This window comes from Panthera onca, chromosome F2, assembly GCF_046562875.1.
Source record: "Panthera onca isolate mPanOnc1 chromosome F2, mPanOnc1 haplotype 2, whole genome shotgun sequence".
In the NCBI taxonomy this organism is placed as follows: Eukaryota; Metazoa; Chordata; class Mammalia; order Carnivora; family Felidae; genus Panthera; species Panthera onca.
This window is the reverse complement of record NC_138356.1, coordinates 48,557,895-48,629,187: the sequence shown is the minus strand read 5'-3', so window position 1 is coordinate 48,629,187 and position 71,293 is coordinate 48,557,895. Positions and strand designations below refer to the sequence as shown.

Genomic DNA, 71,293 nt, shown 5'->3' with positions numbered 1-71,293 from the left:
GGAGACTTAACTGATTGAGCCACTCAGGCGCCCCATTACATATCATTTTATAATTAATAAATAGAGTCACACTGGGGCTCCTGGGTGTCTTAGTCGGTTAAGTGTCTGACCCTTGGATTTGGCTCAGGTCACGATCTCACGGTTTGCGAGTTCGAGCCCTGGGGTCAGGCTTAGCACTGGTAGTGCAGAGCCTGCTGGGGATTCTGTCTCTCTTCTCTCTCTCTGCCCCTCCCCTGCTCATGTGCTCTGTTTCTCTCTCTTTCTCAAAATAAATAAACTTAAACAAAAATAGAATCACACTAGAATGTTCTATGACCTTTTTTTTTCATGTAACTGTATGTCTTAGGGATCTTTCCAAATTAGTATATACAGCTCTAGCTCATTCTTTTAAATGGCTAAATGATATGCCATGGTGTGGGTGGACCCTAATTTATTTAACATTGATGGATATTAGATTGTATCCAGTGTTTTGCTTTTTCAAACCGTGTCTCCATGAACAGCCTCGTGGATATGTTTACTTTACTGAGGTGAGATTCACACGGCATAAAATTAACCATTTTAAAGTGACTATCCGGTGGCATTTAGGGCACCCCCAGCATTGTACAACCACCCCCTCTAGCTAGGTCCAAAACTTTTCATCACCCCAAAAGGAAATCTCTTACCCATTAAGCAGTCACTCCCCACTCTCCCCTCTCCCGAGCCCCAGGCAACCACCAATCTGCATTCTGTCTCTATGGATTTACTTACTCCAAATATTTCATGTAAATAGAAATCATACACTGCGTGACCTTCTGTGCCTGACTTTTTTTCACTTAGCATTATAATTTTGACATTTATCGTGATCGTAGTATGTATTAGCACTTCATCCCCTTTTATGGCTCAACAGACCACAATTTGCTTACCCATTCACTCACCGATGCGCTGCTGATACATCTTTGAGCTCATAAATAACTAATGCTCACTGAACACCTACTATGTGCCTGGGACTGTTCTATTGCTTTAAATGTGTAAACTCATTTAATCCCACAGCAGTCCTGTAAGATAGGTCCCTTATACTACCTCATATCCCCAGTCCCAGACATCACTGACCCACTGAGTCCACCAACTCTCAATTTGCCTACCTCCTGACTTCTTATGCTACATAATATAGCACTCACTGCTTACGCCACTTTGGTTTTTTGGTTTTTTGTTTTTAACTTTTTTTTCTTAATGTTTTTATTTATTTTTGAGACAGAGAGAGGCAGAGCATGAGCAGGGAAGGGACAGAGAGAGAGGGAGACACAGAATCGGAAGCAGACTCCAGGCTCTGAGCCATCAGCACAGAGCCCGATGCGGAGCTCGAACTCACAGACTGTGAGATCATGACCTGAGCCGAAGTCGGACGCCCAACCGACTGAGCCACCCAGGCGCCCCTGCTTATGCCACTTTGAATGAATTAGTCTGTTTCTAGGAGCCAAGAGCACTCTAACTTGTCTATACTTCCTACCCACCTCCCATCCACCTAGACCCTAAGTTCTATGAGGGCAAAGGCTGTGTCGTTTGAGTTCAGCAGCTCTGGGAACAGTGCCTGGCACATAGGAGTGCTCGACAAATATTTGTTGAATGATGAATTAATCAAGTGTTTTGAAATTGAAGCTAAGGACACAACTGTTTTTGGTATGAGTATTGTTGAGAAAGTCGTCGCCATCATCGTCGTGAGAGATGGAACCCAAAAGACAGGTGGGTGTCCATTTGGTGAGAAATGGCACTCATGCAGAAGAAAAAGTCTAAGCAAACCCTGGAGCTGTGAGCACGTGGCCCATGGTTCTGGCACCAAGGAGTGGTCTTATGTAAACTGAAGAAATGGAAACGGCAGGAGATGAGGTTGGAAAGGTTGGCTCAGATGCCAGAGTCTAAAGAAGGCCATGCTGAAGAATTTGGGCATTCTCCTCAATGGCTGGGGGTCACTGAAGAGTTCTAGGCAGGAAGGTGGTGTCTAGATCAGCAGCTTAGAAAGATCCATCTGGATTGGATGCTGGCAAGCCTGGAGACAGGAAGACCAATTAGGAGATATATTTACCAGGTCCTTTTTTGTTGCAGTTAGCAAAAATCCAATTCAAATGGCTAAAAGTGGAATGTCTGAGCTCCGTGACCCCAGGAAGGGCAGATGTATCGTTGGGCTTTAGGAACACCTAGAACCTGGGTCCGGATCGCTGCCAGGCCTCCCCTTGGCTGTTCTGGTCTCAGTCCCAGCTGCAGGTTCCATTGGCTGCCTGGGGACAAGTTCCAAATGGCAGAGGCTTGAAGCTTCCCTTTAGCTGAAGATGAGACTGTTGCCCTGGGCAGGAAGAGAAGCCCATTTTCCACATTGCTGCTACCCACCAAAGGCCACCTCCTGAAGAAATACCATTTGGAACTTTCCATCTGGCCTTGATTCTGGGTGGAAAGAAGGCCAAGGGAACAGAGATGATAGTGTCACTCTTGGTTGACGGGAGGGCAAAGTGGTTGTCCTCAGCTCACCCTCTGGTGGCTGCTGGCTGCAGGCCTCTGGCAGGCTGGCCAGGGCTGGGGGGGTGAGAAGGGGCGCTCAGCCAAGAGAACTCACGGGGACTGGTGTCTGCCCAGTGTCTGTTAGCAGAAGCGCATCTGGCTGTGACCTCAGCAATTCCACCCAAGGCCCAGGAAGCCCAGGGGCGGGTGGGACCCACTGCACTCGGCCAGCCCCACAGGGAGGGAGAAAGCCAGAGGCCTTCACCAAACCTGGGCCAAGAGAGGCAAGGCCCCCGGCAGTGTAGGTGAAAGTGAGGTGAAGTGGGGGGAGGGGGGTGGTCATTTTAAAGCATGTACCTAAGCTGCCAGGAAAAGCTTACCCCACCTGGAAGATCCAAGGAGGCTCTTAGTGGGTCAGACCTTTGAGTTATTTTTAACTCTGGATCAGGTTACAGAAAGCATTTAGCCCACAGGCTGAACAGCTCTGGAAGGCAGACCACTGTGCTGGCAGGAGCTGGCAGGAGAGGGCCCAGCAGCTGATTCTTAGGTCACGCTGACAGGGACAGCTGCCAGCACGGGGGCCAGCTCAAGTGCAAAACCACGGAGCCCTGAGCTTCAGCAGCGACCCAGCTCCCTCCGCGGGTCCCCTCTCCCCTCAGGAAGTTTTGCACTTTAGCGAGAAAGTGGTCATAGAGTTAGATTCGCAGCAAGAGGAAGGAACAGATGCCTGCGACCCTGCATGTAGGGGAGACAGGGTGGCAAGGGACAAAGCTCAGGGCTGTCCCTCGAGGAGAAGGCATCTGGACGCATCTAGGCAGGCTGGGTCTAGGACCAAACAAGAGTTTATAAGCAAAGGGCCACAAAATCAGAGAAGCCTGGGTGTTTGGGGTGGGGGTGGGTGGGGTGGGAGCTAGAACTCGAGGCAGGGACATGGGAGGAGGTTGACTGCCGGACCTTGGAGGCTGGGTAGGATTTGCTGGGCACACAGGGTATGGGGCAGGTGGGAAGAGCCACAGAAGAAATAGCCTGAGCCAGAAATAGGAGGGCTCTGGGCCCGCTGGTGAGAGGTTTTGTACCTATGGTTTATAACTCTGGGAGTCCGGGGAGAATCTCCAGAGGGTATACTGTTAACTGCCTCCCCAGGACCTCTGACTTTCAGCCACAGGCAGGTGGAGTCAAAGAAGGGTTTGAACAGGGAGTATCGTGGTCTGAGTCACACTTTATAAACGCTTCTTGGATGGCTGTGAGTAAGGCCAGGCTGGAAGGGGAGAGCCTGAATGCGGAGAGGCTGGGCAGGAGGCTTGTACGGCAGCTCGGGTGGTGGGAAGAAGGAAATGGACAGGAACGGACAGGAGCCCTTATCTGGGGATCACTCAGTCATGTGGGAGCACGAGGCGCCAGGGCTTGGGGACGGGAGTTGATGATACCAGATTTGGGGCCTGAGTGACCAGGAGTGTGGTGGCTCCTCTAGAGGACAGGGAAGGCAGAGGGAGGTCGTGGGGAGAGCGTGCAGGTGGATCTGGGTGTGGGGCAGCCCAGGATGCAGTCGGGCTGGAACCTTGCGGGTCACCGTGTGGAGGACAGGGCCACTGCAAGGAGACAGGGTGAGGTGCCCAGGGAGAGAAGACAGAGAAAGAAGCCAGGGATGCTGGCAGAGACTGCTCATTGTTGCCGGGATCCACTGTCCCTAGTTGGAGCCGGGCACATGGCCACCCAGCTTGAGATGGTGTTTCTTTCCCAGGTTGACCGCCCCCCTCACCCCACCTTGCTGTGGCCACGTGACCAAGTGGATGTGAGTGGAAGTGGCCATGTGTGCAACGCCCAGGTCATGCCTTTTAAAAAGGAAACTGTTTCCTTTCTGTCATTCTCTTTTCCCACTGTCAGCAGGCTGGAACACTGGGGCTGGGGGGGAGGCAGCTCTGATCACCAAAACAATGATACCCCTCGTAGGAATGGTGGGAGAGCTAGATAGAAATAACCCGGCTCCCGGATGGTCTGTGGAACACAGACGGCTAAAAAGTGAAAGGGAAACACACTTGTCTCTCGTGGGAGCTGGTGTCGTGGGTTACTCTGTGGGGAAGCCGGAGGGCGAGAGTGTCTTTTTTGCCACAGCAGCTAAGCCTGTATCCTAAGATCCACTAAGTTTCATTCTGTGGAGAAGAAAATGTTGAGAGATGCCAACACTTGTGATGTACAAGTGGGGGAAAGTGGAGATAAAAAAGAGAAGAGAGGGGCCCCTGGGTGGCTCAGCCGGTTAAGCATCTGACTTGGGCTCAGGTCATGTGGTTCATGAGTTCGAGCCCCACATCCGGCTCCATGCTGACAGCTCGGAGCCTGGAGCCTGCTTTGGATTCCGTGTCTCCCTCTCTCTCTCTGCCCTTCCCCTGTTCGCACTCTGTCTCTCTCTCTCAAAAATGAATAAACATTTTTAAGAAATTGCTTTAAAAAAAAAAAGAGAGAGAGAAGACAAAGTAAACTGTTAACAGGTATCCAAAGGAAGAGAATAAAAAAGCAGAGGGCAAATAGGGTTAGATGCAGCAGAAAAGTCTACAAAAACAAAGGTCATCAAGAGATGCTCTGCAGTGCAGCAGATTGACAGGGGCTGAAGTGAGGCTAGGGGCTTACACCAGAATGGAGGGAAGAGTCACATTGAGGCCATCCCTGTGCAGACGGCAGACTTTTTGTAAAGGTGTCACTGATTTGGACATTTTTAGTTCTGCATTGGCCTTTTAAACATTGCGTTGGCCTTAAAAACAATCGAGGCGATACACGTGTGCATACTGGTGCTTATCTGCATGAATCATGATTTTGGTGGTATAATATGATGCCAACACAAAACTTTTAAGCATTTAAGTGTTTCTATTCATCAAAGCATGCTTATTTTTCTCGTCAGTTGACTTTGTAATAGTGAGAAGTTTTATAGGCAGAATTATGCAGTTGATGCACTAAGCTGTACTAGCTAGGAATTTTTTTAATTTAATGTTTTCTTTATATTGAGAGAGAAAGAGAGAGAGAGAGCCTGCTTTGGGGGCTCAAACTCACAAACCATGAGATCATGACCTGAATCAAAGTCAGATGCTCGACCGAAGGAGCCACCCAGGTGCCCCATAGCTAGGAATTTTTTTTTTTTTTTTTTTTACAGCAAGTCAAAGATAAGTCAAACCAATCTTTTTTAAACAGAAAAGTAATTCACTAGCTCACCAAACTGAAAAAGTCAGAAGTAGGCCTGCCTTCAGGCACAGTTTGATCAGGGGCTCCCAGTTTGTTGCTGAGACTTAGTTTCTTTCTTTCTTTCCCTCAGTCCTATAATGGCTTCCTTCATAAAGAATGTGGTCACCAGAGGGCTGGCTGCACTGCTCTTCACATCTACCCTACTTCAAGCACAAGTGAGAACAAAAGTCTCTTATGGAGAAGCCCCAGCAATTGCATCATATAGGCTCTTATTTGCTCCCAGGTACAATGCTGAACCAATCATACTAGTGAGAGGAAAATACAGCTTATTAGCTGTGTGCCTTGGGCAAGTGATTTAAGTTCACTTAGTGTTCTCCTTTCCAAAATGAGAATGGTACTCATCCGATAGGGTTGTCATGTAGCCTAAATAAGTTAACATTTAGAAAGTAGTTAGGAGGGGGATGCCTGGGTGGCCCAGTCTGTTAAGCAACCAACTCTTGATTTTGGCTGAGGTCATGAGATCGAGCCCCACAACGGGCTCTGCCTTGACAGTGTGGAGCCTGCTCGGGATTCTCTTTTCCACTCTCTCTGCCCCTCCCCCCCTCAAAACAAAAAAATAGACTTAAAAAATATATTTTAAAAAAGTACTTAGGGGCACCTGGGTGGCTCAGTCGGTTGAGCGTCCAACTCGGCTCAGGTCATGATCTCGCGGTCCGTGAGTTCGAGCCCTGTGTCGGGCTCTGTGCTGACAGCTCAGAGCCTGGAGCCTGTTTCCGATTCTGTGTCTCCCTCTCTCTCTGCCCCTCCCCCGTTCATGCTCTGTCTCTCTCTGTCTCAAAAATAAATAAACATTAAAAAAAATTAAAAAAAAAAAAAGTACTTAGAAGAGTGCCTCGGTCAGTATAAGCAGCCAGTATCTATTGACCAGGCCCGAGTCATAGGTCCCCGTAACTTCCCCCCTTAGACCATAGTGACTGTGTGGGAACGGTGGCAGGTATAGCACAGAGGGGAGATCGATCCCAGGGACACGAGTGACCCATGTTCCTGAAGGGCTGGAACAGCAGGAATGGAAGACCTCACTGTCGGGTGAGGTGGAAGGCTAGATTTAGGAGGGTAGGAGAGTGTAATCAGGGAGGGGAATTCGGGGGGTGGAGGCTTAAACAGTGCTACAATTCATGAAAAGGATCCACGAGTGGTTCTGCCTTGGGTTACTGAAGTAAATAAAGCTGGAAGCCTAAGATAATTATAAGTTCAAATTATCCAAAGATTTATCTGTGACAATCCTTGGAAACCTTTTTTTTTTTTTGGTAGGAGACCTGCCCTCATTCTTTTTTCTAGTCTTTTTTTTTTGTTTTCCCCTTTGGATAAATTTCATAGGATTTTAGGTCCAAAGCGATCTAAGAGGTCCCCACCAGCCCAACTCCTTCTGGTCTTGAGGGTCAAGGGAGGGTAAAGAGATTTAACCTGAAATCCAAGGGTGGTGGGAGCCCCCACCCCATCTCTGACTGCCCTGCCCCATCCTGTTCCCCTCCTGGGCTTTGTCAAATAGACAGCAGGAGCCACAGCGGCGAAGTGAAACGTGAGTTTCACCACGAGTGGAATTAGATCGAATGACTCAGGACACTTGGGTGGAAACGGGGCTTCTTCTCTCCCCTCAGGGTGGAGCTGCCTGGACTTTGGCCCGCACGAGTGGCCCCAGCACAGCCTGCGGGTGGGTGTGCTGCCCTAGGCCTCCCGCAGACAAGCTGTATTATGAGGCCAGGCTGCAACCTGGAACTTGTAGGACTGGGGAGCAGTCAGGGCAGCCCTTCCTCTCCACGGGGAGGCTGAGCGAAGGGAGAAGGGAGTTTGCCAGCTCAAATATTCCACTCACTATTGCCTTAACGGTCCTCATCTCCTTAAGCCCCATGTCCATGGAGAGTCCTCTGAGAACCTAGATACTCTTCTGTCAAAGCACTGAATCTTTCTTGCATTTTAGTTTAGAAATCCAATCTGGGGGGACTCTACCCTCCTTCCTACATTGATTCCTACTGGGTTTTTTTTTTTTGTCTCAGTGTTAAAACATGCCTAATATGACAGTGTGAGAGGTGGGAAGTTAAAAGGGCATCACACAGACCCCAACTGAATCCCAGCCACCCCCTTGCCATGTGACTTTTGGGAGAGAATAGACCTCTCTGGACATCAGCTTTCCTTTCTGTAAAATGGGGATCATGATGACAGTTATCTCACGGGGCTGTGCATGGGGCGGGGGTGGAGGTTAGGAGGAATGATGTTTGCAAAGTGCCCTGCACAGTTCCTGGGATATAGTGATTAATATGTCAGGAAAGTGGGTGATTGTCTTGCTTCCTGGAAATCAGTGAGAGATTTGTGTGGAAGGTTTGTTACAGCCTCACAGCCCGTCTTCACTGGGGGGCTCTCCCCTGAAACACAAGTCTTTGTTTTGAAGAGTCTCAGTGGTTTAGTCCCCTGGGGGCTCAAAAATTGCTTTGTAGCCTTGAAATCACTTCCACAGCAATCTTGTTTGCCCATCCTTAATCCTGTTTTTAAGCAGTTTCCTCAAGCGATTAAAAAAGAACAAATGATACAGGGCAAGTTGGAAAATATGTGCCACACTGAAAGCTGTCTTGAGGTGTATAGGTTGCCTTTTTATAATTATTTTTACTGTTCATTTTATAATAAGCAAAAATTTGAGAGTTGGACCATATTAATATACTAAAATACATTTTAAAAAACATTTTTTTTAACGTTTATTTATTTTTGAGACAGAGAGAGATAGAGCATGAACAGGGAAGGGCAGAGAGAGAGGGAGACACAGAATCTGAAACAGGCTCCAGGCTCTGAGCTGTCAGCACAAAGCCCGACGCGGGGCTTGAACTCACGGACCGTGAGATCATGACCTGAGCCGAAGTCGGACGCCCAACCGATCAAGCCACCCAGGCGCCCCCTAAAATACATTTTTATGTTTGTGAAATGAAAGTATAATCCCCATAAGCTAGTATCGATATAATGTCCTCAACACAAATACATGTAGAACCGAAAAATAGAAACATTTAGGGGTCTATTTTTCTTGCTTGCTTTTATTTTTAATCTCTCAAGTCTGAATTTTATTTTAGCTTTTACCTTGTTTAAAATATTTTTTTATGAATCTGCAGATATTTAAACTTTATGTGATGAAGCTTAAGATGTATGTTTTTTCTGTAAACAGATTATTAGGGAAACAGCTTTCTTGTACTTCAGTTTTCCTATGGCTACAAACTTAAATCCAGGAGCTGGCTTCCCTGTTCTAAGAACCAGATAGTCTTTCTAGTTACTTTATCTTTGAACTTAAACTATTTCACTTTTTTTTTTTTTTTTTTTTTAGTAATCTCTACACCCCACATGGTACTCGAACTCACCACCCTGAGATTAAAAGTCACATGCTCTTCTGAGCCAGCCAGGTGCTCCTCAGACTATTTAACTTTTATACAGATGGCATAAATAGTTCAAAAAGCAGTATCTCTTCTTTAGCATTACATAACTGTAATTAACATGTAATTTATAGCTCTAGGTAAAAAAAGAAATCAATCCCTCCCTCAAATATTCAGAGTCAAGTGTCTAATGTTACAAGCTAAACTTAACACCATTTGACCCTATTATATATATTTTTTGCTGTTTATTGAATTATCTTTCCTTTTTCTACCGAAATGGAATCGGTGCTTTTTTTTTTTTTTTTTTCATGTGTCTCCAGAAGACTGAACCACATCTGGATCTGTCTCTTCCTCTTCAGCCTCATTTATATTTTTTTTTAACATTTATTTATTATTGAGAAACAGAGACAGAGCATGAGCAGGGGAGGGGCAGAGAGAGGGGGAGACACACAAACCGGAGCAGGCTCCAGACTCTGAGAGGTCAGCACAGAGCCTGACGTGGGGCTCGAACTCACAAACCGTGAGATCATGACCTGAGCCAAAGTAGGATGCCCAACGGACTGAGCCACCCAGGTACCCCTGGGATCAGTGCTTTTAAGGCAACTTGAAAAACAGCATGATCTTTTGAGCCGATCCTAAGTTTTAAAATAATTCACCTTTTTAAAACCTTTCCTTCAAAGTTGAGGACATAACATAGGACTCATAAAGCAATACTTAGAAATACAGATCGAGATTTCATACAGAGATGTTTCATCACAGTGAGATGAAGAAATAAACACAGTTTTCATGTATTGCAGGGAAAAATTGTGAGCCACCCAGATGTTAGGAAAAGGTGATCTATTCCGATAGGCTAAAGTGTAGCTATTACAAATAATAGATTATGTATCATTTTTCCTTTTTATTTCATCATTGGCTCCTTTTTATTTATAAATTAACTCAGTACAAAGTGTACTGGTTGAGAAGCTTCCAGCACAAACACTACAAAGGAAACCTGATTTAAAAAAATTTTTTTTTAAGTTTATTTATTTTGAGAGAGAGAAAATGAAGTAGGGGCAGAGAGAGAGAGGAGAGAGAGAATCCAAAGCAGACTCCACACTGTCAGCACAGAGCCTGACGCAGGGCTCGAACTCATGAACTGTGAGATCATGTCCTGAGCCAAAATCAAGAGTCCGACACTCAACCGACTGAGCCATCCAGGTGCCCTGGAAAACCTAATTTTTAAGGACTTTACTCACAACCCAACAGTAAGAAAAAGCATAAAATTCAACATATAACCTGATCTCAGTCACATAGATTTATCGGTGGCAATATCCCATACTAATGTCGGCTGTCTCTGGCTTATGGAATTCTAGGGTATTTTTAATTTTCTCTCTTTCTTTCTTTTACTTTTTAGCATATTCCAGAATCTCTACAATAAACATGTAAACTTTTATAATCAAAATTAATAAAAGGTAAAATTTATTAAAAGAAAAATATCTAGTAGAAATGAAAAGGACAGAAAATACAGAGGCCAAAGAATTTTTTAGACTTTGGGGTGAAAGACCATACCGACTAATGAATGTGTTTCGGGGTATTTCATACCAGCAGACCTCAGCCTGGGGATAGTTTCTGATGTCACTAACAAGCTTTGTTCCACCAGGAAAGGTGCTCATGTGTCAGCCGGGCTGCTGACACGTGGCTCTGCTCTGGGCAAGCCATTTCATCTTCAGGGCCTTCCTTTCCTCTTCTGAAGGTTTAGGTCTGTGCAGTGTCCAAGTCCTAAGATTCCCTTTCCAAAACCATCTATTGAAAAATATTCCATTTTGGCTAAGAAGGTTGATTTCTACTGAACACACTTGCCCTTTTGCCAGGCACTGGGATGAATTGGCCATAGTCGGGCAAGGAACAATCCCAATCCCTACCTGAAAGGCGTTTGCCATCTGATGAGAGGGCAAGATATGAACAGACAGTGGGGATGTGTTAAAAGAATGCATGGATTGCTGAGAGCACAGAGATGGGAGTTTAGACCAGTCGACTCTGGGCTTAGAGACGTTCTGCCAGAAGAGATGACATTCGAGCTGAGTTGTAGAGAAAAAATAAGGTAGCCAGAACCGGGAAGGTATAAAGGTCTTTCTCCTCGCAGCGCACCGGGCAATGCTTAGGCAGTGAGAATGATCAATTTAAAATTTGAGGAATTCAAGACCCAACGACTTTCTAGTGGTTACTCAAGAAGGTCAGTGAGTAGTTAGCACCAAGTAGATCATGTCATCCACTGTGATGCCCCTCAACATCTGGGATGATAAAGACACTATTGTTTTTTTCTGGTAATTAATATACAGTGTTGTATTCGTTTCAGGTGTAGCAAATAATAATTCAACAATTCTCTACATTACTCAGTGCTCACCATAATTAAGTGTATTCTTTTTTCATTTAAAACAATTTTCTTTTTTAATGTTTTATTTATTCTTGAGAGAGAGAGAGAGAGAGAGAGAGAGCATGAACAGGGGAGGGGCAGAGCGAGAGAGGGAGACACAGAATCGGAAGCAGGCTCCAGGCTCTGAGCTGTCAGCACAGAGCCCGATGCGGGGCTCGAACCCACAAGCCGTGAGATCATGACCTGAGCCGAAGTTGGACGCTTTACCTAACTGAGCCACCAGGTGCCCCTTAGGTGTATTCTTAATCCCCTTTATTTCAACCATCCCACCACCTGTCTTTGCTCTGGCAACCACCCGTTTGTTCTCTGCATTTAAGAGTCTGTATTTTTATCTCTTCTTTGTTCATTTGGTTTGTTTCTTAAATTTTACACATAAGTGAAGTCGCATGGTATTTATCTTTCTCTGACTGACTTATTTCACTTAGCGTAATACCCTCTAGGCATCCATGTTGTTGCAAATGGCAAGATCTCATTTTTCTACCGTTGAGTAATATTACAGTGTGTGTGTGTGTATTTATATATATTATATATATATTTACGTGTGCTTCCATATCTTGGCTATGGTAAATAATGCTGCAGTAAACATAGGGGTACGTGTATCTTTTTGAGTTAGTGTGTTCATTTTCTTGGGTAGATACCCAGCAGAGGAATTACTGGATCATATGGTAATTCTATGTTTCTTTTTTTTTGAGGACACTCCATACTGTCTTCCACAGTGGCTGCACCAATTTGTGTTCCCACAAACAGCGTATGAGCCTACATCCTCCCCAATACTTGTTATCTCTTATCGTTTTGATTCTAACCATTCTGACAGGTGTGAGGTGGTAGCTCATTGGGGTTTTGATTTGCCTTTTCCTGATGATGAGTGATGTGGAGCATCTTTTCATGTGTCTGTTGGCCGCCTGGATGTCTTCTTTGGAAAAACAGTCTACTCAGTTCCTCTGTCCATTTTTAAATCCGATTATTTGGCGTTGTCTTTGGTGTTGAGTTGTAGGAGTTCTTTATATATTTTGGATATTAGCCCCCGATTGGATGTTGTCATTCACAACTATCTTCTCCCATTCAGTAGGTTGCCTTGTTGTTTTGTTGATGGTTTCCTTTGCCGTGCAAAAGCTTTTTATTTTACTGAGCTTCAATCGTTTATTTTTGCTTTTGTTTCCCTTGCCTGAGGAGACGGATGTAGAAAAGTGTTTCTATGGCTGATGTCAAAGACATTACTTCAGGAGACGCCTGTTATTAACAGAAAAAATAAAATCTGATCTCAAGGGTAGTCCGTAACTTTTCCCACAGAGGCATTTAAGTATTTTTTTAAATGTTTATTCATTTTTAAGACAAAGAGACAGAGTGTGAGTGGAGGAGGGGCAGAGAGAGAGGGAGACATAGTATCTGAAAACAGGCTAAAGGCTCTGACCTGTCAGTCCCAAGCCCGAGGCAGGGGGAGCTCACAAACCGTGAGATCATGACCTGAGCCAAAGTCAGACACTTAACTGACTGAACCACCCAGACACTCATCCCACGGAGGCATTTAAAAATTTTTTTTTTCTTAATGTTTTTATTTATTTTTGAGACAGAAAGAGACAGGGAAGGGGCAGAGAGAGAGGGAGACACAGAATCAGAAGCAGGCTCCAGGCTCGGAGCCATCAGCACAGAACCCGATGCGGGGCTCGAACTCACAGACTGTGAGATCATGACCTGAGCTGAAGTCGGACACTCAACTGACTGAGCCACCCAGGCGCCCCCACAGAGGCATTTTAAAATTGCTACCAAGAGACCACCTCCCTTGGAGTCTTTTCCTCTCTGACATCACCGCCCCCCCTTACCCTTGTCACCACCCCTGCTGCTGCCACCACCACCACCATCTGCAAGACAGCCTAACCTGCCTTTTGCGAAATTAGACCTCTCAGAGCACAACTTGCCTGAATTGGGCCAGCGAGCTGCTGTGAGCATGGTGCATGTCCTTGGACACATGCCTAAGGCCCTTGCCCTTTACCCCACTGATAAGATATAGAAAGAGCAGTAATAAAAGCTGGATATTATAACCAGGCCAAGGCACTCCCCACTGGGCCTGTGTCCTGCTTGGAGGGACAGGAGAAGAATTAGTTATGCAGCACCCGCAGCGGGGCCCTGGGCAGGTTGAAGGGTTTACCTTGGAGCGCTCCTGTGTGTGTTTCCTGTGAGTTTCCCTGCTCTCACTGCTCTAGCCCATTCCAAAATAGATACAAAGATTGTGCACAGCCTGAGACCTGAGTGAGTGTTGCCAGCTTGGGAGGGAGCTTCTGGGCTCTCCAAGCATGGTTCAGACTAGGGCTGTGGGAAAAGAGAGGAAACAGGGAGGGAAGGGAAGGGATGGAGTGGGTGATGCTCTTGAGACAGCGCAGGTAAGAAGGACCACTGCCTCCAGGCAAGTGGAAAGAAGGAGATGGTCTCAGAGATGAACTAACTGCCCTCCATTGTGGTTCCCTCAAGGATCCGTTGTGACTGGACAATTCTAATACTCAGGTTAATGCTAGCTGCTGCTAGCCATCAACTGAAGAATTTTCAGTGAACACGACGAAGGTTTATTTCTGGCTCCTGTGTCTGTTCCTTGCTGGTCATTTCGAACAGGGGCAGCGTTGCCGGGACAGACACCTGTGTCTGCTGGCTGCAGGGAGCTTTGGCCACAGAGTGTAGGAGGCCTTTGGAAGGAAGGAACGAGGAGGACGAGACTGAAAAGCTGTCATCTAATCCTTCCAGAAAGCCCTGTATGGTATATACCATGCCTCCTGGACTCTTAATCGGACTCTTAATTCTCCTGGGTGGAGTGAACACAGACATTGGTTGGTGTTGAAATCCCAGGTCTGTCATTTGCTGGCTGTGCCACTGTGGGCAATTTACTCAATCTCTCTGAACCTTGGCTCCCTCATTTGAGAAACAAGATGCTGACACCTCATGTGATGGTTGTGGGGATGAAATGACATTTAGAACATTTACGTCAATCTGTGTTCTTCCTCTCAGCAGGGCCCCTTGACTGGTTCTTGAATGGCTTTTGCTGCTTCAAGGAATCCAGAGAAATGGGGTTAGTGTGACTGCCATCTGGAAAAAAATAAAGCAGAATTTCCTGCCTCTCTCCTCACCCCCAAATAAAGCCAGGATTTCTTTCATTATCTGGGAGTGAGATGCCTTTCTGAGCAGGATTCAAAATACAGAAACTGTGAAGGAAAGAAATGGTCAGTATGACTACATAAAGATAAGAAAAAATATCTTCCAGGGGAATAAAATAGATATAGTGAAAGAGAGGTGGCAAATTGTGGAAACATTTGTGACCATATCCTGAAGAACTAATTTCCTTAATAAATAAATTGTTCCTGGGGCGCCTGGGTGGCTTGGTCGGTTAAGCGTCCGACTTCAGCTCAGGTCATGATCTCATGGTCCGTGAGTTCGAGCCCCACGTCGGGCTCTGTGCTGACAGCTCAGAGCCTGGAGCCTGTTTCCGATTCTGTGTCTCCCTCTCTCTCTGCCCCTCCCCTGTTCATGCTCTGTCTCTCTCTGTCTCAAAAATAAATAAACGTTAAAAAAAAAATTAAAAAAATAAATAAATAAATAGTTCCTATAAATCCATAAGAAAAAAGCTAACAACCAAATGGAAATGATAAAAGGCTACAAACAGTTCCCAGAGAAGAAATGCAAATGGCTTTTAAAAGTTGAAAAGGTGCCCAACCTCAATTTTAATAATAAAAATGTAAAGTAAAACTACAATGAGATGCCAACTTAAAACCTTTCAGGGGTGCCTGGGTAGCTCCGTTAAGCATCTGACTCCTGATTTCAGCTCAGGTCATGGTCTGACGATTTGTGAGTTTGAGCCCCACGTCAGGCTCTGCGCTGACAGCATGGAGCCTGCTTGGGATTCTCTCTCTCTCCCTCTCTCTCTGCCCCTCCTGCATGCGCTTTCTCTCTCTCACAAAATAAATAAACTTAAAACGCACACACGCATGCATGCACACACACAAAGCCTTTCAGATTGGCAAAGATCAAAAAAATTTAGTGAAGGCATAAGGAAAGGGACCTTTACGTATATCGCTGATAGAAATGGGACCTGATTCCCTCTTTTATGGAGACTAAGTTGGTGATTCTGTCAACATTTAAATTTCATATTCGCTTTGATTTAGCAGTGCCACTTTATGAATTTCATCTTGTAGATACCCAGACACAAACTACTTAAAGATCGGAAGCAACCTAAATATCCATAAATAGAAAAGTTGTTAATTAGAGTGTGATAATGGCATATAAGTGAGTACAGAGTTAACCCTGTATGTGATAATATGCAGATTTTTCCCAAAGTGGAAAAAGATGCGAACGGTGTGTATTTGCAGCGTGCCCTCATTCACGTTTTTAAAGAGTAAGTAGTATTATCCTCATTCTACAGGTGAAAAAAGTGAGGCTCAGAGGAGTTAGGTAGCTTGCCCACAGTTATCACATAGTCTGTAGTCAGACAACAGAGTCTGGGCCAGGCCCAGGGCTATCTGATCTCTCTGGTAGTGAAATCCAGGTTTTTCACACCATGCTTTAGGGCCCCTAACCTAGTAACCAAGGGACTTTCCTACCCTGTTTTCTACTTCTCCCCTTCATATAGTTCCACAAACAAAACTGCACTTTTGTGCATTTCTCCACGCACGTCTCTACTTTCCCACGCATCTCTGTGTCCGTGTTCATGCTGCTTAGAGTCCTGGATGAGCCAGATCAAATGCTCCCTCCTCCGGGAAGCCTTCATTGATTCTCCCAGACAAAATTCATCTTTGCCACTTCTAAAGCCTTGAGCACTTTCTCCCTTTGGGCAATCTTGGAGGGTAGGTTCTGGGGAGAATACAAGAAAGGAAGGGAGGAAAGAACAAATAGTTATCGTGTCTAGTATGTTGCGTATTTATGATTGGGCCATAACGTCACTGAGGGTAGGATCTGGGTCTGATTGACCTGGGCATCTCTCCAAGGGCCTAGCACTCTCCATTCCTTCAATGCAAATAATTTTTGAGATTCCGCTACATGTCAGGTGCTGTGTTTGGTGCTGGGGAAACCAAAATGAATAGGATGAACAGGGCAGAGTGGCAGCGGTCCAGCTGCCTGACTCGTGGGGAAGGCACTAAATCATATTTGGACATTATCATAAAAGTGGGGGGAGGAGGTTTGTTGGCTGGATGGATGCATGCGTCTGATTGCGTCTGTCTGATGCCTGCCTTCACTTCCGAGCTTGCACGGTCCATCGTGAATCCAGTCCTGTGACTGCCCTTTTCATGCACATGACTGGGGTTACAAAGTTCTCCCTCTCCCACTGTCTAGAACTACACTGTCCCATACTGTGGCCTCTTCCTTCCTCTCACAGCACACAACCACAAGGCCCGAGTGGCTTCCATGCCGGCTCCCCTTGCAGGGCTGGGCCCTCCTGCCATCCCCAGGGCAGGGACCTTCTGGGTGCTGCCCTGAGTCAGGAGAGCTCCTGCGGCTGCCGGTGGCCAGGCCTGTTTTCCTGCCTGGGAGCGGGGAGTGGGGCAGAAGAGCCTGGCCTCCCTGGGGCAGGAATCTTCCTCTGTCCCTCCCCTGCACAGCCTGGAGACCTTCTCAGGCTCTCCTCCCAGTGGACGCGTGCCCCGCACCCCTGTTGACCCAGCTCCTCTGCGGTTTCAACCTGACAAGGAGACCAGAGCCAGCCACTAGAGGGGAGTGAAAACCCTCTTTTTAATCCTGAATAAAGTGGGTGAGAAGGACAGCTCCCAGGGTGCTCCCCAGCCCCGCAGAAGCCAAAATAAAACAGACAACATTTAAGAAAGGAATGAAGGCAAACAATATTTTCACATTTTCCATGAATTTCCAGGTAGATATGAATCGAAAGAAATCCCTCAGGAAATCAAATAAGAAACCTCCCAAAGCAAGATGTTTCGTGTCCACTCATTACTGTGGGATTTGCAATCACAAATTCCTCTAAGAACGCATCTGCAAAGCCCTGACCATCTAACAGCATTGCAGTAGAACACGTTTTTTGTTTTTTTTTCCTCCAGGAGGTATTTTACAAGAGAAAGACCAATATGTACATTTCTCTCACTCGGTTGTAATTCTGTCTCTTTTATTCTATTTGTCACACGGCTTAAGAACTAAATTTAGAAATGAGATGAAAATTCAATACCTGCCTCAGCTTAGTTCTTGACAATTAGCTGTGTTCTCTCTTTTCTACCTTCCACAGGGAAAGCAGAGTCACTTTGCAATCAGGCCAGTTTAGTTTCCACAGACTGATGCCACCTAGTGGCGACACCAAAGCCTGGACAAGGCTATCACCTTTCCACCTTTCACCTTTCACCTTTCACCTTTCACCCAGCAAGGTGGGGTTTAATTCTCAATAAAACTCAAAAATTCCCCAAACAGCGTTTCTGTCTTTCAGGTTATAATATGCATTACCATGTATTATTATTATTTTTATCTCCAATGTGTTTGCATATCTTTAGAAAGAAGTAAGTTCCCTTCCTTACGAGGCTGTTCCATTTTTTTCTCAACAGAGAAAACAAAACAGAAAAATTCTTATTGTGTAAATCCGAAGAGCTAGATTGCACCTTGTCACTTTCAAAACAGCCCTGAAAGGTACATGTTACTCCCCCTATTTTGTGGCTGAAGAGATGGGAAGTGTCCTTGGAAGTGTCTCAGTCAATGTCACATAACCATCCCCCCCCATGAAGTCCCAATTTGGAACCGATTGCCTTGTTCTCCCCTCTGATGAATTCCTGGAGGACAGGAAATGTGTTGGGTCGTAGTCTCTGAAACCCTCTGGCGCCTGGCCCCGCGGCTGGCACATCCTAGCCCCTCGGGGCACATGCAGTAAGAACAGGGTATGGAATATATGGAATAAGGGAGTAATAAAAATAATCAACAGGCCCAAAATGGAGTCCCTTGTGCTAACGCCATGTCGCCACACTGGGACTTTATACCCAACCTGATTGCAGTTTCAACCCTTCCCAGGAATGTAATCTTAACTGGTCAGTCTGGAATATCCTGGTTGGCATGGGTAAGGGAATTCACCTAATAAGACAGGCCTTTTCATCCCCCAAAGGGAGGTGATATTGCCCGAAATAATTCTTTCTTTCTTTTTTTTTTTTTAAATGACTTCCTTGTCTTGCCTTTAAAAACATTTTCCTTTTTGTAGCCCTTTGGAGCTTCTTTCTATTTGCTAGGTGGGATGCTGCTCGATTCATGAATGATTCAGTAAAGCCAATCATTATCTTTAACATTTACTCAGTTGAGTTTTCATTGTTTAATAGGAGAGAGATCCAGAAATCACCAGACCCCTGGGGCCTGAGGGATAGATTGTACTTTAGGGAGCTTGCAGGGGTTGGGGGGGTGGAATGCATAGTCTGCTGGCCTCTCATTCTTGCCCTTTCCTGGCTGATTCATTTTTCAATCCTCAGCTCCAGCCCAGGCCACAGAGAATGGAGGCCACAAGGTGATGACTGCATGGGGGCAGGGAGGCAGAGAGAAATCCAGGGACATGCCTGGACGTGTCTGGGCACATCTCAGCCAACGCCAGCCCTGCTGTACCTGGAGCCATGGGGGTTTCTTTCTTCTCCTTTTTTAATGTTTAATTATTGAGAGAGAGAGAGAGAGAGAGAGAGAGAGTGAGAGAGTGGCAGAGAGAGAGGGAGAGAGAGAGAATCCCAAGCAGGCTCTGTGCTGTCAGCAACAGAGCCTGATGTGGGGCTCTGTCTCACGAACTGTGAGACAATGACCTGAGCCACAATCATGAGTCACTCAACTGACTGAGTCACCCAGGCATCCGCCATTGGAGGTTTCTTCTTATCTTCAGCCAAGACTAAGGTGATTTATTGAGGACCTACTTTGTGCCTCTGATTCTTATTTAGTGCTCTCAAAGCATAGCAGGGCCATATCCTTACTACCATAAGAAAAAGAAGCCTCAGAGAAACTAGTTACTTGTCCAAGGAATAAAAAAAAAAAACCTTCTTTACCCTCCTATGTATACATATTTCCCAATTTAAATGTGCTTTTAAAAAGTGAATGTATGGCAAGGATGTGGAGAAAATGTGGATGTTCTGAGGAGAAATTTTACTGTGAACTGTGGCTGAAGGGGGCAGGGGTGGACAAAGGGTTTATGTTGCTTTGTTAAAGAAGATGTGTATGTTGGTGTGTGGCTGGGGAGGATCTAACAGGCAGAAAGGAACTGATGATATCAGAGAAGGAGGGAAGGTTTGGGGTTGCAACCTTGGGAGTCAGAGAGAGGGGACAGGACCAAGGTCCCTGGGAAGGTCTGATGGCAGGGGCCACTGCATCCGCTTTGCTCCCAGCTTATGGCACCAGCTAGACTCAGTGCAGGGAGGAAACCATTTATTCTTTCCCCATCTCTAGGGGTGTTATACCCACAGCGGGTACCTTCTCCAGCCTTCTGCTGGTAAGCAGCACAGGCATCACCCGCCAGACATGGAGAACTTAGGCTCACCTCACCTGTTGAATCAGAATCTACATTCATAAGAGGCCCAGGTGATGTGATCAGCAGTCCAGTTTAAGGAGTTCTGGCTTACATCTCCCCCAGCCCCCCAACCTCCAGCAGCATCCCTCTTTGCTGGGTCATCTTGCCCCTCCAGACAGATCCTTCACCAGTGTCCCTTTTCAGGCCTCCAAGTGTAGCCCCCTTCCACCCATCTACACCTGGCCCCTGGAAACATGTGTAGGCGAGGGGGGGAAAAACCTTTTTCCTCTGCCCATCTTAGGTTCTTTGGCTAGGGCCCCACAAATTAGACTGACAAAAGATAGAATAATAAGAGAAAACAAACAGAAGTGTATTAACATGTACATTTGCATGGGGAGCATTCAGCCACGAGTAACTCAGAGGGGTGGTTAGAACTTGGGCTTATATAGCATGACAAAAGAACAAGAAAGTTGTAGAGAAGTGATAAGACAAAGGAAAAAAACCTTTGAGCTCCTCAGGCTGGCAGATTGTGGGAAAGCAAATATACGGGGAAACGAATGGATAAGGGCTACTTTTAGCAAGGTTTTGGTGCTTGTAAGAGTCTAGAATTAACTCCAGTGATAAACTTCTGTCCTTCCTGGTAGAGAGGGTGGGGGTATACCTTTACAAACATCCTGCTTTTAGGCAAATAGGGGGAAGGCAGAGACCTTTTCTTGTATCTGCTTTTTCTCAGTTGCCTTTAGCTCAAAATAATCCTTATATCAAAGTAGAAATGTTGGGGGTGTCCTTTTCTGCTACTCTTCACCTGCTCGCCTCTTTCCCTCTCAGATCTGAAGCCGGATAGAGGCACCCTCAGGCAGAAGGGTGTTCCCAAGGTGGGGTCAGGTACCAGCCACTCTTCCCCCTAAATCCAGGGGACACATGTCCCACTCTTCAGTTCTCTCAAAGCTTCAGTAGAGAAGGAAAAAGTTTTCCTTGACTCTCTTAGGTGGTACCAGCTAGTTCTAGTAATTAAAATGACAAAGATATTAACAGGAGAAAAGCATACAGATTTATTTGCTGTAAGTTTTACATGACATGGGAGCCTTCATAAGGAAATGAAGATCTGTGTATTTTTGTGCTGTGTCTGACGAGGAGTGGTATAGATGAAATTGTGTTAGGAATATGATAGACTGAGGAGTATGGAGTAAGCAGAGTGAGCTGGGAGAAGACCTGTTTATTGGGGTTCTTCTTGGCATTGAAGGGGAGCAGATTTTGCCACCCCAAGGAATGCTTCTTTAGCATATTGATTATTTTAAGCTGGTTCTTTTTAAGAAGCTGCAGACACAGAAGAAGCTTTGAAAATGGAGAAGTTCCCCTTTTGTAAAAGACATTTACAAAAAAAAAAAAAAAAAGACATTTACATTTACAAAGGAAATCTCCATTAGCAAGGGTGTCTCCCCATCTGTAACTTGAAGAGGAGGATGAACAAATCTTTAGAAACTCTTATGATGAAGGAGGCAGTAATTTAAATCTGCATAATAACCTTATCCTTATTTATTGTGCTTCCTTGTTTATTGCAATTCCTGGTAATCTCCCATAACTGACTCCCCACCCCAACACCTGCTTTGTCCTTAGCTTGAGATGGTACTTGAAGTGATGGCTTCAGCCATTTTGGAGAGTTATACCTCCTTTTCCTGGATCTGTCCCGTATATACCGGAGGTATATCAGTTATTAAACTTTTGTTTGTTTTCTTCATGTTACTCTGTCTTATGTCAATTTAATTATTAGACCAGCCAAAGAATTTAGAAGGGAAGAAAGGAAAACTTTTCTGCTCCTACAGTGTCCTGTTGTCTTCCGATATTAGGATGTTCCTTTCCTCCAGGTATAGGGAGGCCACCTCTCACAGGAGGGTTTTATGACCCATTCAGAGAAGGGCAGGGAAAGGTCAAAGTGAACATCCTGCTTCTGTTGTTTTCTCAAACTCCTCCAGTTTAAAATATTCAATATGCTGTTTAAAAAATTTTTTTTAACATTTATTTATTTATTTATTTATTTATTTAAGAGAGACAGAGAGACAGAGCACAAGCGGGGGAGGGGCAGAGAGAGAAGAAGACACTGAATCCGAAGCAGGCTCCAGGCTCCAAACTGTCAGCACAGAGCCCGACGTGGGGCTCGAACTCACGAACCTTGAGATCATGACCCGAGCCGAAGTCCTACCCTGAACCGACTGAGCCACCCAGGCGCCCCATATTCAATATGCTGTTGTAAAAAGTTAACCTTAAGAATAAAAATGCCAGTTATTTTACCAGCAAAAATGAGTTTGGTCGGGAATAGCAGAGAGCTGCAATCCAGGACAAGCAAGCTAAGGCAAAACCACGGGCAAGTGCAGGGAACAAAGGAGATGAAGGCTCTGTGATGGAGGAAAGGAGAAATTGGCAAGGCTGGTGTAAACAAAAAGTCCACCGGAGTAAAATGGGAGTTTGATGTACGGTGGCTTTTTGTTGTGACAGTGTCTCATTGGCTGGGCTATTGCTGGGGAGGAGGAAAGCCTTCCTTCCTCTTGCGGGAGAGTAAAGTGGTGTCCAGATGGTCATGGCCTTCTGTAGGGTCTGTGATGAACAGTGAGGAGTGATGGGGTGTGAGAGCTCCCCCTGCTGGCTGCCCTACTCCATTGTAAATGAGGTTTCCTTTTATTAATTTTCACACACACACACACACACACACACACACACACACACAAATTCAACTGGGTAAATCGAAAGATCTAATTGGCTGTATTCTACAGTTTATGAATTGGGGAGCATCTCCATCTAGCAAACAGAAAGGAGCTCTGAAGAGCTGTACCAGATGGAAGGTTTTTTTTAAGGCAGAGGTGAGGTGGGGCAAAGACCTCCGTGTAAACAACAACAAAAGGATTCTTTTGGGCCAGGTCACCTCCCTTCAGCAGACCAAAGGGTCTTATTAGGTAGATGACCTCACTGGTGCTGACCAGGAAATTCCAGACTGACTGGTTAAGATTACATTCCAGGGAAAGGTTGAAACTGTAACTAGGTTAGGAATTAAGCTGTGCTTTGGTGGCATGGGCCTAGCACAAGGGACTCCATTTTGGACCTGTGGTTTTCTTTTTAACAATGCCAAGGTGCTGCTGTATTTTGGGGTAGCATGTCCTGACATCTGTCACTTCCCATACCAGTTGAGGTGAGGTGGATATGTTCCTTTGCTTCCAGCGATGGGGGTTGGGGAGGATGGTAACAGCTCAGCACACTGACATACATCTCTCCTTACGGAAAGCCTCACTAGTGCCTGCTTCCATGCCCAGTGAAACCCCCCAGTCTTCTTGGAGATGCTTGGAGGGGGGTCATGGACAGAGACAGTTTCACAGTCTCTTAGAAAGTCTCACCTAGGCATTTGTATTTGTTATCTATTGCTGTGTTCCAAATTGCCCCAAATTTTAGCATTTAAAACAACAAATACTTATTATCTCACAGTTTCTGTGTGTTAAGGATTGAGCTGCGTGGCTCCAGCATTCATAGGTTGAAACTCTAACCCCTAGTGCTTTAGAACGTGATTAGATCTGGAGGTAGTGACTTTAAAGAGGTAGTTAAGATTAAATGAGGTCATAAGGTGGGCCATGATCCAATATGACTAGTGTCCTTGTAAGAAGTGGGATAGGTTCCAGGGGTTGTTGCCTACAGAGGAAAGGCCCTGTGAGGACACAGAGAGAAGGTGGCCATCTGCAAGCCAAGGAGGGAGGCCTCAGGAGAAACCGAACCTGCCAACGCTTTGACTTTGACTTCCAGCCTCCAGAGCTGTGAGAAAATAAATGTCTGTTGTTTGAGCCACCCGGTCTGTGGGACTTTGTCATGGCAGCCTCAGCAAACTGATACACTGTGAGTCAGCAAAGCACAGCTCAGCTGGGGGCCTTAGGCTTAGGCTCTCTCCCAAGGCTGCAATCAAGATGTCCGTTTCAGGCTGCAGTTATTTCAAGGCTTGACTGGGAGCATCCACTTTCAAGCTCACTTTCATGGCTGCTGGCAGACCTCCGGTCCTCACTGACTTGGCCAGAGATGTGAGTTCTTTGCCAGGTGGGCCTCTTCATAGGGCAGTTCAGAACACGGCAGCTGGATTAACTCCGAATGAGCAAGGGAGCCCAACAGAAGCCATAGTCTTTTAATAACTAATCACATAAGGACATGTGCCACTTTTACAGTATTCTATTTATTAGGAGTGAATCGCCAGGCCTAGGTCACCCTCGAGAGGAGGCAACGAGGCAAATGCACGAATACTAGGAGATGAGGACCATGGGGAGCTATCTTAGGGGCTGCTTTCCATTATCAACTGGCACTCTACTTCGGGATTGAGGGGTACTTAGCACTGTTTTCTGTCTTTGTCTTCAGTCAAGATGTAGACAACAAAGTCAAGTTGTAGACAACATGTGACAGCCTGTTCACCAGTGTCAAGAGAGAAGCCTGCGTACATACATTTCCTGGTGGATTTGGTAGTAGGAAGATAAGGAAATGTCTGAATGGTTCTGTTTTTCAGAGAAGAATGAAGTATGGTCATTAGCTGGAACTGAGGCTATGGAAGGTAGACAAACTTGGCTATTGGTACAGCAAAGACTCATGCTCCCTCACATTCCCCTTCCATGTTATAGAGTAGACAAGCTAGGAACTACACGTCCCAGACTCCCCCACGTCCAGATGGGGCCATGTGACTAGTTGCCAATTGACTATAAGTTTGTGGCATTTTCTGGCTAAGGAAGTTACCCATTTCCCCGCTTTCTCTCTCATATGCACAAGCTGTTGGGTGGGTATGGAGATCTTTAAGGCTGTAGGAGAAAGGAGCCACAAGATGAAAGGCACCTAGGTTTCTGAAAGCCATCTTTCAACCAAAGAAAACCTGTCTCAGACTTGTCCGCAGGACACCGGACAAGGGTGACCCACTCAGATGTCTCCATAGCCAGAAATGGGCCAAGGAAGAGCAGAGCTGCGGGCCAAAGGACTTCTTGACCCTGTATGCCCCAGGACCCGAGTACAACCGTAAGAGAAGAGTGCCCCCCAAAACGACTGAAAACGACTTCCTAGAACCCACATGAAAAATTATATGAAATTGCAGTGACTTGTGCTCCATCAATACGGGTATGCCAGAAACATCACACGTTTTTACTTTGTTAAATTAAATTTAGTTTCTAAGCCTCCACCCTGCCAAAGTGGTGGAAGGTCAGTTGCAGGCATTATTGGTGCTCCAACCCTCTCCTCAATGTCACATAGTGTGCAGGAGGCCAGCGTGGTGTCCCCAAACAAGGCAAGGCCTATGGTCTTTGATTCAGCACTGATATTCGTAAAGGGAGTACCCAAAGTCCTCAGTAGCCCTGCTGTGTTCTCTGGGCACAGTTCTAAGAATAGGACCAGGTCCATTAACTCCCTAGGAAGGCACCAACCTCAGGAATCTTGCCGCATCTTCAAGTTTCCTGTCATTATTACACGTCTTTGTCCTCTGCTTTCCACGGTCCTTGATCTTGTCATCGCAAAAAAACAAGCTGAGTGAAAGTTTCAGACAAGTCCTAGAAAACATTTAAATAGAGGTGCCGCCACTCCCTGAATGATGTCATGACCGTAGTCCAAGCATAGACATTAGGCCAGTTCACAAACATTTGTGGACAAAACTGAGTTTGCCAGTGGTGGCTACGAGAATGTATCACTCATATGCAACTGCCGGTAGTGCAACTGACCAAAGGCCTCAGGCGCCTAGCTCCAAAATCTTTCACGTTTCACGCCAAGGCCACGCCTCCCCACCATGCTTCCCATTGCTAGGGGGCGTGCCCATTGCTAGAGGGCGTGGCCTCCTCTGCCTTGCGACTGCTTGGGAACTCCCTGACAGCCATATCAGTCCTTCTGTAGATTGCAAGGCAATGTAAGTCAATTCTCCCCCAGAGTGCCTTCCCCCTTTCCATTGCTCAGTGCCAGACCCACATTATGGTTCGAAGCCAGGCTCCCCCACTCTCTTCTGGCTCCCTCCAAGTTTGCTGTCTCTGATGCCTCCCCTAATAAATTTCTCCTACCTTTTATCATCTCACATCTGCTCCTGGGAGGACCCAGACTAACCTGTTCTCCCCATTCGGTACACTCACTTTCCTTTTTATAAGTATATCATGTATTTAGATAGCAAATATTAGTTAAATGTACTTCCTCATTTGAACTTTGAAATGCAACACATAAGGACAAATGTTTTAAGTATAACTGTTAAGACTTCTTCCGACCTTCCAGAGTTAAGTCGTTTCAACTGCACTTGAACATTGATTTTTGCTGAATTTGGCAACTGCTACTATTCATTCTGAGCTTTAAAATCTCAAGTGGTTGTTGAGTTCCCTCATGACCTTTAACTCTCCCTAGAAACTCTGAACTACTTAAAAACAAAAGTCGATGGCATTGAAAATACATAAAAGCAATGCAACATCATTCAGAGTAGTGTTGAAGAGACAGGAAGGAGGTTTCTTATAATGCCACCCATCCAAACACAATAGCTGCCATTTTAGGGGTCCGTGTCTCCCCTACTACCCTCCCTTCTCTCCAGAGCCTCCTCCTGTCTAGACGGTTGTTCACCGAACTGCCTGTGTTCAGCATGAACCTCAGGTTCTTAGACCTGGAGGCACATCAGAATCATCTCTGGAGCTTTTAAAAATGGCCAGGGCCCAGGCCTGAGCTGGATCTCATTAACCTGAATCTATTCTTCTTCCATTTGGGGGTCCGGGTGCAGAATTGAATTGGTCAGACTTTACCATATATACCACTTTACCAGCACTGAGTTATTCAAAGAGTCCTGCTTTTTATTTTCTTTGACCTCTTGGTCCCTGATCCCTCCTCTCACCCGAGGTACCCCATGGACTTTATATATGTTCTTAAGTACGCATCTATGTTTGTAAATGGATCATGTTCTGAGTCTTTGTGTTTTTAACGTACATTCATAAATTGTATGCTTTCTTACCTTTTGCCCTCAATACTATGTTTTGAGGTTCTGTGCTGATGGACGTATGAATGTCTATTCATGGCTTCTCATTTCTTCACGGTATCCCTCGCACTTGACTGTCCGTCGCCTAGGGATGGACGCCTGTGTTGCCTTCAGCTGGCCTCTGGCCCCGGCAGTTCTGCAGCGAGCGTCCTCACGCACGTCCCCTCGTGAGCCTGGGTGAGAACTCCCCTTGGGAGGAGTGTTCTAAGCATCTGTGACTGATTCTGATCTCATGCACAGCCAGGGGTGAGGACCACTGCCATTCCTCAACAAACCTTGTGATCTTTGAAGGCCTTCTTCACACATCTCTTCTATGGGACTGACTCCTCCCTAGCTGAAATCTGAGATACTTTGGCTACTTCGTTTTTACCCCATAAAAATCTTCCTTTGGGAACTCAGAACACTAAAGTAAAAATGACGGGTCATATCTTAAATGTGACCCTGTGTTTATTTCCTATTGTTGCTCTGACAAAGTACCACAATCTCGGTGGTTTAAAACAACACAAATTTATCTGCTTACAATTCTGGACGTCAGAAGTCCTAAAATTAAGACGTCCGCAGGACTGTGTTCCATCTGCAGACTTTGGGGGAGAATTCATTTCCTTGCCTTTTCCACTTCTCAGAGGCCACCTGCATTCCTTGGCTCGTGGCCCCTTGGCTTGCATCACTACAACCTTTGCTCTGTCCTACTCTGGATGGGACCCTCCTGCCTCCTTTTTCGAGGGACCCTTGTGATTACATTGGGCTCACCTGGATAACCCAGGATACTCTCCCCATTTCAAAATCTTTACTCACACTTGCAAATATGACTTAAAACTCTTTGTCATGTAAAGTAACATATCCACAGGTTCCAGGGATTAATACCGGGTGTCTTGGGTGGGTGGGGAAACCACTCTGCCTACTACGTGACCATAAACTTTCCCATTTAAACGTCATTAAATTTCTTAAAATGTTAACACACGCTTGTTCTGTGTTACAAACGATACAGAGCTGCGTAAGGAAAAAGATGATGGCCTGGCCCACCCTTTCCTGATAATTCCTGTGGGGAAACAGCCTTGCGTCCATGCCTAACCTCACACATGCAGATCTGCATGTTGTGCTGCCTGGTACAGAACCAGGACCATAAACATTAACCTGCAACGTTTTCCTCTTCTTGTGTCATGGAATCCCTCCAGGCCAACCCAGAGGGACCTCACCCATCATTTCTTTTAACTAGCCAAATAAATATTCCACAGGATGGGTAGACTAAGTGATTCAGCTATTCTCTCGTTGAGAGATATTCAGATGGTGTTCTGATAGCCTCACCTTCAAACCCAGCTTCAAAACGTGCCCTTTTGTTTGTTTGCACTACTGCTCTTATTTCCGGAAGATTCCCCAAAGCAGAATGGGGCCTCCAAAGATAAGCACATTCTTAGGGGACAATGTCAGGTTATTTTCCAAAAGTTTTAGTAATTTACCCTTTTACCATCAAGAGATGAGTGTGTCCACTTTCCTGCAAGACTGCCTCTCAGCCACAGTGAAATAGTATTGTTCTCTATAGCGTATGCTAGTTGGATGTGCGAACGAAGAGTGTGCCATTGTTATTTTGATTCCTATTTCCACGAAGACCACAGGCGTCGTGGGGTTTTTTCCGTGTTTATTGACTACTTGCATTTTCTCTTCCACAAATTGCCTGCTTATATTCTTGCTTATCGTTTAAATTTTTTTTTTATTTTATTATTTTTGAATGCATTTTGTATTTAAGAAGAGTTTTAGATTTACAGAAAAAATTGTGAAGCTCGGGTAGAGTCCAAACCCATTTCCCCTACTAATAACATCTTAGGTTACTTTGGTACATTTGTTACAATGAATGAACGAATATCGATACATTTTTATTAAAGTGAATACTTTATCCCGATTTCCTTAGTTTTTACCTAATGTACTTTTTCTGTTCCAGAATACCACTTTACGGTTGGTTGCTGTATCTCCTCAGGCTCCCCTCGGCTTTGACAGCTTCTCAGACTTGCCTTGTTTTTGATGACCTTGACAGTTGTGGGGAGTACTGGTCAGGCGTTGTTTTTTTAGAATGTCCCTGTACGGAGATTTGCCTGAGCCTTTTCTCGTGACAAGACGGGTGTTAGAACACATACCATCAATGTGACTCATCACTGTTGGTGTTGACTTTGATCACCTGGCTGAGGTTGTATTTGTCAGATTTCTCCGCTCCAGTCACTCTTCCCGCCTGTATATTCTTTGGAAGGAGATCATGTAGACACCTCACACCTAAGGAGTAGGGAGTTATGCTCTGCCTCTTTGAGGACAGAGTCTTTGTGAATAATTTGGAATTCTTCTGCGGGAGAGATTTGTTTCCTCTCCCTTATTTAATTATTTAAGCATTCATTTCTATCCTTGTAGATGCACGGATATTTACTTTACACTTTGGGCTTAATGCGATACTACCTTAGATATTCTGGTTGTTCCAGCTTTGACCACTGGGACCTCTTTCAGTTGGCTCCCATGTCCCTTCGACATACCCCCACCAATGTGATTTTGGTTTCTTTGTTTTTATGAGTACTTCCTTGCTTTGTGCCACTACAGGATCCTCCAGGTTCCTCTTGTATATTCCTTCCCTTATCCTAGAATCAGCTATTTCTCCAAGCAGTCTTGGTTTCTTTATTGGAGAACGGTTTTACAAACCAAGGCCTGGGCATAAGATATGCCCATTACTAGTTGAGTGTTGCTGCTTCTACGTCCTCTCAGCTGGCAAAGCAAGGAAATATATGTGCGCCATAGAAACTAATGTTTACACACATAAGTATTTCCATATGAACATGGGTTCATTCCTATGTCTGCAACTCTAGTCCATGGCCACTCCAACAGTGAGAAGCCTGGCTCCCGCCATCCCCCAATATTTACTTAACTGTTCATTTCCAGCGGACAGGTCTCACTGTATCAGAATTGTTAACCTCCATCCCCTGATGGGAAACAACTTCATCAACAAGAGTAAAGTTTTATGTACGGTTCTTTTTGCCTTCAGTCTTATAATTCCACTCATTTCCAAAGCTACTCAGGTCACCACCTTCTTCTCCCGCCTACTTCAGTAAGATGTTTTAATACATTTATAATACAGATTATTTTGCCACGGTCTATGCTCTATCCTGGTATCCCTTGACCTCCTAAATGGTTTTTTAAAATTTGTATATACTGGTTCACTCTTTGTGCTTTAAAATTCTGTGGGTTTTAACAAATTATGTAGAGTCCTGTGCCTATAGTCTCAGTATCATACAGAAGAGCCAGGCTTCTCACTGTTGGAGTGGCCATGGACTAGAGTTGCAGACATAGGAATGAACTCATGTTCATATGGAAATGCTTATCTATATGTATATAAACATTAGTTTCTATGGCACACATATATTTCCTTGCTTTGTCAGCTGAGAGGACATAGAAGCAGCAACACTCAACTAGCAATGGGCATATCTTATGCTCAGGCCTTGGTTTGTTGAAGTCCCTTGCTTCATTTATCCAAGCCTCCACCCCCTCCTGCCAAACCCCCAGCGATCACCGTTTCTACTGTCTCTTCTAGTTTGGCTTTACCAGATCTCCTATCACTGGAATCATACAGTAGATAGGCATTCATTGAGAAATATGTAGTTAAGTTTTACCTGTGTCTTTTTATGACTTGATACTTTAAAAAGTATTACCACCCTATTCTGTGGATGTACCACGGTTTATTTATCCACTCAGTGTCCTATTGAAGGATATCTTTGCTGTTTCCAGTCTGGGGAGATTATGAATAAAGCTGCCATGAGCCTTCTTCCTGCCCATTTTTAAGTTGCTTGTCTTCTGTTTTCCACATTGTCCATTAAGGATATATACTTTGTCAAGTTACAACTATTTTTCTCTAGCCTATTATTTTTCTTTTGACTTGATTTTTGCCTCAATATTGTAAAACGTAATTGACTACATCTGTATTTTCTGTTATGGCCACTGGATACCCCATCTTTGTTTGTTTGTTTCTTCGTTTTTGAGGTCTTGTCAGATTATAAATACATTTTTAAAACTTACAGTTGACATACAATATTATATCCGTTTATGCATTATGAAAAGCTCACCCTGGGTGTAGTCACCATCTGTCACCTTACAAAGTTATTACAATATCGTTGACTATATTCTCTATGCCGGACTGTCCACCCCATGACTTACTTATCTTATAACTGGAAGTCTGCAGCTCTCAATCTCTTTCAGCTGTTTGGCGCATTTCCCCCTACCTCTCTCACCTCTGGCAACTACCAGTTTGTTCTCTGTATTTATTCATCTGTTTCTATTTTGTTTTGGTTGTTCATTTGTTTTGTTTTTTTGAGTCCACATATAAGTGAAATCATATGGTATTTGTCTTCCTCTGACTTCTTTCACTTAGCATAAGTTCCATCCACGTAGTTGCCAATGGCAAGATCTCATTCTTTTTGATTGCTGAGTAATACTCTGTTGTATATATATACCACATCTTCTTTATCCAATCATCTGTCGATGGGCACTTGGATTGCCTCTATATCTTGGCTATTGTAAATAATGCTGCAATAAACATAGGGGTGCAGGTATCTTTTCAAATTAGTGTTTTCGTTTTCTTTGGGTAAATACCTAGAAGTGAAGTTGCTGGATCGCGCTGTATTTCAACTTTTAATCTTTTGAGGAAATTCTGTACTGTTTCTCACCGTCGCCATACCAATTGCATTCTCACCAACAGTGTGCAAGGCTTCCCCTTTCTCCATATCCTTGCCAACACGTATTTCTTGTTTTTTTGACACTAGCCATCCTGACACGTGTGAAGTGGTATCTCATTGTGGTTTTGATTTGTATTTCCCTGATTAGCAATGCTGAGCATCTTTTCGTGTGTCTGTTGGCCATTGGCATGTCTTCTCTGGGAAAAGGTCTGTTCAGTTCCTCTGCCCGGGTGGTGTTTTGTTTTTTTTTTTTTTTTTTTGGAAGGGGGTGTTGAGTTGTATAAGTTCTTTATCTGTTTTGGATATTAATTCCTTATAGGATATATCGTTTGCAAATATCTTCTCTCATTCAGTAGGTTGACTTGTCGTTTTGTTGATGGTTTCCTTCACTGTGCACTGGGAACCCCATCTTGCTCTGATGGTTTTCCTCCTCCCAAGGTTAAAAAACATCCTCCTGAATTTCTCTTCTGTTACATATTATGGAAGAGTGTATAGGTTTAAGCAAAAGACGTAGAAATGCTGAAGGATAACTGAGGATCTGGGGACAGTGACTGTGGGGCTGAGAAGCGTTTTGCCCCTGAATTTTGAGTGGTCCATCATGTGGGCTTTCTAGGACCTGCTCTCAGTGAGAGTTTTCATGGGGTCTCTTCAGACACTGTAGTTCTAGGAGCAAGGAGCTATGTGGCCGCCTTTGGAGAATCAAAACCAGACCTCAGGGTTATTTCTCTGAGCTCGTCCATCCCATTCCTGTATCCCTTTATTTGTATGCTTTATATTTGTCTCCCACCTAGACTATGAGCTCCATAAAGTGGAGATCCAGGTGTGGCCTGTTGATCCCTGATCCTTTAATGCCTGGCATGAGGCCCTGTCTAGCAGGAAGGCAGATAAGGAGGAAAGAAAAAAGGAAAGAGCCTTGGCTATTTTCCATTAACCCTGAAGTTTCAAGTTAAGGTCTTCTCTGTTTTGTTGTAAGCCCTCAGTGGCTAACCTCATCAAAGCACATCACCAGGGCTCCCTCACCTTCCACTGTGGTTGGTCAATGGGATGCACTCTCAGGGAGGAAAGAGTGGGCGAGAGTATCTATTCCTCTCACTCCCCACCTGCTGGGCAGTCCTTCTGGCGGCAGGTGCACCCTTCTATAGCCACACCCTGCAAGCAGCTCCTCGCCCAGGGTCCCAGATGTCATCTGGACACCGGTGATCCCATTTCTTCCCCTGCCTCTGCAGGTCAGGTTGAGAGCAGCTTCTCTCTGTTGGTAGTTACCGTGGGCATCAACATCCCTTATTACTTAAGGCTTTAAAAAATTCCAGCTGAGTGTAGGCTCAGTTTCCTGCCTGGACTCTGACAGATCCCTAAAGGGCAGAAAATAGGGAAAGAAGCAAAAGAGCTTGGAAAGATAAGGGGGCTCCTCAGAAGAGCTCACACAGACCCAGGAGGAGCAGTTCATTTGTCCACTGAGGGAGTGAGGACTTAGAAAGGGCGTGTGTGAGGCCTGCCACCCGACGGGCCACCTGAGTCACCCCAGCTGCCCTGTGGCTAGTGGAGCTGTCCTCTGTGTGTCCCTCAGTGCTTGGTTCTGTCTGAGTAGGAATCCTTGATAAGGTGTAATTATAACTTTTCACTTTATGTATCTCCCACGCTGGACTGCAAACTCATCAAAGGCAAAGATTTGGGTGTGGGCCATTTCTGCATCCTGCTTGCTTCTCTCAGGCTGCTGGGCACAGAGCGCGTCTTTGTGAGGGTTCACGTGAAGAAGGAACAAAGGCTCCTCCCACAGCTGAACCCCATGGGCCCACTCTTCCAGAACCCACCCCTTCGTAGGAGGTGGATCCGCCTCAGAAGGCCCTGGCCAGGTCCTGAAGGCTAAAAATATTGGATCCTGATAATACCGGAAGGTGACTAAGCTGCTGACTCAAGAAAACCAACTTCCTCTTCCAAAATAGTTGCCTACTCTATCATCGAGTTGTTTTGCCCAGATACATGCTGGTCTCAGGCATTCCTGCCTCCTGTGAAAGCTTCTTCAAGGGCTGCCAGTTTGGCTCAAACACCTTTTTTGCTACTGTGCCTTTTCACTCTGTTGCTGTTATCTGAATAACCTGTCCCAGCCCCTTAACACCTCAGTCAGCAGACCCCGACTCCCACACGGGCAATACGCCTGGACCGCAATATCCCATCCCCAAACCAAGACTCGGTCCCCGGGCTGTCCCGGAAAACCTGCGATACAGACTATATTTATATAATTTATAGAAACTATATTTATAGAAACAACAGTAAGCCTTGATCCATTTTCAATCTAAATGGTTTTAATAACCACAAACATATGGGAAAGAAACTAGTGAACAAAACTTATTTGTGTTTGACTCTAGTAGTTATTTTCACAGGCATGGTGACTGTATTCCTATAATCTTTTAATGCAGTATTAATTTCAAATGTTCCATGAGTAAAAATATTTTTAAATGTTGAATATTATGTTTTAATATTGTTGTATTGCTTTCAATAAAAGCAATTGTTTACACATATGATGACATTTTGTATACCGCTGTTTAAGATTTTTCACCTGAAATCACTGACCAGGTGACCACATCAGCTAAGCTCAACCCTGCAGTCATCCCATCCCAGGTGCCAGAGAGTGAGTGAAGAAGCCTCCAGAAGATTCCTGCCATGCTCTGTCTGAATTTCTTACCTATGAATTTATGAATGTAAAAAATAAATTGACAAACCAGGGTAAAACTCTTTTCAGATCATTTTCTTTAGTTTAGTGTGTGAAAATAGTTATACAGTTCAAATTTCAGTTGAAGAGAAGGGGTATCTTCCCCAGAACCTTCCAGGCTAGTAATTCCAGATACTCTAATGCTTGGTGGTCCCAGTTCTACTAAGGGAAGAAGTTATTCCAGCTGTGCAGGGTTATGTGCATGCCTGTAGGGGAGCTCTCTACTATGCAAAGAGAAAGATGACCCTACTGGAAAAGGTTCTAGCTGGTAGACCAGTTGCCTCAGGAACATTGAATTCTGGATTTCCAACATCTCTTCTTACATCCTGGCTCTAGGAGTCCTCCGTTACTGACACGTTCTCTGAAACACACCCAAGGCCCTCGAATCATGGGCCTCATCACCTGTCAAAGCCAGGTTTATTGACCTTTGCGTGGCTAAAAGTGGTACCAGAACTTGGGAGCGGTTAGGGAGAAGAGTACGTAAAATTGTCAGATTTTAGCCATTCATCAAGATCCAGTGGCCTAAGCAGTGATGTAGTTAGTTTTTGTTTTATAATTTTAGAAACAGCCCCCAATACTTACTGTACAGCTCCAGACTGGAAAGAAGTGCTTCTGGGTCAGCGTGGAAAGCAGGTGCTCCCTGAGGGCAACTTCCGAGTTCATCTTCTACCCATGATCACAAATCATGCAACTCCTCCGAGAGTCTGTTGAGAATGCTACGGTACATGCCCACAACCCTACAAACTTCGCTTGATTTCATCTAGGTCACCCAGCAAGACCCTCCCTCCCTTACTTTTCTTACAGACCCACAGTTTCTTCTGGCTCGGGTACCAATTTTCCCTTAACTTTCAGCATAATGTCCTCAGCCGGAAGGCTAAATCGGAGTGTCCCAACCTCTTCCAGTGTGTGACACTCCTAGGTTTGTACGGGAGAGAGGGAGACAGAGAAAGAGAAACAGACACAGAGGGAGACAGAGACAGAAGGAATTTTTGTGCAGGGAAGAGAAGTTGGGATTCCAGATGGTCCAATGGTTGGTGGTCCCCATTCTACTAAGGGCGGAAGTGACTCCAACAGAGCGGGGTTGTGTGCGTGCCTGCGGGGCCCGTGCGTGTGTGCCTGTTCCATTAGTTCTGGGGACATGAACAACTTGTAAATAAGACAACTTTACGATGACTGAAGAACAGTCAACTGAAGATCTTTAATGTCACTTTATACGATCCTTTCCTACACAAGTTTTAAAAGAGAACGCTCAGTACATGGTAGCCGGGGGGTATGGATTCCCTGCAATCCTGTCCCTGAGAAGCTTTTTCAGGAGAATGCTATTAAACAGCTCCCTAGCTCTAGAATGTATTCGGTGTCCACTAAGAAATGCAACAATCTTCCTCTCCAACCTGAGTTCTACAGTATTTACCAAGCACGTGTATTAGAAGGTGGTGTATTAATTTGTACGTCCGTTCGCCAGAACATGCTGGACAGTGAAGTAGCCCAGAGGCTCCCTCATCTTTCAGTTACCTCCTGGGCCAGTTTCTCACCTCTGCTCACTCCAGAGTCTCTCCCTTTCCCATCTCCCACCCTGGTGGATGAAGGACGGTGTTTCAGTTAGACTCTGAGCTGCAAGTGTACCAAAGGCCGCAGCAGAGCTATCTAAGCCCCAGCGGCCCGTCTGACCAGTGAAAGACAGTTCTGAGAACAGCAAATGTTCCTTCTTTCTCCTCGCTCGTCTCTGCTTTTTCCTCATTCTCCGGAGCCTGGTTAGTTCACGGAACGCACCCTGCTTTATGCCTTTCCTCAAGGATGCAGACAAGACCCACACCCAAGCTCTGCCTCCTCTGCCTGGCTTCACCCTCCCCCACCCCTTCCCCTTGAACGGAAGGCACTCAACACCTACACGGCACAATTTAGTTCTTGATTCCACGCTGCCAGGTGTCATGACAATTAGATCACGGGTGTTGGTCTTGTCTTTGCTATGAGAAGCTCCCGGACAGGTACCGCTCATTGACGATAGCTCCTGACACTGTGCTTTGCTCATAGCGGGTACACACCAGACAAACACTTGCCTTTATATAGAGACTTTCCTCGTGAGGGCGGGCGAGCAGAGTCGGGCTACCAACCCACTGCAGGCCGGGCTGTGGGCTGAGGGGTGGCCTCCTGCTTCCCTGAAGCATCCCGCGAGGCACTGATGTCCACAGTGCATCCCAGGGAAATGCCCAAGACCCGGAAGGCCCCTCTGGCCTCTCCTAGCCCTTGTAAACTCAGTTTTTTTGGCACTTCTTCCCCAATCCCTCCCCGCTACCCCTCCTTGAACTCAATTTGAGGCATTTGTGAAAGGGGTATTTTCTTCTCCCCATCCCTGCCGCAGAGCACAGTACGGGCATTTAAAATCATAAAGTCTGGCTGGCAGGTGGGATGAATGAATGAACTGCTAAATTAACAGAGGGTGAGTAGGTAAGTGGGGAAATGAAGGAATGTACCACTGCCGAGAGCACCCTGGGTGGCGCCTTCCAGAGGACAGGGATTCCTATTTGTTTAGGACCCGTGTGGGGATTCCATGGACTCTACGGGTGAAATGTTTTCAAAATCATTTTCAAAAATTTGTGACTGAGACACAAGAGTATTTATAAGTCAAATCATGGCAAGACACTTGTAAGTGTAACTCTACGATTCGGTCCACACAAACATATTTATAACTAGTTCCTGGGTAATCAGTTTTTGAGATGTTCAATGTTTTTTCTTCACCACCTGTATTAGAGGGCCATTACTTCCCTCAATTGAAAGCAAAATAGGTCTGCTATCACCATCAATATTCTTTAACCTTGCATTTGAAGGAAGCTTTTAAAGAAAAAAGGCTGGGAGAGCTTTAAGATCCCATGCAGAGTTTCTTAACCTTAGTTGCATGTTTGAATTACCTGGGGAGGCTTTTAAAAGTCTTGAGGCTCAGGCTGTACCTTAAATCTACTACCTTACAGTCTCTGGAGATGGGACCCAAGCATCAGCTTTTTTTTTTTTTTCTTTTTTAAAAAAGGTCTCTTTTTTCTTTTTTTTAAATCTTTCTTTCTTCTTTCTTTCTCTTTCTTTCTTCCTTTCTTCCTTTCTTCCTTTCTTTCTTTCTTTCTTTCTTTCTTTCTTTCTTTCTTTCTTTCTTTCTCTTCCTTCCTTCCTTCTTTCCTTCTTCTTCCTTCCTCTGTTTGTTTGTTTGGCATCCATATTTTTCAAGCTCCCCCAAGTGATTCCCATGTGTGGCCAAAGGCTGAGAACCACTGTTCAACCCACCCACAGCTGAGACCATTGAACGACTCACCGTGCAAACGTGAGGATGTTTGTTGTGTTCCCTGCAGGAGGCCGCTCTGCAACCGGCCCGTGTCTCATCCTGATCCCTCCCCAAGGGTTCCTTCCTCCTTCGCACTTATTTCTGTCTTGGCAATCATGGATGGCTCATGGGCATGTCCATGAGGATCCGATTCAGGTGAATTAGGCTATCATTCTGTGCTAGCTAGCACTTTGGGAAAGCTGTATTTCTCCACTCATGAACTTTGAACTGAACTTCTGTGCCTACAAGAAGTTTCAGGGATTGAGAAGAGCAGATAGTTGAAATCAGTCACAGGGAGGTTGCACACCATCCTGAACCCGAGGTGGCCGTTCTCCCCAATCAGTTATGTTGAGAAACGAAAGCTGCCTAGGGACACCCCACCCTCGGTCCGTGGACATGCTTCCCCTCAGTCCCGCGCGTTGGCACTCCCATCTTTGCCCCAGTAAAACCCCGGCCCATTTCGCGGGCCGAGCCACACTCTGCGGTGCTCCCCACTGCGGCAGCTTTAACAGTGCTTGCCTTCTACCTACCGAGTCTCCGTGTCTGCTTTCCCAGTTTGGTTTGTGGGCTAGGCCATTTCACTGGATCTTTTGGAAAAACTGTGGGGATGCCCACCCAGAAACGATCTCTTCCTGGAATTTGGCGGTAGCTGGTGCGGAGGAGGACTCAGAGAGGGCAGACCTCCCCAGCTCATCTCTCGTGCCCCACCGGCAGTTCTACGCCCACTCACCAGGCAGGGTTCCCGCAGCGATTGAACCAAGAGACCTGCACACAGCGCGGGTGGATTGCAGTTATGTATTCAGTTTCCTACCGACTTAACTAACATGGGCCGCGGGAAGGGGGGAGAGAAACACTGGAAGAGCTGCCTGTCTGGAGTAGGTGCCTTTCACTAAGTCATGCGTTCCTACGCTTTACAAAAGCATCTTCCTACAGGAAAAGCGACTCCCGCAGGGATAGCAGGGGCTGCAAGGGTCACAGGGGTTGCAAGGGTTGCAGGGGTTGCAGGGGCTGCAGGGGCTGCAGGGGTTGCAGGGGTTGCAAGGGTTGCAAGGGTTGCAGGGAGAGGTGCAGGGGTAGCAGGGAGACTCGATCTTGACGCAACTGCCGAGCCCGTAGGAGTATGTCACGTCTTTCTCGTCCACGCAGGGCGGCAGGCTGAACTCTTTGCAGATGTTCATGTAGCTGTACTTTTTCGACCCGAGGCAGTCGTACCTATTCTCCCGCTCTGCCGACACGCACACTTTTCCGTCCTTCACCCGAACTTTGACTTGATCCGGTTCAAAGCCACACACGTTTACCGATCCTAAAATGTTACTGCTACAGCAAGAGGAGGCCAGGATTCTATTTGTTGTTCTTCTCAATCTGGAAGTTAGGAAAAAGGAGAGGGTGGGGGGAAGAAGCTCAGATCTCAGACACAGCTTGAGAAGCAATATTTTGATCTGTTTTTCATTATTATTTTTATTATTATTATTTTTAAGTTAGCCCTGGGCCCCTCTTGGGGCTTGAACTCAGATCAAAGGTCAAGGGTCACATAGTCTACTACCTGAGCCAGCCAGGCGCCTGATCTCTCTCTTTTTTTTTTAATAGTAAAAGGAACACTAGTCATTGTGAAAAGTCAAACTTTTCCCCAAATGTATAAAGGAAACACTGAGAGTCCACCTGTGTAAATCGCATTCTGCCACAGGTAAACCTCTGTTAACAACAGATGGTTGCTTGGCGTTCCGGATCTTTCTCTTGCGTTTAAATCCCAGATCCTCCTTTTATTAATTCTGGAAACTTGCCTTAGTTTCCTCATCTGTACAATGGAAATAATAACAGTACCTACACCATAGGTTTTTTTGGAAGATTAGATGAAATGATGAGCGTTGCTTAAAATGGTGCTTAGTGCGTTAGAAATCTCGCTTAATTATTACTGTGATCATTATTATTACTACTATCATATGTAGACTCTTAAGAGTTTTTTTAAGGGGATGCAACTAATAGGATATCATTTAAAATCATTATAAAGATGTCTTTCAGCCTCAGAACCCAGCCCTGCTACCCACAAGATTGGAGCCACCCTGGGCCGTCACACAGACCCAGCCTGAAAGTTCCATCAACAAATGACAAGGCAAAAGTGCCCTGACTCTGCCCTGCCCACCGGGGCCTGTCTCTTCCTGCCACTGTGAGACTGCTCCAAATGCTGGATGGCTGGCACCCTCTGGAACAGTGAGCTTGGAGGGGTCGTGAACCGGATCCGGGTCCCATCAGCGTGCAAGGGCTAATTGTGTACCTCCCTGGCCACCTCCTACCCACTGACCTCCTGTTGACAGCTTGAAATCCATGTGATGGGGTATTTATACTATGGAAATGGGAAAACTCTACAAATGAGGGCTTTTTATCTCCTGTCTCCCACCCCCACGTGGCTAGCTGTTAAATACCACTGTCTGCGGCCCCTGGAGCGGCAAACACGGGTCCCCGGGGTCCCTATAGAGCTGCCTTGTTGCCACTCAACAGTCCTGTGTGAATCCTTCATAACAACAAAATAACAACAGCAGCTCAGGCTAATTGAACACCTGTGGTGTGTTGAGAACTAGTAACACAAAGTGCCTAAGGGCACAGGCTCTGGAGCCAGAGCATTTAGGTTCAAGCGTTGGTTCTGCCGCGTGGACAAATTACTTCGCTTCTCTGTGCCTCAGTTTCCTCATATGTCAAATTGGGACAAGAGTAGTAACCTACTTCTAGGGTGGTTGGGAGGTTTAAATCAGTTAATGAACGAAAGGATTTATTGTAGTGCTTGGCACACAGGTTGGGCAGCCCGGCATTAGCCTTATGTGCTCTGGCTTTCCCTAGGGTCCATTTTCTTTCTACTTGGCGATCCTTCCAAAGACAACCTAATGTTCTGAAATGGTCTTTTTATCCTTTAACATAAAAAATTTTTTTTTTTAAAACTCCGTGTTCTAAGAGACACTCCTGGCACATCTTGCAACACTTGGCCTCCAAAGGAAGGTTTTGGAGCACGTGATTTCTAGAACTTCTTCCAGTTTGACAAGTCTGAAGTTTGCAATTGGATGATTGGTTTGAGATACCTTTTTAGTTCTTGCCTTTTAGGCTGAATTTTGTTTGTACCCTGCTTTTTGTTAAAGAAGTTATAAGAGTTCATTGCAGAAAACTTAGAAAATATACAGATAAGCAAAAAAAAAAAAAAAAAAAAAAAAATGGAATAGGTCGCAAAATACCCGTAATCGTACAGAGCATCTCACATTTTGGTGCTCGATTTTCCTCTGTGTGTGTGTGTATTTCTACATACATATGTAGACTCTTGTGTGTGTTCTTATGAAGTCATGCTCTACGTACTGATCTGAATCTGTATTTTCCACATGGTTGGCTTAACAAGCGTGAGCCCTTGTACCAAAGGTTCTGAAGCAAGGCTCTTAGAGGCTAATTTACAAAATGACGCAATGGACTGCTGTCCTGGAAGACACCAAGGCCAACAGAGACAACTTGTGCAAGGCACCCAGAGGACTGTGAGGGTCACTGAGCTGCATTTCCGCCTCCGGCCCCAAGGAACCTGGGGAGCATGGGGTACAGATGTCTTTCAGGCCCTGGGTGTGCCAGGGTACCCACGGGCCATACTAAGGAGAGAAGAAGAGAACTGGACTTAAAAAAAAAAAAAGGTCTTTATCTCTGTGGAAAAAACAAAACAGGAGAAAACGCACTCTACTCTCCCTGGATGGGCAGAGAGGAGCTCACAAAGATGTCCCGTGCCCTCTCTGGATGGGCCAGGGCCGGGAAGTCTGAACAGCCAAAGGCAAGAGTGAAACAGAGAGCAGAATGGGTGCCCCTGGATCTCTCCGGAACCTCCCATGGTGTGGAAGTGGAATGAGAAACCTGAAACCCTGGCACGAAGGACCACGAAGGTCCTCACAAAACAGGACCAAGGACCCCAGGCAGGGGTGCTAGGACCCCTCACTACTGCTAAACTGATTCTGCTGAAGGCCTCCTGCCCTCCCAGATATGGATCTGGGAGCCAGTTCTACAAGCCAAAGTGGGCTTCCAGATCCTTCCCCTCCTGTCATCAATCTGAAGTCTTGGAGTGCAATTGCATATTGTTGTTATTGTTGTTGTTGTTGTTCAGATTCCCCCTCTTTCTCTGGCCGGGTCACTCTGGCCCCTTTGCCCCTGCGGCAGCTGCACAGAGGTCTCACAAATCTGAGTCTTTGGGAAATTGCCTAAAAATTCTAGACCAAGGGAGGTGTCTCCTTCCTTTTGCTTCTTGGTCAGGGCTGATCTGTGGGGTGGGGTGGCTTTAGGAGAAATTGCAGGAGCCACATTTTACTTGTCAGATTTAACTGACCCCTGTCTGGCCAGGTACCTATCACCCCACAAGGGATTTTCCATGGCTCTGTAGTGTTCTGGGCAAAGGTGGTAGGGGCGGGGGGGGGGGGGGGGGGGAGGTTGCCTCCTATAATTGTTATTGTGAGGCTGGAGCTTGGCCACAGCAAACATAGGGAAATCAGCCCCCTGGCTCGTTGCAGAATCCTCTCAGGGAAGCTGAGGGAAAGCGAGTGGACAGATGGGGTCCATGACTGCCACTCAGGAATACGCATCTTTTCCCTACTCGAGCTGCAGTATCACCAAGCTCCCTAATGTGCAACACGCTGCCCTCAGCAACGGTGAGCTGTACGGTCAGCCATTTTCACAAAGCCATAAGTGAGCTTCAGCCTGGTGCTGAATAAAATAATGAAGGTGTCAAAAAGAGGCCTATCTCCACCCAGGACCAAAGGGAGGTAGGCCTTGGAGTACTGTGCTTTTTCTCCTAAGTTTAGACCCCTTCCAAAGACCCACCAAACTCTATTCCTCCTTTCCAACTCATTTTTCCCTTTCTCTTCTTCCTTCTGTCTCTTCCCCTTTCCTGCCTTGTCTCTCTTCTGACTTTTGGATGATATTGAAGAACAGTGTCACTCCGCGGGGGCAGGGTAGCAAATACAGGGGCATCAGAGGCCCCAGCAGGGCTTGTTAGAACACAGGTGGCTGGTCCCCACCCCCAGAGTCTCCAACTCAGCGGCTTGAGGGAGGAGCCAAGAATTCACATTTCTAAGCAGTTCCACCTGATGCTGGTCCCGAGCCCATTCTTTGAGAACCACTGACGGGCTGGTTAAGCACAGGAATCCCAGACTCAGGCAAACCTGGCTTTCCCAGCTCCTAGTGGTCAAGAACACTGCTCCTGAATCTGTTTTATCACCTCTAAAACAGCCAAGACGTCGCAAGGATCCGGTGAAGATGAAAGGCGGCACATAATTTTCGCTCTATAAAGGGTAAGTGTCTTTATCAGGCTGGACCGGGCTCCACCTTCCTCAGACTTCCCTGAAACCTGAGGCTTTAAGTGACCCAGCCTCAAGTCCTGTGTCATTAACCAATAAGGTGAAACCAGATAATAGACATGCCTTTGGCCTAGATGGACAGCCATTCCTGCCCCTACCCCCTGGGGTGACGGGGCTCGGAGACCTGTGGGTATGAAGGAGTTATGGGAAGGGGTAACAAGGGGCCACGCTCTCTTCCCCCTCTGCAGGGACTCTGAGGGAGAGACTGCTCTGCCCTGGCCTGTGGATCAGAGCATGGGGAGGTAGAAAGAGTTCCCTGAGGTACGACTGGGCCCACAAAGCACTCACCAAGAGGCTGTCATTAGCCTCACCAAATAAGAGCGAGTCGGTGAAAACCTTGGTCTTAGAACAGAAAGGGGTAAACAAGGAACGAAATGAGAGGGCCAGTTTTTGAAGTTTGCAGAAGATGGTGCCCCTCATGTGGGGATTTTCAAGAGAGATTGAGACCCATCACAGATAGTTGGGTGAGTGGAGGAAATCAGGCTGAGTTTCTGGGTATTAAGCAGCAAAGGGTGCGAGCCTGAGCCCAATGAGCCCCTCCAGCTCAGCTGCAAATCCAGCATTTGTCTGCAAGGCACCGGGGGCCGGAGCTGAGAAGGGGCCTCCATCCATTAGATGGTCAACCCCTAAGGGCAGGGCTGAGGAAGGGCTGGTGTGCATTTGTCTGTGCCCCTTCGGTATAGAGGAAAGGGAAGCCCACGAAGTGTGGTAGTGAATCGGGCGCAAACTTAAGACAGGCTAGTGGCATGGCTTCTAACAAAGGGAACCAGATTCAGTCACCGTAGTCCCTCTAAATCCAGAAGAGGAAGGAAGAGTCAGGGAAATTGCTCGTGCTTGCGGTGCAAAGGGTAGTTGGGGGAGGAAAAGAGAATATCAAAGAAGGTGAAAAAAAAAATGGAAGTACTTACTTGAGTCTCTACTAAGGAAGATACTGCCAAGGTGCTAGGTAAACAATGGAAATGGATTAGACCTTCTATACCTGGTCTAAAAACACACACGTACAACACATACTCATCAATCAACTAACATACACGCGGCAATGCTCAGGAAACTTATGGGAGAAATGAGCCTTCTTAACCAGTTGTTAAAAGAGCAGGTTGACTCTCAGACAGAAAGACAATTCCAATGGGGTAATGGCAGCTATAGACCAGGGAATCTTTCCTGTTGGACAAAGAACCTTCGGGACAATGCAGCCTGGCATCAGAAAGGGCATGTCATACCTAACCAAACTGTTAGCGTTCTTTAAAGGGATAGAAGATCATGTGAATATGACTTCTAAACCCACAAAGCCTTGGGCAAGTTTTCACAGCAAAGATTGTTTAAAAAAAGTGAATCAACATGATATTTCTGGATCTACTTAGTCATGGATTGGGAGCTAGCTGAGAAATAAGGAAAAAGAGGCATTTCACTGGAAGAAAAAAATATTAATAGTAGGAGTCCTCTGGGATTGGGGCTGGATCAGGCTTTAACATTTTCATCCATGGTCGGGAAAATTGAATATTTAGGTTTGCAGGTAACAACACAAAGCCTTTCTGGATAGTGAAATGTCAAGCTATCAGAAATAGAGCATAGGAGGGTTTCACAAGGTGGTATGAATGGGAGGAAAGTGGCTGGGAGGAGACACAGCAGGCAAGACTGAGGTCATTTCCAGAAAGGACTCAGCGTTGTCAGTTCAGAGACCAGGGAATTAATGTAAAGACATCACCAGCTTCACATACTGCCTCAGGCACAGGAAAAAAGTCAGCAAAATCCAGACATCGTCAGGAAAAGTATCACAATGCATAGAAAGCATCATCTCTTATATAAACCACACTGCCGAGAAGTAAGTTTGAGGTTGTGTCTATTGCATGCCAAGAAGTAGGGGCTCCTAGAGCTGGTGGAGGGCACCCAGGGGGTGAACAACAGAGAGGCACCCTTATCTGAAGAGTCTGGGGAGGAGGGCCAGTCAGGAGACAAAGGCTGGAAGAACTTGGATCAAGGGTATTCAAGGATTCAGAGGCACAAAGACAGTAGATACAGGCCTGCTCACAAGTAACCCTTCATGTAGACCAATTAAAGAGGAATTCCTAACTCCCAGTGTGCAAAACTTATATAACTTGATACTCTGAGCAGTAAAACTAAAAACTATTTCAGGGGCACAGAGGTGGCTCAGTCGGTTAAGCATCCAACTCCTGATTTCAGCACAGGTCATGATCTCACAGTTCGTGTGTTCGAGCCCTGAGTTGGGCTCTACGCTGGCAGTGTGGAGCCTGCTTTGGGTTCTTTCTCTCTCTCACTCCCTCTCTCTCTCTCTGCCCCTCCCCTGCTCTCTCTTTCTCTCTCTCTCTCTCTCAAAATAAATAAACATTAAAATAAAATCTTAAAAAAAAAAAAAAAAACTGTTTCAAATTGAGTGTAGATTTGTTTAAACGCAATAGCCCCATCCCAGACTATTGTCAGAGGTCCATTCCTGATCTTGGTGACTGATGACTTGGACAATAGTTGCCCTATTGTCCTTTCTTCTGGAACATCCTGGTCACTGTTATCAAGTATCTGTCTCTGTCTCAGACTCTATCTCTCCATCTGTCCATCCATCTATCCATCCACCTACCTATTTAATCTATTAATCTATCACCTGCCTCCTTAGCACAGAAGGCAGCGCGTCAGTCTCAAAATCTATTAATTGATTGTTGGGATAGGAACAATGTTGTTAAAGGATAGAAACTTGCAGCGAGTAGTAAATAAGTCTCAGAGATCTAGTGCACAGTATAGTAAATATAGACAACAATGTTGCATTATAATCATCAAACTTGCTAAGAGACTAGAATGTAAATATTCCAACCACTAAAAGGAAATGATAATTATGGAACACGGGAGAGGTGCTAATTGTCACTACAATGGCAATCATTAGAATATAGAAATGTATCAAACACGCTATAAATTTGCACAATGTTACCTGTCAAGTATATTTCAATCAAAAAAATCTATCCATTTGTGCCCATCTTTTTAAAAGTAGTAGCATATTAAGTAGTTTTTCTTGCCTTTTTCATGTAATACATCAACACATAAAATACTTCATCAGCCTGCTTTACATCTACTTAGCATCCTAGTGTATAGACGTACCATAATTTATTTAACCAGAGGACAGTACTTTCAACAATTGTTTTTGTCAGTTGTACCAGACCGGATGGCATGTAGCGGAAAGTTAGAAAACCTTCTCCAGGCCATAAAAGGAAATGCAATCAAACAAAATTGTAAAAAGTGGCTTTAACCATTACCCAATTCAATTAAAACCCTCTCGACTCTGTTCTGAAAGCTGCGACTCTCAGGTCTGTAGTTCACGGGCACAAACTTTGCTACTGCCGGAGAGGCCGCCGAGGTAACAGGCCCAGCTCCGGATGGGTTTGAAGTCGGCCTGGGTTTGGGGCATGGGAGAAGCGTTCTCCTGCAAAACCGAGGGAACGCCTCTGTTGTTCAATTTTCTCCCCTGCTCTTAGAGCCTCTGGTGAACATTAAGGATTTGATCAATTGTTATTGCTTCTCCTGTAGTCATTTCTGTAAGCCCAAATCTACTCAAATCACTTTACTCATAACCAGAAAAAATGTTTAGTTTGCTCCTTCCAATAGCTTTATAATGACACCTCCTATTTCTTTCCCTCATTAAAGCCGCATTATTTATCATGTCGGCACTCCTACCATAAACCAACACAACCTTGGCAATCGACATCATTCCGTTGTCTTTTGAGAATCTTACGGTTCCTGTCCTGGACCCATTTACTCTTCTTTTCTTAAGTCTTTGCTAAATCACCAGAGTTATTATCTTGAGCCCCTTTCGTCTTTGTCCGAGTACCGGCTGTGGCATCCCCTCCCCCACTTCAGCTCAGAAGGTTAATACACCAGCTATGAAAAATCTTAAAACGTGCTTTTACTTGGCAAGCTCTCTCTTTTCATCTTCTATGGCTCTAATGGCTTTCCTCTCCAAACTTCTGAGAGATGGTCGCAGGCAGTAAAGCTTGACGTCACACAGACAACACGGATAGAGGTCGCACAGGCCACAGGAGCGCGCTCGCTTCGAGTAGCACAGGCAGTACGGGTAGGGGTGCAGGTCGCAGCAGCAGTATGGGTGCATGTACAAGTCGCAGAGGCATCGCGTGCATTCGTCGATGCATCTCAACTGCCTTAGTTCTCGGTCCACCTTCTTTATGTCCCTTCTAACACTGTCCAAAAGACAACTCAGTGCAGCCATTACAGTCACACCTTATTGTTTTGTGAGTACCTTTGGGAAATGGCACTCGGGGGGAAAAAATTGTTCTAAGCTCTTCTCAGAAGTTTCTTTTAAAAATAAATGAGGCCCACATGATTCACTTACTTTAAAGCTTGTGTTCTATGACCTCACCACCCTCCAAAGTATGTCATAGTCTTCTGGTTACCATGTGAACTGCACAGAGTCACGGTCTCCAGAGGCCCTCCTTAGAGTTACAGAGCTACTCGCAGAACCATCCTAATGTTGAGATTTCATTTACCTTGAAGTTGGATGGGTCCCCTCAAGCAGTCATGGCCCTTTGGGGTCCATGGGGGTAACCGTCAATGTCCTTGGCTTGTGTCTGCCCTTAGGCCTGGCTACGGCTGCAAAGGTCTTGGTGTGGGTGATGGAAGGAGCTGCCTGGCTCCTTTCTCTATGCTCTTCCAGCTCCAGCCTTGACTTGACATCTAGCCTTGCCCCTTATACTCTAGGATTTGTTCTGACCCCTGCATTTCTACGTGTAAAAAGCTTGCTTTCTTCACAGAGCTTTCCTGCGGTTCTTCTTACCAAGTCATCTCAGGTCAGCCTTTGTCCTTGACCTTCTTAGCCCCAAGTCTCTGAGTCCTGCCCATTCTTTGCTATCTGGTATCCTTGCTGTCTCAGAACCTCAGTTCTCCAGTGCCTGGGGTCCTGCTCTTAAGCTCCCATCTCCTAGTGCTCAGGCTCCTGTCCGTCACCACCTCCCAGCAACTTCACCTCGGTCTGTGTCCAAGCCTCTAGATGCCTTGTCCCCAAGGGATTCCCAAGTGTTGACCCTTGATACTCTTGTAGCCAACTGCCTGAAGTTGCTCGAAGTCAACTGCCTGAAACCCTCATTTGGGCCAGTTTCCTGTGCTCTCAGCTGGATCAATATGCCGGACCTTGGGCTCAGCTTCAGCCTTGGTTCAGGTACTTCTACTCCTCTGGGCCATTCCCCTCAACCTGCTCTCCAGCTCTTAAATCCCCCTTTTAAGACGTAGGGTACTTGAGGACAAGCGGTTGGATGTGGCAACCAGAGATGGAGGTAAGAACCAGGTTTGAAGGGACTTGTGGGCCGGCTAAGGAGTTTGAACACTGAGCACAATGAGGAATGACTAATTTTCTTTTCTGTTGAGAGAAATTGAAAGGAGAGTCTGATAGCTGCATAGAGTCCCCAGCATTGTAAGGGGACAACAGCAGAGGTGACTCCTGATGGAAAGCAAGGACTGCCGAAGTCTGGACTGGGGATCATGGCTGTAGGATGGCAAGAAGGAACCCAGTGGGGTCACCTTCCCCTCCCATCCACTCACGCACATCCAATACACTCTCCGCATGGCAGCCAGAGTGATTTTCATGTGTAAATCTGTCATCCTCCCCAATCCCACCCACCCTTTTCTGTCCTCCTAGAGCAAGGGCCAAAATCCTTATAAGATGCTGAATAATAGGGCCTTTGCCTACCTCCCCATCTCCACCCCCATCATTATTCCTGTAATTCATTATGCTTCGGCCACGATGGCCTTTCTCAAAGTCTCACTCACTCCACCTCATTCTGGACTTGTGCATACACTATTCTCTCTGCTTAGAAATTAAACTCCCCACCCCATGCCCTTGATCTAGTTAACTCCTGAGGCATTCTTTAAATCTCTTCTTAAAGGTCCCTTCCTCAGAGAAGCCCTCCTGGTCCCCCAACTAAGCACTTATAACATCATTTCTCTGTTTCCCCGACTAGACTGTGAGCTCTATGAAGGCAGGGGCCTCGTCTACTTTTGCTCACCATTAGATACCTAATGCAATGCCTAGGGCTCAAGACTTACTCACTAAGTGAACAAATGAGTGAATTAAACAGAACTTCGCAAACAGAATGAGGACGGAGTGAGGGAGGAATCCGTAATGATTCCTAGGTTTCTAGCTTGGCAGAATCGTTGCCATTGACTGAGGAAGAAGAGTAAGTTGGGGGGATATGCTGAATACGAGGTACTGACAACTTTAAGGTGGCAATGTGGAATAGCCTGCAGATAAGTGGGTCTGAAACTCCAAAGAAAGCTTGGCCAGAGATAGAAATTCAGGAGTCACAATTCCATACACAGTTGGAATCCTGGAGTGGCCAAGATCATTCAGGAGAAGAAATAGATTGAGAAAAGAAGAGGGCTCAGGTAGAATCACTCAAGGAACAATAACAAGAAATGAAGGAAGTGATGGAGTTCATGATGACTCATAGAGAGGTGAGAGCCTCCTACACTGAAGTCCCTTGTGTATGACTAGACCAAGCCTAGTATTCCCCAGTATTCCCCAGTGTTCTCCAGCTATGAGCCAGGGGGCCCCTCTCTGTGCAGATGAGATGTCTTAGTAAAGAAAATAAGTTTCCCTGGAGGTATTAGAATGGGAGGCTGGCCCCTGACTCACATGGGATATGTCAAAGCAAAAATGAATCATCCTCCTCTATAGACAAATGCTAAAGTCTTTCAAGAGTGATTCCACCCAATACCGAAGAGTGAACTCTGTTAATAGGAATATGGCCCACTTTTTTCCTGAGGGCTCACTGCGGGAATTATACAGATTTCTCTAGCTCCAAGTGATAGACTTCTGAACTCTTAGATCATGATGAATTCTATCCCTTAGCAAATGTCAGCAAAGGTTAAAACAAGCAAGCTTCTGGTTTTCGATTCTTAAATACACAGGTTCAGGAATTTAAGTACACACACCTGAATATACATGGCACATTATGAAGATGGTTACAGCTTTATTTTAGCTAGCGTTCTCCTGTGATCCTATTCTGCCAGTGGTTTTACTCTTCATCATAAAGCATATTTTTGACATCATTTCAAGTGACTTAGCAAAGGTTAACGGCTCCTTTAAAGATCAGATGGAAACGGGATCTATTCATGTCAGAAGGAGTAGAAACTCACCAGATTCTACAGAAACCCACAGGAGTGATCTACAGTCAGTCTCCTGAAGCATAAGCACAAGGAGCTTCCATGGGCTCTAACATGGAGGTGGGGGGTCTTTCTCACATAGCAGTATGTCTGTGGAGGCTCCCATCTACCCTGGCTCATGTCCAGATAGAACCTGGACCATGGGACTTTTATAGGCTGCGTATATACATGAGTAAACTTCCTCGTTAAGATTTGAGGAGTGGATATGGTATTCGTGATCACCATCCTGCTTTGCCTGGGACTGAATAATTTCCTGGATGTGGGCCTTTAATGTCAAAACTGGGCCAGGGGATGCAGGCTGGAGAAGAAGGTGGGAATACAAAGTGCCTGTGGTGGTCCATCCACAGCACGCCCAGTTTAAATGGCGGGGCTGGCCTCAGCAAGGTGCAGTCCTGTGTTTCTGCTTTAAAGGCTACTAAGGAGCCTCATCCTGAGTGCTGAGTTGTCTGTGACAGCGGTAGGCTCTGACTCCTCTTTCCCCCACCCTCTCATGTACCCACAGCTCCCTTCTCCTCCCCCTCCCCTTGAATTCTGCAAGACAAATGGTTAGCTCCAATCTGGATTGTTCTTGATGACGACAGAGACCAAAACGTTTCCTTGAACTTCACGCTGGAATCATTCACACGTAAGAGCACATTTCCTTGTCCGCCTGCCAGAAACAGAAGGGCTTGCTTCTACCGCAGACAGTGTCCTGATTAGTTTGAGGGGGTCGAGAATGTTTGTTCTCCATCTACCACCACGTAAGTGCCTAACTCCTAACAGATGCTTACTTGAACAGTAATGATAGTTTACATTTAATGAGTACGTGAGTCTGTCTGTGTCAGGCTAATCCTCACGATAACGCTATGAAGTAGAGACTATCCCCATTTTACAGATGAGACTGAGGCACAGAGTTCACCCCCAAGTGGCAAAGCTAGGGTTCCACCCAGGCGGTCGGCTTCCAGTCTCTGTGTCTTCAAAGACCAGTGACCCTTAAGACAATTTCTCTTCTCTCTTCACCTTAAAGATGAAAGAGAAATTCAATTTGAACATTAGGATTTGGGGGATTCCTGCTTCTGTCATTAGCCATACGCCTGTAGCTTGATTGCTGCACATTTTGTCCTTCAAATGGAGTAATGTGCTTTGCTGCACTGCTTTGCCCTGGGTCCCACCGACAGTCACCCTGCCATGGGTGTGACGGCTTCCTGAGTGCCTCCTCAGGGACCCGGATGCAGTCCTCGGGAGGACTTGTTTCCTCAGGAAACAAGTTTCCCCTCTCTCCCAAAAGAACACCTCTTACCAAGAATTCCTTCCCTCGCGCAGCATGGAGGGCTTACTTTGTAAAGAAGCAAGAACTTTCTCTGTCAACCCATGCCAAGGAAGATGCATGCAGAACAAATAATTCCCACAAAGGAGATGCCACCTGTTTCTGCCGTGGTTCTCCGCAAGGCAGTGGCTTTTCTGCCTCTAGCTGGGGTTGCTTTTAATCGAAGAACATGAAAAGGAAATCCCTCTTTTGACCTAATGTTCTTCTGACTTGGCTTTGCAGGGAAAGCTCCTGGGAGCTGAAATATATTCAGATTCCTGACTCTTTCTCAACGCCCTGCAGAAACCCAGCAAAGACAGGACAAGGTACGACCCTCGATGCCAGAGCTGGAGAGATACCAAGACCCAGGGTCCCTCTGAGCTGAGGGACAGGAAGCCCAAGGAGGAGGTTAGGTGGTCTTATTCATCAATATGTACATATTATTACAGACTATGTAATCACTTAAAAATAGTAATAGCAAACCCATTACATGTTAATACGAGTAATGCGTTTTTATGGGAGCTCTGTTTTCCATAACAAAAAAAAAATGAAAATGGCGGCAACATTTTGCATTTTTACAAATCTTTCCAATGTTCTGCTTTATAGAGGACGGCTAAAATATCTCCTGCTGCCTTTCAGCCTGTTGTGATATGTCCTCTTTTGTCACCGTACGTTTGCGTTAAGTAGAAAAGAGAATCTTGCTTTGCACAAATGTGTAGTTGAAAAAGGAAGAACACTTCACACCCCTGAAAGGGTCTTAGGATCACATGTTGAGAATCAGTGCTTTACTTATAGTTCTGGAAGTTATTCAGTACCTTGGCGCTTCAAAGTCACAATAACTACACTTTCCCTAAAACATTTAAGTCAGCCTCACATTGTGGAACTTTATTATAGAGCTTTTGAGGCCTCTACCTACCTGTTGGTCCCCTTCTCAAAGAACTGAACCCCAGGGCACCTGGGTGGCTCGGTTGGTTAAGCGTCCGACTCTGGGTTTCGGCTCAGGCCATGATCTCGTGGTTGGTGGGTTCAGTCCCAGCATTTGGCTCTGTGCTGACAGCACGGAGCCTGCTTGGGATTCTCTCTCGCTCCCTCTCTTTCTCTGCCCCCCTACCCCCCTGCTTGTGCTTGCTCTCTGTCTCTCAAAATAAAAGAACTAAAGCCCACTCCCACCCATCAGGGGGAACATCTGGGGAGACCCTGGTAAGAATCCTTCTAAGACGCGACCTGCTTCCCATCCTAGGTCTAAATTTCTGCACCAAGTGAGGTCCCCAACCATAGCTACTCAGCCGGGTTCTTTCTTCCAGGACTTGAGCATTTGGGGACACGGACTAAGGGAATTTGAACTAAGAAATCGAGGCTGACAGTGTGGGTCAACCTCCTTAGCTGTGGAGTCCGTGACTTCTAGGTCCTCCTTCAAATCTCCAATGGTGAGACTCCTGTTTTAATGCATTGCTAACTTATTATCCCATTTATTTGTTCTTCTAGCAAACTTCCAAAGGTCAATGGCAACCCTGCTTCGGGTGAGCCCCACTTCTCTCTCCCTCTCTCTCTCTCAGTCCCTCATGGGATTCTCTCTCTCTCCCTCTCTCTCTCTGCCCCTTGCTCATTTGAGCCCTCTCTCTCTCTCTCCCAAAAAAAGGAAAAAGCTGCTCTCTCTGTTAGCTGTTCTGTAAGATAGGGTTCTAAGCAGCAATGATAACTACGCATCCTGGGAAATATTCGAGGTGTTTGTGCATTCTGTCCCCACTGCCAACCCTTTGGGGTGGCTGTTGTCACTGTTTCACAGATGAGGGTTCTGCAGCACCCAAAAGTGAAGGCACTTTCCACAACTGCCCAGCTGGCAAGTCCCAGAGGAGAAGGGTGTGCCTGGGGCCATCCCTGTGGCCCCAGGCATGACCACCACAGGCCTTCAGGGCTGCCTGCCCCTCCACCAGCCCCCCTAACACTTCCAGTGGGAGATCGCGTTCTTGGAAGCGGACACAAGGATCTCCCTTAGGGAAGAAACTCTCTCTGTTCAAGAAGGGGAGGGGGAGAGGGGTCAGAGGAGTGAACCCTGAGGGATCGGGAGCCAGGGCAGAGAGACCGTTCACTCCTTGTACCTTAGAAACCAACAAACAGGACCTGTGGGGTCCAAGACATGAGCCGGAAGGGGGAGGAGAGGGAGGAAGGTGAGGTGCAGGCCAACATGGCCAATAGAAAATTCCTCGGGCAGGAGGGTCTTTTACTTAACATACTCTTTATTGAAGAATAACATCCATACTGAAAAGTGACAAATCAGGAGCATCCGGCCGGGTGAATTTCACAAGTAAACATACCTACAGAACGCATACTTACATCAAGAAAAAGGGCGTTCTGAGCATGCCAGAAGTCCCTGTCCTGCCTCTTTCTTGGCGTTAGCCTTCCCGCCTGCTCTCTGGTTTTGCCAAACACTCATTTTGCCTGCTTTTGAACTTCAGGTAAATGGAAATATACAAAAATCTGCCTCTCACATCTCACTTCTCTGAGTCAACGTTCCAGTGGTCTCATCTCCGTTGGGACCTGCAGTTGTGTTTTGTTCCTTTTCATCGCCGTGTGGTAACCTGGGACCTAAATGCGTCGCGCAAACGCGTGCTTCCTCCGTGGATGGGCACGTGTAGGTGGACGTGTAGGCGTTCTCCATTTGGGGCTGTTGTTGGGACTAAGGCCATGTGTGGTCTTTCTCATACACACCTTGGCGAACACTTATAGCATTTTTGTGGAATGAATCGCTGGCTCAGGGTATAAGTTTGCACGTGTTCAACTCGACCAGATGCTGCTGAACGGTTTTGCCAAGTGTGTGTACCCGTATGCAATCAGTAGTGGGCTATTTTTTTTTTTTTTAATGTTTATGTATCTTTGAGAGAGAGATAGGGCAGGAGAGGGGCGGAGAGAGGGGAAGAGAGAATCCCAAACAGGCTCTGCACTGTCAGCACAGAGCCCGGTGCGGGGCTTGAGCCCCCAAACTGTGAGATCGTGGCCTGAGCTGAAATCAAGAGTTGGATGCTTAACCGACTGAGTCAGGCACCCCGGGAGTGGGTTATTTTTAGGACGAGAGAATGTCCAGTCTCTGGATGCATTTGTGCTAGTGGGATAGAAACTTCCACCCCCTCCTCAATGTTCGGTAATATCAAGCACATCTCACAGATCACTTATGTGAACGGAGGGGTTTTTTTTTGACAAAAATCAAAGAATAAGCTGAGGTTCGTGGCAGGGCCACGCTGATGTAAAACAGAAAATAGCACGTGGGAGCTGGCGAGGGACCCATGAGCTGTGGGTGACACCAGAAGCCCAAGCCCCGGGATGACCATGAGAATGCCAGTCCTCTATAGGGATCTTAGAGGGCACCGTGGGCATGCGCAGGACCCAGCCTCTAAGTAGCCAGGGCCAGAGGGACCTCAGCCGACTTTGGATCACCCACAGAAAAGAAGGGAAATAGTCTGCTTACTTCGACATGAAGCAGGAGACGGCTTTGTTGCGCCAAAGGCTCCGGGACACAGAGCCAAGTTCCGTCGCCTTCCACCCTTCCCCAGCAATGGCCCCAGATGTGCCCAGAGCAGGAGGCCTCGAGGAGGTCCCAGCAGTGCTAACAGAGGCATCCAAGAGCAGTGCGGTTCCAGGAAGCTGCCAGAGGCAGCACCCGTGCTGGGAGTCCCAGGAGATGGCACCCTTAGCTAGGATGTCAGAACTGCCCTGGGAAAGGTGACGAGAAACCTGCAGGTGGCTTCTAGGCTAGAGGACCGGGAACGTCCACAGAATGAGCTGGAGCAGTAGACTCGCAGTGGGGCCGGAGAGGGCCATTGTGAGCTTCTGGGAACAGTTGTGCAGAGCTCCCCGAAATAACTAGGAGAGGCCCAGCAGAAGGCTGGGGGTGCCCAACCATGGGTGGGCGCCCCCAAAGAAGAGTGGTCTGTTACTGTTTAAGTTTCTCCTCCAGGGGTGCATCTGGGTGGCCAGAAAGCCAGGGTATAGTCAGAATACTAATAATGCCTGAGTTTATGTTGCTCTTTTTAAATTTTATTTACTCCTAGTTTTGGAAACAAGTGTTTATCTCTTACATAAACAAAACTGGAGTGTTGTTTTCCTGATGTTTCTCAAAGATCTGTCCCCAAGCCCCAGCTTTTCACAGGGTCCTAGTTACACCGCCCCCCACAGCAGTACAGTTCACCGCCAGAAGCAGAGAAATGGGGGTGGGGGGTGGGGGATGGTTGCGGGTGGGGGGTGGGGGGATGATTGCGAGTGGGGGGTGGGGGTATGGTGAGGGTGGGGGGTGGGGGGATGGTGAGGGTGGGGGGATGGTGAGGGGGGTAGGGGATGGTGAGAGTTGGGGGGGGGATGGTGAGGGTGGGGGGTGGGGGGATGGTCAGGGGTGGGGGGTGAGGGGATGGTTCTATCATCTCCTGGAGTTGCCTCGTCTCTCTGATCTTAATTCGGGAAACTCCACTTTCTCAACTCAGTCCCTCAGTCTCTAACTTTCTTGTTGGTTTTTTTTTTTTCAACAATATACTGAAGGTTTTTTTGTTTTTTGTTTTTTACTGTTTATTTATTTTTGAGGGAAGGGAGGGGCAGAGGGTAAGGGGGACAGAGGATCCCAAGCAGGCTCTGCACCGACAGCATCAGTGAGCCAGATATGGGGCTCGAACTCACGAACCCGAACCCATGAGATCATGACCTGAGTGGGAGGAAGTTGGATGCTTAACCAATTGGGCTACCTAGGTGCCTCCTGAAGGTTTTATTTATTTAGTTTTTACACTCATGGGGGACTGAAGTCCCTGAACAATCCCCCCGCCACCCCTACTCCCCCTCCCTCTAGCCTATGAGTTCCTCCTTGCCTCTCGCCCCCTCCCTACCAAACAAGTACTCCGGGGTTCATCTGAGCTGGGTGAGGGGGTGACAGGACACATTCCCAAAGTGAAGGGGAGCAGTGACCGCAGACATCAACACGCACCTCGCTCCTTCTTCCTCAGTGCCTTGGCAAAGCGGCTTGCTCTGTGTCACCCATGCTCAAGCCCCTCTGCTTAGCTAACACTACTCAGGCTTCAGATCTCAGTTCAAACACCACTTCCCCTGGGCGTCCGCCTCCTCTCTCCTCCTGTGTCTTGTCCTGCCTCAAGCATGCATCACAGTGGTGACAGTGTGCTCACATGTCCAGAGCCTAAGCCCGGCACAGTGCCTGTCACACCACAGACGACAGAGAGGATCGTTTGGGTGAAGGGACTGACAGAACACGCAAGAGGCTGCAGCTGATGGCAGAGAAGCAGAGGCGGGGAGGAAGCGCCAGGCAGGCAGGGGTGTCTGTTAGACCCACACCCCCCCACCCCGCACCTCCCCCCGGACCTGTCTCCTCCCCTTTGGCTGTGGACTGCTCAGCCGATAGCCAGCACCGCCAAAGGATGAGACCAGCCTCCCCGACTTTGAGCCCAGGCATATCCTTGTGGGGGGTTCTAAGGTTCCCACACCGCTGGCACCTTCAAGGGGACGACTGAAGGAGACTTCGTCCAGTTCTTTTGCCACAGCCCCGTCCTGCAGGACTTTCTTGCTCCTCCCACCATTCCCTCTTCGCTCTCGTGGGATTTATACGTGCATATGCACGTTTGAACCGTTCGTTGGTCGAGATGGGGATAGTGAGTGATTTGAATGGATGTATGATAATGTGACTGAAACACTGAACTGGTACCTACAGCTTACTTGAACCACTTCCCACACCTCCCACACACAGCACTCTTGTATTATCACCCCTAAGAAGATTATTTTTACTGTGAGTAACAGAAAGCCCAGTAAAAGTGCAAACGAGGCTAGAAAATAAAAGGGATTTGTTAACTTAGATAATTAACACACATAATCTGCATGTGTGTACAGGAGGGCTGCAGGCATGGTGTGATCAAGGCTTCACCTCTCTGGCCTCTTCCCTCTCTGCCCTCCTCAGAGGGTTGGCCTCCTGCTCAGGCCTTCTTCCCCTATGCTCACAAGATGGCTAATAATAGTAACCAAGGATACACGTTTCCTGAGTCACGCCTGGATGAGAAACAGTGTCTGCACTATAGCTCTCAGTGAGTCCCGGGCTTCGTTCTGATGGCACCAACTGATGTCACATGCCTAGTCCTTATTGCTGTAAAAAGCCTTTACTCTTATGATAGTGCTCAGCACGTCCTGTGTAAATACTCGGTCTGGAAATTTCAAAGTCTGCGCTTCTCTGGGATTCCATCTTTAAGAACAAGGCTGATAGCTGCTGCCCTTTTCTATTTCACCAAGTTGTAAATGATGCAGGACCTGGCACCAAGGTCTCCCAGGGCTCCCGGGGAGCAGACGAGTGTTTCCTGACACTTACGTTGCTAGTAGGACCACGGCCAAAGTGAAGGTTCCTTTGATCCACAAAATTATTACCCCCTCCCCATGGCCGACCATGCCAGCAGGCTTGACATCCCTGTACCTACACTGCCCTGAAAATAAAATGCGTCCTCCCCAAGTGTCTGTCATACAGTGTAATGGGCTGAATTTTGTCACCCCCGGAATTCATATGTTGAAGTCCTTTCTCCCAATATGACTATTTGAAGTTGGGACCTATAAGGAGATCATTAAGGTCAAATGAGGCCGTGTAAACGGGCCCTAATTCAATATGACGGGTGTCCTTATAAGGGGGAGGAAAAGACACGAGGGAGGTGCACAGGGGAAAGGCCACGTGAGGTCTCAGTGACAAGGCGGCCATCTGCAATCCCGGGAGGGAGGCCTCAGAAGAAACCAACCCTGCAGATACCTTGAACTTAAACTTCTAGTTTCCAGAACCGTGAGAAAGTAAACGTGTGTTGTTTCAGCTGCCTGGTCTGTGATCTTTTGTTACGGCAGCCGACCAGACCGACGCACTTGGTTATGATCCAACTTCTCAACAGGATAACTTGCCAGCAGCGGTAGACCTGTGAGGACTGCTTCTCCAGCGACAATTGGCCCGATTTGTAGGGTTTGCCAGGCACTGTGGTGTAAATGTCCTTACCGTGGCCCATTTTAAGGTGGCGGTGTGCTATCACTGATGATCTACCAAGCCGAGAAGAGATGTATGCCATTAAATGTCACCAGCAGTCCCACCAGCTAGTGGCCCAATGTTTGTCAGCCAATCCCAGGAGCAAATATTTATAGTAGCTCGTTGTATAGCAGGATCTCATTTGCTTATTTTTGTTTTGTTCTGTTTAATTTTTTTTAATGTTTATATTTGAGAGAGAGAGAGAGAGAGAGAGAGACAGTGCACAAATGGGGGGGGGGGGGGCAGAGAGAGAGGGACACACAGAATCTGAGGCAGGCTCCGAGCGGTCAGCACAGAGCCTGACGCGGGGCTCAAACTCACAAGCCGTGAGGTCATGACCTGAGCCAAAGGCATGACCTGAGCCTTAACAGACTGAGCCACCCAGGCTCTGTTTTTGTTTTTGTTGTTAATGGTATTTTACTAGCTTTGCCTTATTCCCACCCCTAGGCTAGGATTCTCAGAACCGGAAGTAGCTTGAAAATAAAGCCATCCATGTTTCCTGCTGTCTCTCTACTCCTCATCTTGTGCACGAAATCTAGTTGGCACACTTATGGAACCAGTTCCCCTTGAGGGTCGAAAGTGGCAAGGATATTTCCCATCTAACGTGAGATCTGCATTTTCGTTTCTTCCTTGTTTCTTCACCCGTGCAAAAGAGGTAGTTCCCAGAAACCTCTGCTTTCTTTCCATTTCCCCATGGAAACACATGTTAGCCTACCTGGGAAAATATGTGCCAATTTTATATCCATCATGGGCTTCACGTCTCTCCCCAGAGCGGTTCTTTAAAGTACTTCAAATTCATACCTGAGCATCGGGGTTACTTAGACACAAACCTGAATGATTAATTGGATATTTTGCACTCCACTTCAATTCAGGTTGTACAGAATGTGTTCTACTAAGCTCTCCCACCCCTGCCTGTGGCTGCAGCTAATGTTGAAGAATCTCCCTATCCGTATACCACGGCTGCAGGCAACATCTCCATTTCCTTTAGTGTGAACTCTGAGTCTTTACTGAGTGATTACTAGCGGAGTTCAAAAAGAAAACCCTAGCCACGTCCGGGACCTAAAATGCTTAGTTCCTGTTTCTTCTGTATGTCCCCACTTCCCTAGGAAACTGGGCTCCGCCGTAGGCAGGCTGCTGACTTTTTGTTCAGGAAGCATGTGCTTGGGCATCAGTCATCAGCTCCTGGCGGGGAACAGGCTGGTGTTCACACCGCTGGGTGCAGAGCTCACCCTCGATGGCGCGGTCGGTGTGCCCTCGGGCCCAGTTACTCCCTCCGCCTGTTCTGCTCCCAGGGGGTTCCAGTATGGCACATTTTGGTGATGGTCCTGCAGATGCTGCTGGATTTTTTTTTTTTTTTTTTTTTTTTTTTTTGCAGGAAGATCTCCTTTGAATCTGGGGACTGGCCGAGGTGTGCTGAAACAGGCTTGTGCCAGTGGAGAGACCTACTCTGTGCCTCTCCTCTCACCTTCATGCTCAGTGATATTGTGTCGGTAGTTGGTACGGCCATGGGGGCAGTATTTACCCGAGGGAAACCAGCAAACAGTACAAATCAAGACTAATTCTTTTTTTTCCCCCAGAGCGCCCACTGACAGCACGTCACTGGAAATACCCCTTTAAAAAAATCTCTCAGAGGAACCAGCAGCCTGTGCAATTAGAATCTTCTCCATGCCACTCCCCACCTCTCTGGAAGCTCCGGTGCTAAGTGGGCGCAAAACAAATGTGAATTACACAATCTCTCTGGAAGGGCCCGTTTTCTTTTCAGTTCTCATCGATCGCCATCCCCTTATCAGGATTTCTGGTAGACTTCACTGACTGCAGAACCACAGTTCCCCTGCCATGTTCTTTTCATTACGTTGCCTTCTCTGTGGGTTTATTCCTAATAACCCTCGGAGCCAACAAGCAGGGCTGTCTGCTCGCAGGGGTTCCAGAGCCCTAGGGAGGATTGCTATGAATATGGATTTCGAGGCCCAGCCTCCAAGACAGTCTATCCGTGGCTCTGGGTTGGGGCCCAGGAATCTGTATGTTGAATAAGCTCCCCGGGTGGGTCTGGTGGAGGCAGCCGAGGCCCAGAAACCTGGGTGGGGCAGACTTTTGGAAACCGCTGCATAAGTGTCTGCGGATATGCGGGGCTCCTCTGAGGCAGCTTGTGTGTTTGTTCAGAGCCAGCTGGGGTTTTCCTGGTTGACAGGCAACGTCTGAGGGCTTCTGCTCGGTCATCCTTCAGCCTGGAAGACATGGGGAGTCTCGGTGACCTTCCTGATGACCCAGGGACACAAAGGCTGGCTCGGAGGTCCAAGAGGGGGTGAACGGATTACCTGCCTCTTGAGAAGCTCAATTGCACATCATTTTCTAATTTGTCATTTCCAAATGAAGCCCAGAGGCTGCCAGGGGAGCTCGGCTGCGCCTAGTCGAAGGTCAGGCACATCATGCCCTGACTCATCGTTGCACCCCAGTTTTGCACTGATGATGAGTGGGTGCCCCCCCAGCCCCCCGCCCCGCCCCGTGACTCCCAAACTTCAGGATGCAAATGAATCACCCAAGGAGCTTGTGAAAAAGCCTGATTCCCAGGCTCCTGCCCAGGTTCCTGTTACACAATGTCCAGGGTGGATCCGGGAAACCCCTCGTTCAACAAGCTCACCAGGTGAATTTATTTAATATTAGCTAGTTTCATTTACAGCAAAAAGTTTTACATGAAACGTCTAGTCTTCAGGGTATTCTCTTCCCTTAAGGAATTCCTCTGGAGAAACAATGAATCAGCTTTTTCCACAGCTCTTCTTAAAACTAAAAACCGAGTTCTAGAAACCCAACCACGCATTCCCGCAGAGGAAAGTGAGTAATGTTGGGGGCCGGCTGGCCAGTGACACTTCCACTCAGAAAACCGGTATATGGTGAGTGGCGAGGGAGCACCCCCAAGCAGGTGGGTTCTTCCTCCCAGAAAGCCCCGGCTGTAACAGCTGGATGCAATGGTCCCCCACCAGGGTTCATTCAAGTGGCTCCTTTTTGTGAGGGTAATCATCCAATTAAATGTTTTAATTACTGAAATTATATATGCGTTCCTTCCGAGGAAAGAGCATCATCGGAACACGGTCTCCACTCCCCAGAGGGTAAGGCTGCTTTGCTTGCTGGGAAGGGGCTGTCTGGAGGAGTCCATTTTAATTTCATTACAAAACCAGCTTGAGAAATAAAGGCATAGATTGACACGTATTCCCAGCCAGCTGTGACTTAATGAGCACAATTCAGAGCTTGGAACCCGCCAGCCGCATCCATATTAATATGTCAGTGGAAAAAAACAACAACAGAGAAAGTGACAAACTGCTATTCCTAGTATTGGAAATGAATTTTAAATCACGGGTAAAATGGCTAACGCGGGGGCGCCTCACTTGGAGGCGGCCGGGCTGTCGGCCTCCCTGCCTGTCAATAACGCCCCTTGCAGCAGCGGCGGCCAGGGTCCTGGAAGGAAGAAACCGCTTGCACGCGCGTTGGCAAGCCCGGACTCCCGGGTTTAGCAGCAGCGGTGTGGCTGCTCTGCTCCCCGTTCTGAGCCAGATCCCTGTCCCCGCCGCTGGCGCCGGGCAGGCCCCCCCCCCCGCCACCCCACCTCCGATGCTTTTATCTTGTATGATTTGTTGCGTAACCGTCCAAGTCATCACGATCGTAACGGTCTTTGTGATGCTGATTTCCCTAGTCACGAGCACAGGAAAATAATAAAAATGTCTTGTTTCCACATTTTGAGATCCTAAAAATAAAAGGTGCCGGGTAAGCCTGCACGTTAATAAGTACAAAGTGAGAGGGTGGGTGTGGGTGTGGGAGACAAAGGAAACGCAGCGTGAAGAGGAACCTCAGTCTGTGTACTTTGACATTCAATGCGAAATAGCCACCTGCTCCAGCAGGGAGAGAGGGCCCCTGGGTGCCTGAGCCTTTCTTACAGTACGATGTGGGTGGGGGGTAAGGCCCCCTCTCAACGGTGCTGGAGAGCAGGGCATGAACACTTGAACACTCTCAAGGTGAAGATCTCTGCGTCTCCCTAAACTTGACCGCGGCTGAGGGTTTATTTGTTGTCGGTGGTGGTGGGGGTGTGTGTGTGGTGGGCGGGGGAGGGGAGGCCCGTGTGTTGTGTAATTGGGGGGCAGTCATGATTCAGAGCCTGGGTTTTCAAACCAAACAAACCCTGACTCTCCCACTTAAAAGAGTTTCAATTAGACCGTGGGCCTCCAATTTTTCATCTGGAAGTGGAGCTAGAATACCGACGTCATTGGCCATTTCCTGATGGTTAAATGAGAAAGTATATATGCGTGTTTAGACTTGGGGCCTGGCGTGGGGTAATGATTCTTGGTACCATCTCTGAACGTGTTTCAGTGACACGAGGTTACAGGTTATTCTTCCATTAAAAATGTCTTTCCGCACATGCTGGGCACTTGAAAATCAGCGTTTCGATTCAGCGCCTAGTTGTAAAAGTCAGAGCTGCGGCACCTTTGAGAAAAAGAGCAAGATGTTTCACTTCTTCTTTCATATGATGCTCATGGGTAAATCCAGATAAAGGATGTGACTCAATGAGTCATGTCTAAAACTGAGAGAGGACACTGTCTCTGTAATCATTGACTAGATTCTAAACACACCCACAGTCCAGAAATAAAGGAGGAATGGAAATGACGTAGTCACGAGCACAAGCAGCAAAGCCCGCTCTCTCTGGTAGACCACAGCTAGAATCCCAAATTGATCAAGTCCTGGTCTATTGGCCTCACCAGGCCTCAGTTTTCTCATCTGTAAAATGGTCACAGTAACACCTACATCGCAAGGGGATGGTGTGGACTTAACGGGTGATGTTGGCAACATGCTTTCTATGGCACTGTGCGCGTAACAGCACTGAACTCATGCTAGGTTCCTTCTCCAACCCGGTACAGACTCTAACGCATCCACATCCCTGAGGTCTCTTCAGTCCCTCCGGGACACCTAGGCTGCTTAGCAGTTGCTCAAACCTTAGCAGGTTGGACAGTCTTCACTGCCATCTGTTATGGGTTGAATTGTGTCTCTCCTAAAAAAGATATGTTGAAGTCCTTCCCCCGGGGCTTCTAACCTTAATTGGTGATAGGGTCTTTACGGAGGTAATGAAGTTAAAATGAGGTCATGAGGGTGGGCTAGAATCCAATCTCACCGGTGACCTTGTAAAGGGAAAATGTGGACACGGAAGACAATGTGAAGACTGGAGCGTCGCATCCACAAACCAAGGACTGACAGGTATGGCTGGTAAACCTCCAGAAGCTGGAAGAGGCAGGGAGGGATTCCCCTTCAGCTTTCAGAGGAAGCACAGCCCTGTCAAAACCTTGAGTTCAGACTTCTAGTCTCCAGAACTGTGAAAGAATAAATTTTGGTTGTTTTAAGCCATCCACTTTGTCCTAATTTGTTAGGGCAGCCCTAGGAAACTATTACACCACCCTTCTAACGGAGGAAACTTGGTTATGCACAGGATAGAAATGAAGATTTGGGAAGTAGGTCAAAGTAGGGGTGTGGAAACCCACTAGAGGGTTCCTCTGGGATAAACTGAGCAACTGGACCGAGAGGAGGCGTTCATTTTGCTTTGAGATGCACAAACACATGCCCCTTTTCACCTCGAACTACTGTTTTCCAAGCTATGTTCCCTGAAGTCTTACGGCTCCTTGGAGAATTCTATAAACAGTTGCTTTTGGGGTGCCTGGCTGGCCGCGTCAGTAGAGCATGCAACCCTTGATCTCAGGGTTGTAAGTTCGAGTTCCACGTTGGGTATAGAGATTACTTAAGATAAATTTTAAAAGAATCGTTTGCTTTCAATGTACATTTCTTTAGTATATTTTAATTATCCGCTTCAAATAGCAAAGCTCTACCAAGTTCTTTACATGAATCATTCATTTAATCTTTACAACTACCCTATGAAGTGGGTGCTGTTATTACACTCATTTTACAGATGAGAAAACCAAGGCACACAGAAGCTACGTAGTTTTCCCAAGGCCACGTTGCTAGTAAATGACAGAGCTGGGATTCGAAGTTAGGGACTCTGCCTCCAGAGCCTTTCTTTGTAGCTTCTTCACTACGGTGTCTCTAAAAGCTCTAATAAACACAAATACGGACTCTGACTTTCCGTGTCCGATTGCAACATGGTGGATGTTTGTGCCGCCAGACTAACCCCTCTGCAGAGAGTTTCGTTCATGGATTCATTCCCTTAGCACATGCTCACTGAGTATGTACGATATGCTTCTATGACCTTCCTGTAACTGTATCGATTAGGAAGATCATAGCTTTATCCTCATTTCTGAAAAATATTCACATCTGTTCATCTCTATTCACTTCAAACCGAACCCAACATCGTAGTGAGTTGTGTAATAATCGATACTCCGGTAATGAACACGTATTAATCATTTTGATGTTTGTCATAGTTTTGGATGATACTCGATTGCCTTTTATACCCATGATAAGGAAGATTAGCAGTTAGAAGAGAATGCTAGTGATTCGGTTTTGGAGACAAAAAGTCTCTATTACTCTTCTTTCAAGCTTTTGGAGAGTTTAATTGGAGAGTACCCTGAGGATGCAGAGAAGGCCGTTAGAAGCTGTTACCCTTTGCAATCACACACAAGTGAGAATCAGGGTTTTATTGATTCCATGAGACAGACACATAATCCGAACATAATCTAAACCTAATTTCAATTTGAACTTTTAACCAAACAACCCATTTCCCTTGTTGTTTGATTACTATAAGCAGTAAATATTGCCACTGGAAATTATAAAATAAATTAATACAGATTTAAAACTGGAGATATATATATATATATATATATATATATATATATATATATATTGGAATTCAGTGTAAAGTTTCTTTGAAAACAGATAAAAGGTTTGCCAGACCGCCACTGGTGCAGACCATTACTGGACAAAGAGGACAGAGTTCACTTTTCATCTTTTTTTCAGCTGCCTGGATCTCCTCTAAACTGGGATCATGGACCCAGTCTTGGGATAGTCACTTCCAATCAAATGTGCCATCTGCTCTGGAGCACTTTCAGGGGGCAGGCTGTCACACTTTGTGGCTGGAGGTCACCCTGGAGGCCACCCATTCTGCCTGTCCCCACAAGGCAGAGCGGGACTTTGGAAAAGTCCGATTCAAACTTGGGGCTGATGAAAGTGTTCTCCTAGAAAGTCTCTGCTCCGATGCGGTTCTGAGCAAAACACAAGGGCTTCTCTTCATAGAAAGGCTTCAGCGTCAGTGCAGTTTTCCACTCCTAAGGAGAAAGAATGAATTCCATAGAGTGAGCCTACTTCCCAAGCAAGAATGCAACAGAGCATTTCCACCAGGGGTACATTTATCAACATCACTGGAGGAATAGTTTCTCTTTAGAGAACTGATTTTATAAATAGCTTATTTTCTTCGTTACATAGTTAATATGTGTTCATTACCAATAAAATGAGAACATACAGATAGCAGGGGTGAAAAGTAAAGTAAAATATTCATAATGTAAATACTCAGGAAAACTCACTCTTAACATTTTGGGAGACATCCTCCAGATCTAAGCTCAGCAGATTGTTCCTTCAAGGATTAGATGGGAGATATTGCAGGCTGTACAGGACGAGAGCTAAAAATGAGGATGTTATGTAGGTACTTATACAACGAGAGAGAATACAATTTGCCATAAAATCCTTACTGATGAAATTCAAAATCTAACAACAACAATAACAATGCAAATAATTACAAATAACAATTACAGATAATTTTCTGTCATGTAGGTCTACTAATCCTAAGAATGCAATTCTTTTTTCAGAACTAACCTTTTGCTTAATTAGGGCTCAAACTTAGTATTCCTACTAGCACTCGTCAAAATCCATTGCAAATGTTCATCTGTTGATACGAATCTGTAATGAAATTTAATGTATTTCATCTTTTTAAAAAAATTTTTTTAAATGCTTATTTTTGAGAGAGAGAGAGAGACAAAGCGTGAGTGGGGAAGGGGCAGAGAGAGAGAGAGGGAGACACAGAATCCGAAGCAGGCTTCAGGCTCTGAGCTGTTAGCACAGAGCCCGATGTGGGGCTCGAACTCATGGACCATGAAATCATGACCTGAGCTGAAGTTGGTTGCTTGAGCGACTGAGCCACCCAGGCGCCCCACATATATTTCATCTTTGAAAATGTCTTTTCACACAGCTGGGCACTGTCGAGTACCACTATCAACCCACGAACATAATTTTAACTGAGCATCTTCATTGCTTGGGAGGCATTATTAGAATTCTGCATTCTCTTCTTATTGGCCTGTTTGCAACTCATTACAATGTGATAATCACTTCCAACTGAAGGTTATGTGGAAGCCCCTCAATTGCAGGCAATTGGATTTTAATACTGAAATTCCCTTTATACTTCCATGGGGGCTCAAAAAATGCTGCTAGAACTATGGTTTGAGCTCTGAAAGTATTTCCCCTGAAAACGTATGCGGCAATGGGAAATCTCCCGCTTTATTTTAGCTTTCAAAAGCATGGAAAGTATATAAAGCAGGTTGGTACTACTTGTGATTCAAGCAACATTAGGTATTACCAAAATGACATTGCTGCAGTATGTAAGTCTGATACATACACAGTTTTCTCTTTTCATTTTATATTGAATTCCTCAAGAGGCATTATCAAGCCTGCAGCAGAAGTTCGTTTTCAAAGCCATTCATTCGGTGTTCGATAATAGCGAGCGCTAAATAAATAAACAAACAAATAAATATTGAAGGGAAATGCTTCTCATTCAGAAAAATGTGAATCTCAGGCCCAACGTTCAAAAATTGCTATAAATCTTCACCCGTGCTAAGTCCCGGAACTGCACTGTAGTGGTGAAAGTCAGGGTGTTTGACTTCTGTTTGTGACAAAAATCCACAGAACTGACAATGATTAAGTCCACAAAAAATGACATACTGTTTCAATCCCACAGGATAGATTGAATTTTTTTCTGCCAAGTTCCAACTGATGAATAATACAATGAATAACCACAGATTTTTAAATATCCTACATTTCCACAAGCTTTGTAAATTTCCCAACAAATACTTTCTCTTTCTGCTCCATACCTATTTTCAGTTGTGACACATCGTAGCAGATTCCACTTCAGGTTGTACTGAATTGATTTTCTTAACTTCTTTGAAAATATTCTCCACTCTAGGCGTTCCAGGCAGACTATTCACAGAGGCTATTTCCTCAACCCTTTCAAACTTGGCACTGACTTCTCAAATAAACAATTGACTAGTATCAGTAACATCAACTCATCAAGAGCCGTAGAAAACCACTCACCGTTATTTGCTTTGTTTTTTAATTGACTATTTATGTCACCCCAAAGTCCTCAGTTCTCTAAGCAGTTGTAGAAAATCGAATAAACACATTTCTTTTCTCTGGACATATTTCTGCAGCTGTTGTGACCAAACGTTATTTAATTAACTCATTATCGATAGTTGTCTTTCCTTGTTTGGCTAACAATGGGCCACTCAAAAATGAGCCACTTTGGTTGCGGGTGTGTTTTCATGTTTTATGTCTGCGAAGAAATTTTCCTATCATGAGATATGCCATTTTAAATTTCCTGACTTTTCTGATTGTTGCTTTCCTGTGAGTTGGGAGCGTTGGGGTGCCTGGGTGGCGCAGTTGGTTAAGCGTCCGACTTCAGCCAGGTCACGATCTCGCGGTCCGTGAGTTCGAGCCCCGCGTCAGGCTCTGGGCTGATGGCTCGGAGCCTGGAGCCTGTTTCCGATTCTGTGTCTCCCTCTCTCTCTGCTCCTCCCCCGTTCATGCTCTGTCTCTCTCTGTCCCAAAAATAAATTAAAAAACGTTGAAAAAAAAAATTTAAATTTCCTGACTTTTCTGATTGTTGCTTTCCTGTGAGTCGGGAGCGCTGTGATGCGTGCTTCATCTAGCAATGCTGGTGTGTACTATATTCTTTTAGCACAGCTACGGTGTGATCCTCTGCTTTGCCATCAGATTCAGCAATAACCCACACTCCACTGTACTTCAAAAATGTGACATTCCGAGTCTACTTTTCTTTTTTTGTTTATTTAAAAAAATTTTTTTTAATTTTATTTATTTGTTTGCGGGGGGAGGGGAGGGTAGAGAGAATGGGAGAGAGAATCCCAAGCGGGCTCCGTGCTGTTAGCAAAGCCTGACTCCGCGAGGGTGGTGGGGGGGGGGGGGGGAGACAGAGGTGGGTGCCAGGGGCTCGAACTCACAAACCTTGAGATCATGACCTGAGCTGAAATCCAGAGTCTGACGCTCAACCAACTGAGCCACTCAGATGGTCCTTTGTTTGCTGTTTATTTTGACATGACTGGTATACACATATATGCACATATTATATATGCATAAAATAACAAAATACATTTAATGCCACCACACTGCGATGTGATTGACTCTGAAAATACTGTTGAGTCATAACCGTGCCACTGCATTTTGTCGTGCACCATTGCCATGCACTTCTGAGTCAAACTACCTGGAGTTGTGTCACATTTCACAAGAGCATAGCTCTCCACAAGATTCTTCTCACTTCAGACACCAGTCTCAAGGCCTGGGGTTTCCAGGTCATCCACACTTCTGACCAGCCAGCTATAAATTTAGGAGCTCTCACTATCCCCTCAGGTTCAAAAATTCACTAGAATAACTCACAGAACTCAGCAAAGTGCTATACTTACGATGACTGTTTTATTATAAAGGACACAAATCAGGACCAGCAGAATGCAAAGGCGCACAGGGGGAAGTTTTCCCATTCCCAAACGTGAAGTCGTCCATGTTCTTAGGACGTGTCAGTCTCCCAGCATTTCAATGTGTTTCAGCAACCAGGGAAGCCCATCTAAGGTTCGTGTCTAGAGTTTTTAATGGCGTTTCATTACACAGACACGATTGAATCAATGGCCAAGCAAATTAATTCAAGCTCCAGCCCCACTTCCTTCTCCAGAGGTCAAACTGATATCGAGTTCCTCAAAAGGTTCTAATCACATGGTGTGGCCTGTCCCCAATCTGTATCATCTCATTAGCACAAACTATCCAGGGAGGACCACGTGTCACCTCTCTAGCATAAACTACCAGGCTACACCATGAATGACAAAGATGCTTCTATCACTTGGGAAATTCCAAGAATTTACAGGGTAACTTCCAGGAACCAGGGACACAGGCCAGCCCACCTCTATCACACAACAGCCACTGAGCCACAGTGCAGATCAGTGAGGGTGCCACACGCAGTCTCTGTCGCATCTTTTCAACCCTGCCTTTGCAACATGAGAGCGGCCATAGCTGAAACATAAACAAACAAACAAACAAAAAAATGTGTTCCAATAAAACTTAATTTATGGACACTGAAATTTGAATTCCCTATGATTTTCATGTATCATAAGATATTCTTCTCCTCTTTGTTTTCCAACCATTTAAAAACACGTTCAAATTATCCTTCGCTCACAAGTTACAAAAACAGGAAGCGGTCAAGATTTGACCCACGGGCCATAGTTTATGGACTCCTCTCTCATTTAGATAAAAGATTGACAGACTATAGCTTGTGAGCCAAATCCTGCCCACTGCCTGCTTTTATAGGTAGAGTTTTATTAGCACAGCCTTGCCCATTCGTTCGTGAATTGTCTACGACTCCTTTGGGACTGAGTTGAGTAACAGCAACACATACTGTGGCCTTCAACGCCTAAAATATCTATAGTTTGGTCCTTTGGAGAGAAATTGGCTGACCCCTGCTAGATCAGCGAAGAGGGGGAGTCCGGGTACTGCATTGAATACATTGACTTTGTTGCATCTAATCCTGTTAACGCTGTTAGGTAGGAGGTATTATTGTCACCTTGCAAACGGGTAACTGAAGCTGAAAGAGGTGAAGGAACTTGTCCAAGGTCACACAGCTTATAAGAGTTGAAATTGGGTTCAAAGGCAGACTTTCTGGCAGCTGGTGGCCCCATGACTCCATTCTCTGCTCTGTGTCACATTGCCTTCTCCTGGGTCAAATCTCCCTCTGCCTCTCTGTTATAAGGATACTTTGTGATTGCATGTAGTACCTACTTGGATAATCTCTCCAGCACAAGATCCTTAATCACATCTGCAAAGATCTTTCTTCAGTAGATGGTAACACTTAGAGGGACCAGGGAGTTGGACCTGATTGTTGAGAATCATTACTCAGCTTCCTAAAAGTGGTAATGCCCAGTATTATATGGATATTCCAAAAAAGAGGTGCTCTCTCACACTGCAGTCGGAGTTGAAGTTATTAACACGTTTCTTCACAGCACGCTGACCTCAGTTTGCCTCTCCAGGTCCACTCTCTACCCTAGTGCATCTTTCTGTGCCTCTGGGGGCTGACCAAGTGTGACCCAGGGCTCTGGCCTCTGGCTGGGCCCTGCTAATGAGAATCATGGGAAGGACCTGGGAAGCATCTTCCTCTGCTGCCTGGATTTGCTGCCATCTTTGCACTGAAAGGATCCTATCAGGTGACCCTTCCCATAAGCTACCCTCTCTAGCTTCTGGTAACTGCTTCCTCTCTGCCCCTCAAGCCCAGGGGTAATCTCTGGGCACTGTACCATCAGACGTCCCTCAATTACCCGGTTTTAGTGTGCCACCTGTTTCCTGTCAAGTTTTAACTTGTGCTGGCTGTACGTGTCAGATCAAACACCTATTTATAAGAAAGTTCATTAGCAGAATTATTTATAATAACAGAAACTCAAAACAGCCCAAATAACCAAAAGAGGAGATTGGTTAAGCAAATTATGGTCCCTCCACATAGAACATAAAAATAAAGTAACAATCATATTGTAAAAGAATATTACCGAAAGGATAAAATAGTACAGTATATTCCTAAGCAAAAAACCCCATGAAACTGTATATATA

General features: G+C 46.2%; 1 protein-coding gene and 1 long non-coding RNA gene across 10 annotated transcripts; one reads left to right on the top strand and one right to left on the bottom strand.

Annotated features, from left to right (window-relative positions):
• Positions 1 to 38,383: 38,383 nt before the first annotated feature.
• Positions 38,384 to 47,279, bottom strand: ODF1 (outer dense fiber of sperm tails 1). The gene is made up of 2 exons (XM_060611052.2): positions 46,874 to 47,279; positions 38,384 to 38,964 (listed from the first exon to the last, which is right to left on the bottom strand). The coding sequence occupies exons 1-2, from the start codon at positions 47,188 to 47,190 to the stop codon at positions 38,514 to 38,516; spliced, it is 768 nt and encodes a 255-aa protein (XP_060467035.1). The 5' UTR covers positions 47,191 to 47,279; the 3' UTR covers positions 38,384 to 38,513.
• Positions 47,280 to 47,380: 101 nt separating this feature from the next.
• On the top strand, positions 47,381 to 60,955 carry LOC132664371 (uncharacterized). 9 transcript variants are annotated; one of them, XR_014136601.1, is made up of 8 exons: positions 47,381 to 47,767; positions 48,019 to 48,250; positions 50,641 to 50,763; positions 51,667 to 51,836; positions 52,728 to 52,850; positions 58,901 to 59,108; positions 59,560 to 59,950; positions 60,031 to 60,955. It is a non-coding gene; the product is annotated as an uncharacterized LOC132664371 (long non-coding RNA). The 9 variants fall into 9 exon arrangements; XR_014136602.1 differs by lacking the exon at positions 52,728 to 52,850 and having other exon boundaries at positions 59,560 to 59,939; positions 60,031 to 60,954; XR_014136600.1 differs by lacking the exon at positions 52,728 to 52,850 and having other exon boundaries at positions 60,031 to 60,954.
• The last annotated feature ends 10,338 nt before the right edge of the window (positions 60,956 to 71,293 follow it).

Bases quoted from the DNA above. Each gene is read 5' to 3' on its own strand.
- ODF1 (XM_060611052.2), bottom strand. From the start codon at position 47,190: ATGGCTGCACTGAGTTGTCTTTTGGACAGTGTTAGAAGGGACATAAAG. The intron at 38,965-46,873 runs GTAAAAGCACGT...CCTAACTTCCAG, and splicing joins GAAAAGAGAGAGCTTGCCAA to ATTGAGAAGAACAACAAATA.